This window comes from Taudactylus pleione, unplaced genomic scaffold (genome assembly GCF_031769625.1).
Source record: "Taudactylus pleione unplaced genomic scaffold, aTauple2 ptg000500l, whole genome shotgun sequence".
NCBI classification, from domain to species: domain Eukaryota; kingdom Metazoa; phylum Chordata; class Amphibia; order Anura; family Myobatrachidae; genus Taudactylus; species Taudactylus pleione.
The window spans coordinates 2,913,913-2,986,001 of NW_028284902.1; the positions used below are offsets into that span (position 1 = coordinate 2,913,913).

At 42.7% G+C, this 72,089-nt stretch overlaps 1 protein-coding gene across 1 annotated transcript; it reads right to left on the reverse strand.

The window, feature by feature from the left end:
* Positions 1-17,616: 17,616 nt before the first annotated feature.
* LOC148501839 (uncharacterized) lies at positions 17,617-48,863 on the reverse strand. The gene is made up of 6 exons (XM_088449913.1): positions 48,753-48,863; positions 37,007-37,170; positions 36,702-36,915; positions 35,887-35,987; positions 18,036-18,173; positions 17,617-17,704 (listed from the first exon to the last, which is right to left on the reverse strand). The coding sequence occupies exons 1-6, from the start codon at positions 48,861-48,863 to the stop codon at positions 17,617-17,619; spliced, it is 816 nt and encodes a 271-aa protein (XP_088306039.1).
* Between the last annotated feature and the right edge of the window lie 23,226 nt (positions 48,864-72,089).

The window sequence follows — 72,089 nt, forward strand, 5'->3', positions numbered from 1 at the left end:
AAGTCCTTCCATTTTCTTGCCATCATCTCCCTTACCCGAGCCCTCTACAGATCCTGATCACACCAATGATGACACATTACATGATGAAGGATTTGTTGGCTAGAATGTCTGTTTTTCATATCTATATTTTTTTTATGCCGATTGTCCTGTTTATGCTCTGTAAAGGTACAGTATGCAACAGTTTTGCTAAGTCTAACTAGTACAGTAGTACCTAGTAAAGTTATGCAAAATAAAACAAGTGCTGCAAAATACTGTACAGTGCTGTAGAGTTATGCAAAATGACTGTACTGTATGCAAAGTAAACAGTTATTCAAAATAAGTCTAGCAAAGTAAAAAAGAAAAAGCTAAATAAACAAGTTATGCAAAGTAAAGCAGTTTCCTTTTCTTTATTCATAATACAATACAGTAAATGATTGATGCACATACTATATATAGGTACAGTACAGCATTGTATACAGTATTGTGCTGTACTGTACATGTATACAAAACTGTACTATAGTTATGCATATACTGTATAGTATAGTAATGTATATCCTGTTGATGCTTTCACTGACTCTTTCACTCTATTTTTACCATTTAAAATTGTTGAATGTGCCAGCTTCTTTCCAGCTTCATTTTATAATTGCACGTTTAACGACCAACTCGTTTAACGACCGAGTCGTAGGAACGGAACTCGGTCGTGAAGTGAAGAATGTCTGTACCAATAAATATGGGGTTCTTTACTGAACTATAAATGGTGTGTGCAGATCTATACATCTCTTTTCTCCCTTCTTTTGAATGAGATGGAATAGACCTTCTACAATTATTAAATAGCTGTTACCAATTTAATGCACGGATATGTTGTTTCTTTGATACAGAAATACTGAATGCCTGCCCACTAATGCACACACGGCTATGATTTCTTTTGGATTCACAACCTTGTTCTGTAATATAGATGGACTGGGAATAGATTGGTGCCGAAAGCCTGCTTCAGAGGTGGATGTAGTGTTGAAGTTTCCGCAGCTGAACAATTATTTGCTACTGCGCATGCACAAAAGTCCTGGTAACCCCTATGGCACATGCGTACTGCTGAGTGTACGTAGAGACCACTTCTGCACATAGGACAACTCCCATTTGAGCTGGTAGCAGAAAGCCATGGGTGTTATTTCCAGTTGACTGGGAGGCGGCTTAAAGTGATTGCAAATAAAGGCCGTCTCATGGGCCTGTTATAGGAGTGTCACGGCAATATATGTGACAGTGACTGTATTCTCAAAGGCAGAACCTCAGAGGCCATAATTAGAGAAACTTCAGAAGGAGACCCTGCGCTAGCCACAGGGTATCGTAAGTGTGGATAGTCATCGTGTTGGTGCACTGATGGTGGAGTGTTTGAGTGCACCAGCAGATTTGCACTGTTCATGCGTCAGAGGGCTTGCAATGTCCGGCGCTGACAAGTACACAAGGGGAAGCCTGAGATTATCATTTGCATATTATCGCAGCTGCGAATCAGAAAGAAATCTTAGTCGAGCACTAGCGCCCATCTCTGTATCAAGCCCTAAGGGGATAAATAACTGTCTGATATATGATGTTTTGCAGAGATGCTCAATATTCAGCTAAGGTTCCTGCTCTAAAAGTTACAGTAAGTGCCCCGACTGGTTCTGTGTGTGGAAGCTCTATACATATATATATATATATATATATATATATGTCCACCCAAAGAGAAGACGGCACTCAGAGATTATGCAAAAGTAATATTGTATTCCATAAAGGCCAACAGGCCTGTTGGCCTTTATGGAATACAATATTACTTTTGCATAATCTCTGAGTGCCGTCTTCTCTTTGGGTGGACATTGGTTATGTATACTAGACGGGCACCGGAGTGTAGTCTGGATTATTTGTGAGTGCCGGCATAACGTGGACTATATATATATATATACATATATATATATATATATATATACTTCTGTGTGCTTATTAAATGCTGTTTTTCACTTATTTGCTAACTATTATTTATAGCATATTGCGTACACATATAACACAGTGCATTACATAGCATATTTAATCCTGGTTGGAGTCAAACCCATGACCCCAGTGCTGTAATGCAGCAAAGCTAACCATTGCTCCACTGTGCTGGTCCGTGATCCTTAGTAGGTTACAGGCTCCTCGTAAATTAGTCTCAGAAAAGATTACAACCTCTTTCAACTGGTCAGTGCTTAATACCAATGGGTTTAGTTTAGTTGCAGTGAAGATTCTAGCTCCTGCAGATTTGACTCAGCCTAACGAATCCTTTCTCTGATTTTGAAAATAAATGTGGTTTTGATTTAGGACACCTCAAATTTAGCAATGATCCTCACTGAACTTGGGTAAGCATGAGATATATGAGAGGTAGGAGTGCTAGGGAATAGCTGGATGAACAGCGCTGGACTCCAAAACTCTGCTCACTGGCATCATTTGGAATGCTGGAGAGTAGAGGTTCCCAAACTCTGCCAATACAGCCCAGATATTAAAGATATCCATGCTTGACTTCAGATGGTTAAATCAAATTAACTGAGGTACTAATTAAGGCCCTCATTCAGACCCGGACGCAAGTGACCGTTCGTACGTTCGACGTACGCAAAAAAATATTTAAATTCAGGCACACGCTCGTATTTTCGCTCACAGCCAAACATCCTCCCCAAACTCAGACGACCCCTCCTCTAACTAACGAGCGTGCCAAATAGCGAGCGTACATCCCCGAAGTGGTTTGAAGGGAACGTACGCACTAGTACTACCCGGAAGTTGGACTGTCAGATTTCGATTAACTGCTCGTTTATTCTGCCTACCTCCCTCAATCGTAACATGCCAATCAATATATCAATTAGCTTAATTGTTTTTTTTTTTTTTTTTTTACACAATGCAATAAACTTTATTTATGTCCGTGTTTGTGCTTACCCGCAGAATACGTACGGCTTAAACATTCGCTTTTAATTGTCAAAATACATGTTAGCCCCTATTAAATAATTGTTCTGTTTGTTTTTCTACCCGCATATTTCCTGGAGTTCAATTCTTTATGTAAATTTGCTTACGCATGTCACTGCATCAAGCCTATCATAAGTCTCAACAGATTTCTGGCCCTGTCGAACACATGACTCATACACTAACCAATAGAATTGCTCCTGTTAATTTCCTAAATACATTAGCCAATCATAAAATTTGGGTGCACTTTATCAAAAATGATTTTTATGAAAAACTCCATTGCCATCATGAGAGCCTCCGCATTCACCAGGCGCGAGCTGCTGGTGCTTACGGAGGTGATGGATAGGCGGATCACCAGCCAGCCTCCACCCATCACCAACCGCGAGAAGCGTTCCGCATATGCGGAGGTATGGGCCCGCCTGCGCTCCTTCGGCTCACGCCGCCATATCGGGCAGCTGGAGCGCAGGTGGTCGGACCTGCAACGGCGGACGCCCCGCTTGCTGGCATGCTTTTGCATGCAGATCGCTGAAAGAAAGTTTAATGGATTGTGGTTTTCATGTTTGTCTTTGTGGCCCTAACTGCGTGTGCATGTTTTCCCAGTATTTCATATTTATTAATTCTCCTCATATCTGCATGGCCATGTTTTCCCTGTATTTCATATTTATTCATTCTCCTCATATCTGCATGGCCATGTTTTCCCTGTATTTCATATTTATTCATTCTCCTCATATCTGCATGGCCATGTTTTCCCTGTATTTCATATTTATTCATTCTCCTCATATCTGCATGGCCATGTTTTCCCTGTATTTCATATTTATTCATTCTCCTCATATCTGCATGGCCATGTTTTCCCTGTATTTCATATTTATTCATTCTCCTCATATCTGCATGGCCATGTTTTCCCTGTATTTCATATTTATTCATTCTCCTCATATCTGCATGGCCATGTTTTCCCTGTATTTCATATTTATTCATTCTCCTCATATCTGCATGGCCATGTTTTCCCTGTATTTCATATTTATTCATTCTCCTCATATCTGCATGGCCATGTTTTCCCTGTATTTCATATTTATTCATTCTCCTCATATCTGCATGGCCATGTTTTCCCTGTATTTCATATTTATTCATTCTCCTCATATATGTTTTTTTGTTTTTTTTTGGGGTGCATTTGAAATTGTTTTTGGGCGCGGATTTGTGTTGAAACTAACCACAATTTGTTTCACATCTTTTAGGGGCCCAGCGAAGACTACGCCGTCAGCGTCCGGCCAGACGATGATCACAGCCACTCTCCCCAACCCCCAGCCAACACTCCAACTCCAGTCCTTCCCCTATTCCCCACTCCTCCCCAGCCTTCCTAGACCCTCAGCCTGATTTTTCTGGCCTCCTTCCCCCCCGTCCCAATTCCCCCTCTCCTCCAACCACCCCTCTTAGAATGACCCCCTCCCCGGAGTCGGTCATTACCCCGCCCCGATCTTTGGGGAATGGACCCACCTCCTAGGAGGACGATGGAGGGCCTTCCGTAGCTGGCGTTGGGTCTTCCGGTATGTTTTTCTTTGCGGTTTTTTATCGTCACAAACTGTTTGTATGTAATCATGGGTGTTTTTTGGGGGGTTTTTTTGCTAAACTTTTGGGGTTTTTGGCGATTGCCTTTACCTGTTACTGCTGTTTTCCACATACACATATCACCTGTCGGAATTTGTACATAGGCCTTGTATTTTTGGCCTACACCATTTTAGTTTGATGAGTTTTAATGCTGTTTTTTTTTTTTTTTTTTTTTTGGTGGAGTTTGGTTTCGGCTTTTTTTTAATGTGGTTTCACTATTGTTGTATTAATCCCCACACTTTTCTCACCCACAGAGGAACAGAGGCGTCGGGCCGAATTATCCGCCTGTGTGGCCCAGATGCACAGCAATATCATTGGGGTGCTGGTGGTCCTTGACCGTATGTCGGTCCTCCTTAGGGATTAGTTTGTTTTTTTTGTCCCATTATGTAAATAAATTATTATTTTTGAAGTAACGTTCTGGCTCATTCATTTTTTCTAAAGCACAGATTGTTTACCCTGACATAAGTAGACTGTTCCAGCAAGGATTTCCATTATTTTACACTAAGAATGTGTGTTGTATTTTTATGTCAAACAGCCACAAGAAACACATAACAGTAACAATCTGATTTCCCTTTTTTGGTGTAGTCACAATTAGATATTTCTACATTTTTCAGGTTCCTAGTTGGTGTGCAAGCTGCTTAGGCCAATCTTACGAAGCAAAATGATTGTACAGGCTTCATTTTGGTGTTTGTTTGGACCCTGAAAAAAAATTACATTTTAGCTCAACTGGCGTCAGTACTGGATTACCCCTTAGTCAAATGTAACGTGTGTGAACCTGGTTACACTTGCTGGTAACGTTCCAAAAAAGGTACAACATTTCACTCTCCAAACATTTATTATCAACATAACTGAAAAATCAAAGTGGTCACTCACAAACAAAACACACAGTGATAATCTCAAATACAACACATACCAAAAAAACAACATCACAAAACAAAAAATCAAGAACTGGTTGACGAAGGACCATGCCAACATGATTCCACAAATATGGCGTTGCAATAAGGGTTCCAGAATATATCCCCAAAATGTCCACATACAGGTTTTGTAAGGGTAGCAGGAAGTAGTCATCGTTGGAGTGCCAAAGATTATGTGAAAAAACAGAAGATGGAGAAAAAAATTAACAAAAGATTAGATGTTCTCAAACAAACCCAACCACATTAGGTATCAACACTGCGTTTTTTCAAATAATTACCTAAAAAATCTGGCCACCACATCATCGCGTATGGCCCACCCACATACTGACCTCCGACCAACCTCGGGGGGGCCATCCTCAGGTAAGGCATCCTCTGGCTGCATTGGGACACCACTCCTTATGGCGATGTTGTGAAATATCCCACAAAGGACCACAATTTTCAAAACCATATCCGGCAAATACATGAGTTCGCCACCAGAGCGGTGGAGGCATCTGAATCGGCCTTTTAAAAGGCCGATACAGCGCTCCACCACTTGCCTGGTGGCTGTAAGTGCGGAATTATACTCACTTTGTGGCCCTGGTGTGGGAGCCAAATAAGGAGTGAGCAGCCAGGGCGTGCAAGGGTAGCCACTGTCTCCTGTGAAAAAGAATAGTCAACATCAGGCTCACTCTGTATGAAGCTTAACATTGTTATGTACTAAAGGTCTCCACTTACCCAGAAGCCACGCATCACCAGCTTGTACGTTGGTTAATTTGTGCCATATCCCTGATTGCCGGATGACGAAGGAGTCATGTGCACTTCCTGGTAATTTTGCATTCAGGGACAGGATCTGGAGGGAGGCATCACATACCACCATTACATTGAGGGAGTGATAGTGTTTCCGGTTTCTAAATATTGCCTCCAGCCATGCTGGAGGCTGAAGTGGTATGTGAGTACCATCCACAACCCCTATGATGTGTGGGAAGCCAGCTATTTGGTAAAAATTGGCCTTGGCCACACTAAGGGCACCCATATCCAAAGGCATTTGAATAAAATGATGGAGGTGCTTGAAAAGTGCCTCCATCACTGCCCTCAGGATCTGGGAAAAGGAGGATTGTGAGATGCCCGCCACTATTCCCACCGTTGTTTGGAATGATCCTGAGGCACAGAAATGTAACACCGCCATAAATTGCGTAAGTGGTGGAATTGCTGTAGGACTGTCAATTTGCCGCTCAAGATCACTCTCTATTAATGAGAGAGTGTCTATGATGATTTTTGGAGGAAGACGGTATCGTCTTAAAACCTCATCATCTGGCATTCCAAAAAGGGTGACACGTGTTTGAAATATCTGGGGCCTTGCACGCCTACGATGCCTACGCCTGGGACGAGATTGAGGTTGGTCGGCTTCCGGGAGCAGGGCCAGAACAATCCGACCCATATCAACCTGAAATGGCAACATTGGAATGTCAGGCTTTTTACCCCACCCATTAAAAATAAATTTTACTTAGCTTGAAAATACCATCCATTGATGCTTACATGCCGGGGTATTGTCATGATATGTTGTAACTGCAAATAATCACATCAAAAATATACATCATTTTATGCTGGCCATGTCATTATCAAAAATTTAAGCAAGAAAAAACATAAAAGGGGACACACACACATTTGGGCAAGGAGCAAAATGACGTTGCGCACACTACGTCAAATTGAGGCCAAATGTAAGCAACCAATGCTCCCGAAAAAACACAAACAATTTTAAGGGATGAATAAACATTTCACAAAGCGCTAATTAGTTCGCAAATACAAGTCACAATAGTAAGTAGTAAAAATGCGCTAATTAGTTCGCAAATACAAGTCACAATAGTAAGTAGTAAAAATGCGCTAATTAGTTCGCAAATACAAGTCACAATAGTAAGTAGTAAAAATGCGCTAATTAGTTTGCAAATACAAGTCACAATAGTAAGTAGTAAAAATGCGCTAATTAGTTCGCAAATACAAGTCACAATAGTATGTAGTAAAAATGCGCTAATTAGTTCGCAAATACAAGTCACAATAGTAAGTAGTAAAAATGCGCTAATTACTTCGCAAATACAAGTTACAACAACGCCGCATAAATAAAAAAATAAAAAACACAGAGTTCGATTTTGCCAAAAAAAAGTTACATGTGTAAGGCCAACCAAAGTTGCGTACAGACAAACAAGAACATTTCCAAAACAGTTTAACAAATGAACTTACCAAGAGATAATATATAAGAATCCGGAACAAAATGTCTTTGGGGCAGAGCCAAAATAAAACCTAAGAGAGATGAAATGACGGGAAAAACTTATTAGAAAAATCGACACCAGAATGAGAGACAAATTGACCCAAAGTTAGACTTCCCCAAACTTACCAAAACTGGAAACGACCAAAAAAATTAAAAGGTAAAAAAAACGAACGGAAATCAAATAAAGAATAAATCCCCCAAAAAAACTTCAACAAACGCAATCTCCTACACCAGCCAACAATCAACTCCAACCAACGTAACCTCCAACATTCAATAAACACCACCTCGATTCGAGACGCCCCAAGCCATAAATAGTGTTTCATTTCCCGCACAAATTAAGGAAGGATCATAGGAACGCACAATCAATGATGTGGCCGCAAAATAAGGACGCATGTATAAATACGTCACGAGACAAAAACACAATTCTGGTGTATTTCTAGTTTGAAGCTCACACATGGCTACAGACCAGGGAAACAATGGACAACAGTCAGGCGGTAAGTATTTCATGCATTTTGACTCAATGATTAATTTGCAACATAATATTGTGCAAGTTGTGAAGTTGACAATTCTCCAAAATTACACACATAGGTGAGGAGGATGACATGGAAGAGGCTGCTGGGCCCAGTATTCCGGGCAAAGCTGCCAAAAAGAAAAGGCAGCCACAATTCACAAGAAAGGAGATGGAGGTTTTGATTCAGAAATGTGTGGACATCCTGCCACAGGCAGACAGGAATATGAGTGCTAGCCAGAAGTGGAGAATGTGGGAAGAGGTAGCCGTGGATGTCAATAGGGTGGGTGATTATGTCCGTCTAGCCCGGGATGTCAAATGGCGGTAAGTAAACACTTGACCACCCTAAAACCAAAAACCAAATAAAAAAAAAAGTAATGGTTCCAATTTCATCCCACAGATGGGCCGACTTCAAATATTGCCTGAAGCAAAAACTGGCGGACAGGGCTAGGCATGCAAGGGAGACAGGTGGGGGTCCCACCCCTGTGTCATTGGAGTTGACTGATTTAGAAGAGCTGGCACAGGGGTGTGTGCAGCCTGTGGAGGTGTTTGGCGTGTCCAACATGGATACGGACATGCCAGACTTTGCGGCTCCTCATGTTGTCCCAGGTAAATGTTGTGATGTCACCAACTCTGAAATGTTATTGTGCCAATATGTAGATTCTAATGTGAGTCTTTTCTCATTTTTCCAACAGAGACACAGGCGGATGAGTCTGCTCCAGAGGGGAGCATTGGCCGCAGAATTTCTGCTGGCTCTGCAGGGGAGGAACCAGTACATCTGGCTGAGGACCCTGCAGAAGCCAGTCCAGGGCAATCCCCCTCGCAGGCAGTGTCCCTCCTCACAGAACTCAATTTTAAATCGGATTTCCATACGGAGATTCTGCAGAGGATGGACGCCAGTCTGGTACGGGTGGCTGAGGCCCTGGAGCAAAATGCTGTGGCCAACGTGACCATTGGTCAGGCCCTGGCGGAAAATACCAGGGCCAACATCCGCATCGCCACTGCCCTGGAGCAGCTCGTTCGCCAGCACATGGTGGAGCCGACCTCCCTTCCTGCCGGAACATCAGGATCCTCCACCTCTGGCACAACATCAGCCAATCCTCCAAATGTGTCTAGCCCTGTGCCTAGTCCAGAGGCCACAACATCTGCCTCTGGACAGGCCAGCCCGATGACATCCCGGACCCGGTCTGGCGCCCTCCCTCCCCCAGCCAAACGGGCGAAAAAACGGTGACACCATTGGCTACTTTTCCCACACTCCTTCTGTGCTTGCCTCATATTCCTTTCTGGCCAAAACTTCCCTCTCCTTTCTTGTGAATTGTTTTTAATTTTTGAATTTTCGTTTACCCAAAAATTATTGTTTGCACAATTAATAAATATTGTGGAACACTGCCAAAAATGTTTGAGTTCAATATGTGTATTTTTTTTTGGGTGGATACCAATAAATTTACCACAAATGTACGACTTTGTATTCTGACATTATTGTAAAAATGGGTTACATTTAATCCGGGCACACAAGCCAACAACGTTCAAACTAAAAAATTACACATTGAAAAAAAAGGGCTCATTAAGGAACGTTTAAAACATTACCTAAGAAGGAAAAATCACCTTGCAAACACAAAATGAGGCACCAAACCTAAACATGATGACATTATTGTTACAATAGTCCAAAAACGAACACATTGCGGCCAAAATACACCCCCACAAATATACGCTAATTGATTGTGTAATCCAGACATTAGCAGCTATGATTTCCACCTGCGTTCGGTTTTGTGCTATCCAAAAAAACAGCTTTCCAAACACATACCAAGCCGTTTTTCAATCCAACACTAATTGAGTTTCTGACAAGCCGTGATTAATCGATGCTACATCGTGGAGTGCCGGGACGGAGGAGAAGGCCATCGCCACTGTGGTCGAGTTATCCAGCCCCTAAGCTGTGCGAGCATTTTGAAGGGAAAGAGGATCATCCAGTGACGTATGAGTTGGTACGAACACATTTGACGTTCGCATTTGATAATGTATGTACGCCCAAAAAACGCCTCGCCACGCCTGCGTTTTTCCATCTCCACCCCCGTCAACGCCCAAAAACGGCCTGTTCTGTCAATCACATTTGACATGTCACTTCCTGTACGCTATTTGATGAACGAAACAAAAAAAACTCGCAATCTGCCGTACGCACATGCGCAGTGTAACACCGACGCATGCGCGGTTACTCAACATCGGAACGCAACGAGCGTACTGCTGTTAACGAACGGCTCTGAATCAGGGCCTAAGTCACCTGTGCTCAAGCATGGATATCCTTAAAACATGGACTGTAACAGCGGAGTTTGGGAACCTCTGCTGGAGAGCAATACACATAGACATTGCAGGAATGCTGGATTAAACGCACAGGTGTTATGCTGCATACACACGGGATGATTTTCCTGAACGATATGAACGATAACGATATCGTTCAATGATAAATCATTCATATTGTTCATTTTTATGCAGTGAACGACCAACAATGCGCGTTCCCGCATGGACAATAATGACATCTATGGTCGTCCGTACATGCAGGCCAACTTGGACGATTTTGTCAAGATTTGCTGTAAAGAGATTACTTCACTAATAGATGTCTATCATAGATATCTGTCAGTGTGTACACCCAAAATCGTTTGCCCTGCACTACAGAAAGTTGAGGGAAATCTATCAGCGATTTTGTTGGTTGTGCGGGTTGTACTGTGTGTATGCAGCATTGGATCAAGGGCTCGATTCAGACATGCGTTTGCACGCAGCCCTCAGCTGCTAATATATGCAAAAGCTGCAATCGCACTGTAAGACATTAGTACGCCCACTTTGTCTTAGCGTGCAATGGCAGTGCGATCGCAAGCCAGTCTAATGACGCCCCCTTTCCCTTCACAGCACACATCATCTCCAGGAAGTGTATGCAAGTTCAGTAACATCGAGTACCATCGGAGCCGCAAGCATCACTTGTGGTTGACCCTTCCCCAACGCAAGCACTGCAATCGCTGCAGTGTGAAATACAACCGGGTGACGTGTACAATGACGCTCCATATTAATTATGTACGCCAATGAAACTTCGTTAGAACGCACAGGCACACCCCGGTTTTTATTGTCCTTCCCCTGTCACCACCCACAAACGGCTCATCCTGTCACTCACTCTAGAGAGCAGTCTGAGTTTAATGTGCGATCGCTTCCCGATTGCAGTGACTGGTTTGTGCACGCGCATTGCGGCTTATATGCATGCGCAGATAGCGAAAATCGTCCAGCTGTGAGCGAACGCAGCCCAGCAAGCGGGTCTGAATCGGGCCCTAGATTCTAAAGCACTACATAGGAGGGATGTAGTCTGGAAGCCGACGGTCTAAATGCTGACCGCCGGCTTCCAGGCTCTCTAATCCCAGCGTGGTACTAATGACAAGTGTTGAAAACTCTACGCCTGTCATTAATCATACGCCAGAAGACCGACGCTTGGCATACCGAACGAAAGTAAGCCGAACACCGAGCACGAACAGCCGTGGTGGGGGTTAGATTTACGGCTCCCGGGGGGACTTAGGGTTAGGTATCCCCCGGGACGGTTAGGTTTAGGCTAGGGGAACAGGGGTTAGGGTTAGACACCCCCCGGGGGACTTAGGTTTAGGCAGCGGGGAAGGGGGGTTAGATTTAGGCACTTAGAGGGGGGGATAAGTGTTAGGTACCCCTAAGGGAGGGTTAGGGGGTAGAATTAGGTTAGCGATACTTATCTTAGGGACGATCGGGATCTTCACCCTTGCCGGGATGCCGCTGGCAGGATTTGAATCAACGGCCATGCGGCCGGCGGTGATACCTACTACACCCACATAGGATGGTGCAACTTGGAATGCTGGAGTGCAATACATAGGGGCACTGTGCAGGAATGTTGGAGCAAACTCAGAGATATATGATTAGAGCTCTGGAGCACGTGCTGTGAAATGACATATGAGATACAGCACTCCAAGGGCATAGCTACAGTAGGTTCATGGGGTGCGGCTGCTACGTGGCCCAGGCGGCCTCCAGGGCCTGGCCCTCCCCCTGCACCACACTACAGTGCACTGCTAAGTGCAGGCCATGCACTCACCCCCTAAGCCCCATGGGTGGCTAAGTCTTTCTTGCAGCTGCTGCTGCAGGCCCATCTGCTGTCCCAGCCAGCTCAATCTCTCCTCACTACTGCTGTGGGGAGGCATGGCTGTGGTATGGGAATGTCCCAGCAAGCTCAGCATGGCCATGTCTCCTCCCATCATCAGTGAGGAGTGGAAAGAGAGCCTGCCAAGACAGTAAAAATTTAAAAAGTGTAAAAAATGGGTGAGAATTAAAAATGCATGCCTGCCCTCAAATCCATAACCAGCCCAGACCCCTGAGCCTGGGCTGGTATTGGGAATTAGGGGGTGCGACAACGAGTGGGATTCCCCCTCTTTTCCAAAAACCAGCACCAGGCTGAACCATCAGGGGTGCTGATGGTATAGCAGGGGGACACACAGGATGGGGTCCACCTGCCAAAATGGCATCCAGCTCCAAACTGCTCAGCCCAGAGCTGGAATCCCTAGGAAAGTGGGGACCCACTCAAAAAATTAGGTAAGCCCTCCCCAAGGGAAACCAGCCCTGGGCTGAAAGTCTTAAAGGAGAGACTCAACAATAGGAACTTCAAAAGAAGGGAAGGAAGTGTTAGTAGATAAATCATGGATGAAGTCTGGATAAAATGAAGAACGGGGACATGACAGGAGACTCATCATAATCATCGTTAAGGGTCAGTTCCACCCAGTACAACAGGTTTATAAAATTCATCCTGATTTGAAGAGATATACAGTGCGAAGTCTTTGTTACCACTTGTCAGTCAGCACTTTGGACAGAAGATGTACACAGTGGGGTAATTGAGTTTAATCCTGACCTTTCTGCGCAGAGCCCTCTAGAATTTGGAAGTGAATTGAGTGTTACAAATCAGATGCAAGTTCTTGAGGGCAGCTGTGGGGATGGAAATTAGCTTTAATAAAAAGTGAGGCTCAAATACAGGTGTCTACCACAACCAGAAAGAGAGAATGAAAAGCCATCGATAAGTGTGTCCACTGTTTGAATGGAATAGGGATGGTTGAAGTGGACTGACAGCAGTGGCGGGCTGGGCCGGGGGGCAGGGTGCCTTGTGCCCCCCGGGCCGCTCTATTATCAAGCATCATGGGCCACCTCCTCCTAGCAAAGGGCAGTGGAGGTGGACCAGTGTGCAGCTCACTCTGCAGTTCTGAGGCGGCCGCGGTCACGTGCTGTTCCTGGTTGTCCTACAGGGCTACGGAAGCCCTGTAGGTACATAGTCAATAAGGCATTACCAACCCCGGCCATCTCGACATGCATAGGCGGCCGTACACAGCAAGCGAGTGGCAGCAGGGGGGAAGGGGGGGCCTAGGGGGGGTTGTTCATTATATGAGTGACACGGCCACCCTGCTGCTATGTCCGGCCGTGTCACGCCGGACCACTCCCCCGCCCCCACTTATTTTTATGGTGCTCATTAATACCTACCCCACCCACAAATCAAAATAAGATTTGTAAAAACGGGAGCCTTATTCTCAATAAGAGGCTCCCATGATTGGTTATTTAAAAATAAATAAATAAGTGGCCCTTCAGTTTTGGGACTACACATCCCAACATGCCTGCCACAGTTTTTCTACAAGAGCATCCTGAAAAGGCATGCTGGGATGTGTAGTTTACCAGCAGCTAAAGGGCAGCTTATTATAGCCCACCCCTGGTAGGACATGGGATTGATAAATAGGCATGGCCATGGAAAGACCAGCCTTGGCTGCACCCTGAGTATGAAAGGAAGGGGAGGAAAAAATAAGCAGGGGAAGAGCTGAAGGAAAGAAGGAGAAGAACCCAGTTAAAAGAAAAGAAAGTGGAGAGAGAAAAAAAGCAGAGAAAAACAGTCAAAGAAGAAAACAAGGTAAGTGTATGTGTTAGTGTTGTTTATATACTCTAATTTTTCTTTTGAAAAAAAATTATGGAGGGAGTTCCTGTGTGTAATATTTCTCTCTCTTCATTGACCTTTGGGGAATATGTAAAAGGTGGTAAGTGACAATTGCGCTATAACCAGCACTATTTTACACTTACGTATTTTAGTACACATATTTTTTTACACTTACACATGTATGTTAGCAGCGCTATTTTACACTTACACATATGTATGTTAGCAGCACTATTTTACACTTACACTTACGTATGTTACCAGTGCTATTTTACATGTACACTTATGTATGTTAGCAGCACTATTTTACACTAACACACATGTATGTTATCAGCGCTATTTTACACGTACACATATGTATGTTATCAGCACTATTTTACACTTGGGATAATTATCACTAGGCCTATTTATTTTATTAATAAAGATGTATTATACCAAACACCTTCATTTAAGGATGCGCCGTTACCTATGGGCCAGTGCCTTGGACTTGCCCCCCAGGCTAAAAGTTGCCAGCCAGCCCCTGACTGACAGACTGCTGTGGATGAGTCTTGTACTGGGCACCAGAATGCCTGAAAAATGGGATCTATGATCCCAGGAAAGGGGTTTTAAATGAAGAATAGGGGGCATTCATCTTTTAGCATGTACATGTGCATATGTGCAGGGGGAGTAGGATTGCTCTGGGATGTAGGTACAGATTATTTATCAATATCAGTGAAAACAAAAGATGGTCAAATTTACCAATAGTCAGAGTCACAAGCATAGGTTCAATTACAGTATTACAGGAGGTCATGATCGTAGTCACAGATTAGATTATGGATTTAAAGACATAAAATATAAACAATATACATAAATAGACATAAATCTAACTTTACATGAGAAATTAGGATATCCAACTGCCACAATTCTTAGGAAAATATCAGCTTTATTAAATATAACAGTTAAAATGGAATCATCCTGTAAAGCATTTGTACAAAACAGATAACACTGTAACAATTACAAACAAATAACATATTAAATTCAATCAGCATTACTCAGGCGTGGCTAATAACAGCTGAGTGTTTGTTACAGTTTACAGCAGGTCTTTGCTATTTGTGTTTAGTGGAAATGAGTAAACTGCAGGGATAATCCAAATTCTGTTACTTCACTGGAATCTAAATCTACAGCAAAACCTCCTAACTTTATAGGGAATTACAACATTGCAGGAAATAAATATATCATTGTATAAAAAATATGTAAAATTAATTATAAATCAATTTTTATTTAAAATGTACTAAAATAGATGCAAACCTTCACTGAGCAGTTACCGATGTTAGAGATGTGCGGTTAGGTTTCCTGAAATACAAACACACCCGGACTTAGGGGTCCCGAGTTGAATCAAGCCCCAGTTCGGAATCAATTTGGAGTTCCAAGTGGAACAGAGTCCTGGCTCGATTCTGATATCAGTTCCAAACTCAAATTTAAAAACCAAACTCGGTTTTTGGATTACATGTAGCTAGGTCCAAATGACATGACTTTAGCTGCTTTTATCGATTTTTTTATCCAAAGGAATCCAAACCGCATCTGGACCAAAATATTTGAGGGTGGTTTTGTCAAAACCAAAACATAATGATGAATTAGAACTAAAATCAAATCCAAAACATAGGGGGTCAGCGCACATCTCTTAATAGTTTTAGGCCCTTATTTAATTAGTTTCGTATGCCGTTCTTTTCACCGACTTCGCCTGCGGAAACTTTTCATGCGCACCAACGCTATTCGCCATATTCAATGCCAAAAGACACGAAAACGCGCACATCTCTTAATACTTTTAGGACCGTATTCAATTAGTTTCGCACCCGCGATACTTTTTCGCATGCCGTACTATTCGCTGACTTGACCTGTTTTGGATGCGGAAACTTTTTGTGTGCGCCCCCACTATTCGCCGTATTCAATTCCAAAAGATGCGAAAACGCATCCCGGCAAACTTTAACATGCGAAAAGTCCTGTCAAATATGGGGAAAATCAGCCTGACACCCCCAAAAGATGCACTAACATTGGGGATCAGTATAGATGACCCCGAACAGCCCTACTGAAGCTATTTAGGGTACTTATGTGCTGTCAATTGTCTCTATTTAGCGCCTTTGCACAAGTGGTGAAGAATAGCATTAAGCTGTTTTATTTGGTGAAAATACGTAGTCCTGTCAAATTTGGGGTACTAAAAAATGGGTGCAAGCATGGTTTAATTCGCTAAATTGAAGTTTTAAAAAACATAAAAATCACACCTTCAGCAAGCACCTGCAAACAAAAAAACACCTCCCCCATACTTGCAGACCCCCAAAAGTCTATTTCACTAGTTTTAAAGTTTGTACCCCGACTTTGTATTTTTTCACCCCCATTTTCAAAGTCTTTTGTTGGGGTGTTCCTCGTTTTTTTTAAAGATTTTTTTGATGCAGTTATCTTTTGGGGGGCTGTCCCAAGGGTACTGGGTGGTTTCCGTACCTATGCACCCCAAAAACGGAATTCTGCACTTTTTTTCACCTGCTATTCACAGGTGAATCTTTTTCGCCTATTACATTGCATTGCGTTATCGCTTACGCGAAAACTCTTTGGAATTGAATACGGAGGAAACTTTCCGACTGGCGAAAAGTCGCAATCTCAGCTTTTCACCTCTAATTGAATTTGGGCCTTAATGTTCAAAGTAGACTAATGAAAGTGAAGGCTACATTTCTTGGCCCTGGCGTCTGAGGCATTAGCCAATGTTTCAAGTATCATTTGCTGGATTATTTATAAAATGTATATTTTTATTATTTTGTAATATATCGAAAGGAAATTATATAATATGATTAGAGTGGACTGATGTGTTACTACAAATGGGGTGACTTAAGTTTCCACCTTCTATATGTTTATCAAAAACTTCTCTGGAGTCAACTCAGGTATGTTATACCCCTTTCACACTGCCATCAAATAACCCGGGTTACTGTGCAGTATGAAAGGGCCCCGTTGAAATAACCCGGGTCGAGCAATCCGGCATTTCAACTCGGGTAACGAGCAGGGTTGAACACAAATTCATTCTGGCTCGTTGTGCAGTGTAAACGGGTAACCCGGGTCGAGGCGACCTGGGTCCCGTTTACTGCATAGGGAAAGCCAGCACTTGGAGATGATCTCATCTCCTAGCGGTGGCTCAGCTGTGATGGCGGTGATGTCATCGTCCTGGCATTATTGCTGGGTCGGGCTGCCATTCTGAAATTGGTCTCAGACAGGTTGCACCCAGTATGGACGCGTGTACAAATCCTGGGTGCGACCCGCCATTTTCGATGTAAAAGGGATATTAGTTAAAAAGTAAGGCAACAGTGTAAAGCAGTAGGTCATCATGAACAATAACAACCTTTATATACAACATAATAAATTCCCTCCCACTCTCGTCTAAAGTTTATTCACCGAAGAAACTAATTGATGATGTCATGAATGTGTTTCTGTGGTCACCATGTTAATTCTTACAAGCCAGGATGCAATAGTGTTTAATACGGGCGCTCATCACAGTAGAATCAGCCTGTTTTCCCAGTATGTCTTGGAACCTACAAGAATAGAGTGTATTCAGCAAAGTACTGCAATATAGATCACCACATTTATTAAAAAAATTTCATTATACTATTTGAATTTGTAGCTATTGTGTAGTACTTATTGATGTTAGGTTGTATTGTGCAATTTGTTTTTATTATGCAAAAAATCACTATTAAACGCCCTCAATAAGGTTCTGTTTTAAATTGTTTGTGCAACTTTAATAAAGTGTTTAAAAACAGAATCTTTGCAAAGAGGGGCATTTGTTCCCCTCAGCAGCTTCCCACCCGTTAACAGGTCTGGGTAATTATTACTCGCTACCCCCTTTGTGGGCGCCCATGTACGTACTTCTGCTCAGTCTGTATCAGGAATTCTGCTGCTCCAGTCGGATCTTTTTCCGCGAATGCCTCGTACATATATACTGACTGGATAAAGCCCATAGTGTCTGCTATGGACATCTGCACTGTGACTGGTATGTCCGTGATCCTGTAAAAGACAAAAGGAAGGCAGGCAAAGGACTATTAACTGGGAGGGTGAGCAAAGGCAGATTTATGCTAATTATAGGATTTCAAGGTTCAGCGACTTTTTATAATGAATATTCAATGTTATATATACAGTGGCATATGTCCCATGGATCTCGCTTGGAGCCAGGTATAACTTCTGTCCAGACAGTCTTTCAGTCTTCAGTCAGTTATTAGTGCCTCCTATGTTTCTGGTTCCTGTGTGAAACCCTACTGGTACTGTGGTACACTTACATGGAGTACCTGAATACTGTCTCTCACCTCTTCACGGTGACTCTTCTTTGCTCCGGCTATGGCGTGGGTATGGCATCCATGACCAGCAGGGCCCCCGAATACTCGGGTGCTTAGCACAAAGTACCTGATGGAGGGAACACATGTGGACAACAGGTGCAGTGCAATAAAGAAATGTTGGGCGCCAGACCATCTCATGATGCAATAACAAGAAAACTTTATTTACACTCCTCCATATCCTCCAGCACAGCAAACGTAACAGTTACAAGCTCTACTTCGACAACTTCCTCCAGCACAATTCTTGCAGCAGATGGTAAATGCTGTATTTTACGCTTAATGGTTACAGAAGATTAGTTACGTTCCACTCCAAACGAACACCTCCAGCGCAGACTTAAACATATGACACAGCAGTGAAATAGTAGCACATACCCGGTGTTGCTGGGCTCAGTAGTTCTATGCATGTCAGTCCAATAAAAACTTCATACAGCATACAGGGGACTCCAGATTCGAAGTTCATCGCACTCATCTCTATCCTCACGAGAGACTGCTAACGTGCGGCACATCCCATTACACAGGGACCCTCTCTCCTTCCATCACCCCGCATACACCTTCTTCAGGCATACTAACATCCTGTATATCCCAGGACTCTGCCTCTATCCAGGGACCTTTCATCTGACATGCTGGCAACTTCATGCAGACCATTAACCCTTTCACTGCTGGGCTTCTCTACTTCAGCACATGGTTACACAGGATTCTTCTATAGGACTCCCCTCTAGTCACACTGCCATTTTGCACTGAGCCCTCCCTCACTATGGGGCACTTCTCCAGGGGCTATCAACCAGGGATCCAGCCAGGGCCGGATTAACCATGGGGCGGATGGAGCTACAGCTCCAGGCCCCACATTAAGATAAGCCCACAGACAGACACTGCTGTAAACAGGATTTGTTTTCCTGCTGCAGCATGAGAGCAGCAGCCCGAGGTCCCATGAGAGCGGCAGCCCGAGGCCCCGCCCACTCAAACATTGCAGGCCGGCAACCCCCTCCCCGGCATCCCGTCATTAAAAGACAGGGCATACTCGTCCGGCGCAGTGGTTAGCATCTCTGGCCCGGCCCCTCCCTGCGCCTCTAATGTATAGTGACAGCGCAGCGCCTTTCTTACCATGTGACACGTGACGTCATATAGATGCCGACCTATCACCATCAGCGAGTCCGGACTCCCAGAATAGCTTCCTAAGCCCATGCATGCTCTGCTCCGTGAAGGCAGCTCAGTGAGGACGGAGACTTATCCTGCTGCTGTGTGTCGGTGAGTCATTAGGTGCTGGCTGCTGCTAACAGGTTGTCATGTGCTCTGGTGGCTGCAGTGCTGCTATCAGCATTTAGCAGTGTCTTCAGCATGACCATAAGTGCCTATGTAAAAGGTACTGCAAAAGCAGAAATTACCCACTGAATATATTTATTTAATGGGGCACAGGAAATTTTGGAGACAATAGCCATCTGGTGCTCTATATGGAAAGGATAGTCTCAGTGAAAGATTTTGTCTTCATCACATCTGTTAATATGGGATTTCTAGTACCTTACACCCTTCCCCCTCATCTAACAAATAAATATTGTGTAAAAGATAAGCAAGTTATTATTTTGTCCAAAGCCCTTTTATGCATTTGTCATGTGTCCTTGTCTGGGACTGTACTATGGACCTGATTTAGAGACTGATGCAATGCTGATGTTTGGTTGAGCAGTTATCAGTAATCTGCGCCTGCGTCTTGAATTGCACTGCGCACGCATCAAGTTTCATATTTGCTGGCAGTGAGCATATATTCACAAAGGTATTGACACACAGGGACTGTTTGACTGGCGGCTTAAACACAGGTGTGTTGGGACAATTTTAAGGGTTTTTCTTCCTGCGACTGTGATCACATATGCAGTAAAAATAGCTCGGGCATCCATTCTGCGCAACTGTAGGGTTACTCAGAACATCTATTTATCGACTGATCTGCGACCAATACTGTGTCTTTGCACACAGACAATTGGATCTGTGAAGCCGCTGGTGGGCGTCTCAACAATTGCATATTTCCGCACAGCCGCTGCATATATATTTGCAGCTGTGGTGGAATTAGCGAGCAAACATTGTCCTATGCGTGTAATACAGTATGTAAAAAAAGAAGGAATCCTGTCTTTGGAATTTGGTTTAGTCCCAGCTGTAGTTTCCATTTACCATATAAATAACAATAATATGTGGATTCATTAATCAATTTATAAAACTTGCACTTGCTCCTACTGTAGTAGGTTCTCACCAAAACTGTCCAAATACAGCAATACAATGTGAAATGAAGAGTGTACATCAGAAACAGCTGTCAGGCTGATGATTTTACTGGCTTGCCACTTTGGCCAGATTCATCACTGATCGCAATTGCAACAGCGTACGCAAATTGGTCGATGATGCGTACTGCTCATGCAGATACAAAGCCACCGCAGATAGAGGGACAGGACATGAGCATTTGGGGGTGATGACGGCGGAGTGATTGCAGAAACGCAGGCGTGCCTGTCCGTTTGAGCACCATTACAGGGGCATGCATAAATTTGCCATTGCGACGGCATACGCAGCTTGTGTACTCACTGCGTGCGACGAGGTTAGCAATTTCTGAGTAAGGTCAGACCTGTTGTAATTGTGCGTGGGGGGCCGATGTTACTCGATGTTCCTGATGTATACGCAGGATTGCAAAGTGTTACAGATGTGCGAAAGCAGTAGTGGGCGTCTATGCCGGCTTTGGGTGCCTCTATGCTGGCTGTGTGACGACTTTACGATTTGCAGTCATTAGCATAATTTTGCAGCAGACCTGCGTGCATAATCACAGCTGCGATTGCAATAGCGATCTGTAGTAAATCAGGCCCTTTGTCCATAATGAATATAAGTATACCATTATTTGAACTTTAAAAAAAAAATGTCATGGCTTGGAAAATCATTTAGCAATAAGCACCTTTTTTGATATTTACTACTTGGTGCTGTGTCAGTATGGCACTTGTGTCAATGTTTATCTGGATCTTTATGTTATTGACTAAGGGCTCTATTTACTACAATCCGCATATTTAATGCGGATTGTAGTGTGATATTACCGAGTGAATTCGCATTGCGAATTCAGGCAATATCACAGGGATTTACTATAAATCCCTTGCAGGGACAGAGCTTGCGATAAAGCTCTGTTCCTGCGGATCCCGTCCGCACTCTAGTCGCGGTATTTTCGGAAAAAATACCGCGACGAAGAGACCGCGCATGCGCCGACCGACCACCGCTACTACCCCCCCTCCCTTCATTACACTTACCTGCACCTCCTGGCCTCCGGTGATCTTCTCCGGGCTTCCCGATCAGGTGATCTCCTATACTGCACTGGGGCCCGATCACCTGATGACCGGGCCCCAGTGCACTGTGGGAGACCAGCTGACCGGAGAGGAGCCTTCACCAGAGGCCCGATCACCGGTCCCTGGATTCAGGTAAGTAAAAAAAAAATGTTTAATTTTTTTTTTCTTTTTTTTACAGCAATCAGCTAGCGGTCTGCTTAGACCACACAGCTGATTACTGGTACCGGCTCCCGCCTCTGCTCTCCCCATTAGAGCAGAGTGGGAGCCCAGTAACCGTGGGAGACCATGGATAACGCCACCTCCAGGTGACGTTATTATCACAGGGCTTCCCCCGGTATTTTTTTACAATTTATTTTTAGTAACTATGGTCGGATCACATTTCCCATTACAATTATGGGAAATGCGATCTGCTTTACTAAAAATAAGTGATACTGGGGATTGGAGTAGAATTTTACTAATTCTACTCCAATTGCCCTGTAATAACTACAGGTGAAACTAAAATAATGTGAAAAGGGTGTGAAAACACCCTTTTTCACTTTATTTTAGTAAAAATAATGTTAATAAATAGAGCCCAAAGCACCCATTATGAATTGAAGCTATTTGTTTGGGCGAATCTCCTCTGGTTACTATGTATAAATGTGTGTATATGTTTATGTATTAGCTATGCCCTCTATGATGCTAGCCACTCTCCCTGTGCAGACAACACCCCCTCAGCACTGATCGTGCACCCCACATTACTACTCACACACCCGTGGCGGCACACAATAGGCCCTTCAGAGATTTCAGCTCCAGGCCCATGTGGACCTTAATCTGGCACTGGATCCAGCATTACACATCAGACACTCACCCTCTCATTACATGAGCTGTCTCTTCACAGGAGATCTCTCATCTTCCACTGTGGCATCAGGCAGCACTTCCCCTGAGAGCCTCTGCAGTGACTTCCTCACTAACAGGCACTCTGCTTCCAGCTGCTGCCTCTGCAGTACTCCCCAATCCTCTTCTAATATGGGAGTCTCATCAATAGTGCTGCTCCTCATACAGCAGCTCCCTTGCAGGACTGTGGGGAAGGGTGACTCCCCCCCTTGTCTGTATCCAGGGGCTTCAAGACTCCTTATAGCCTAGGGGCTTCTTGCAGGGGGCCCCTTACTGCATTACAGGGGCATTCCCCTGTACATATGAAATGTGGCTCATGGCAGCAGCCATGCTCCCTCCCCTGAACCTCAGGGAACCGCGGGACCTCCCTCCTCCCGTCCCGTGGCCCCAGCCTAAGATGGCCACACTCCTTCTCCCTCCAAGGACACTTTTTTCGCGCTCCCGCGAGGCCACGCCCCCTTTCCCCATGAGGCCACGCCCCCTTTTCAGCCTGCTTCCTCCTGTCCTCCTGGTGATTGACAGATGATGTCACCAGGAGGCGGGGCTTAAATACGGGGGCCGAGCTTAAGCCTGGCTCTGCTGGGTATTACACCTGCTCCTATTTCAGAATGACCCACTACTACTGTGCACATGGCTTGAGGGCCAGTGAGACATTTTTCCTGCTATAGGCAGAGACCACAATAAGCCTGGTTATAAGGCTTCATGCATGGAATTTGATTACTGTCCTGTGTCCTCACAGACTGGATGTGAAGAATCTTTCCCTCACCCGTGGTATTGGGGCAGGCAGTAGGCTGTAAGGTAGCCCGTTAATAGCAGAAATGGTGCGGAGCCATTGTCCTCAGATCAGTGCAGGCAAATAACCAGTAGGTGCCCCAGTTATCTGGCAGCAGTAGGTCCTCCATCTCGCTGTAGTGGGCCTGATTTTGGGATGTCACTGCACCTCTTAGAAAAAAATTTAGGAAGGGCCCAGCAATGTCAATAAACCTCTCTGGGCTAATGGTGTGGTCTCTGAAGAGAATAGCACGGACCGCTTCAGAATATGCACATGCACAGGACTCCCACATGCTCAGAAGTAGCCAAACTGTACATTATTCTACTACTACAGTAGTACCAATGATTGGAATAAAATACCAGAGCAATGGCCCCGGGAAGGCTATGTGGCATAGTCCTGCCCCACTCACCTCCAGCTCCATAGAGGCCACATCCCCCTCAGTGAAGGTAGTTCCATTACTGTCAAACCCCCCTACTTGGGAAGTGCACAGTGGAGGTGCTTTGTTACCCCAAAAAATGTCTGCCCAAGCAGGATAGATGGTCTTCTGTATAGCAAAAGGAAACAGTCTGCACTGGGTAATTTTTGATATCTTTATAAATGTTATCCTATTAAAGAGCAGTAATTATATGTATATGGGGAAGCTATCATTAGCTGAATATGTGCTGTCTGCTATCATCTGCACTTACTATTGTGTGCTCTCAGCAAGTGCTCCCCAGCACCACCTGCAGGTCACACTGCCCAAGTACCAAGTACAACTATTCCTTCTCAGCTAGTGCTCACCGGCACCATCTACAGTTCACACTGCCCTAGTACCAAGTACAACTATTCCTTCTCAGCTAGTGCTCACCGGCACCATCTACAGTTCAAAGTGCAGTCATCGATAAGTTGTTTGCCATTTTATCTAACTGACTAATAGGGAATCGGTATGATTTACCGCCGGCTGCATGGCATTAACTAACCTAATTTCCCCCCCTAACCCTGCTTTAGGGTGCCTAACCCTAACCCCCCCCTCTGCCTAACCCTAATCCCCCCTCTAAGTGCCTAAACCTAACCCCCCCTTCCCCGCCGCCTACACCTAAGTCCCCCGGGGGGTTGCCTAACCCTAACCCCCCACTGGGTGTGCCTAACCTTAACCTTCCCTCCCCCTAGACTAACCCTAACCTCCCGGGGGTTGCCTAATCCTAAATCCCCCCCCCCGTGCGGCTGTCCGCGTCGGCGCCCAGCATTTCCTCGATCGGGATGCCGGGTGCCGGTCTCCCGGTGTAGGTAAAATGACAGACATTGAGATTTCGACGCCTGTCATTTAACCCTTGCCGGGATTAAGCAGTCGAGAAGTCGGCGGTTGGCATTGCGTCCGCCGGTTTCCTGACTAATAGTGCTGTGCTACTTGTACAAAAAAGCTTGTTGATGTGTTTTACTCTGTAGACATAACCAATTAGAGAGCAAATTTGTCCTTCGAAGCCCATGATAAAAATGTACACTAGTCACTAGACTGGACCATACACTAGTTCTCAACTCAACTGATATTTACATATAACTGCCAGAACCAACTTTGGATACTAGACCCCTCACGTGACATTAACTTAAATCTTACACTAACCACCAAACTCTACTTTGTACTCAAGCCACCATATTGGACCCAAAGTTGTACATTAGGCCACAGTCAGGACATTATGTTCTTTATTAACCACTGGACTGAGGTCTGGTTTACACAGTAGCATTGCAGCTGGGCTCTGCTTTGTACACTAACTTCTAGACTGGACAATATTAAGTAAACAAGTTACAAAACTTGTCTTTTCTTAGTACTCTCTGCAGATTTGTGTGTAATTAACCAGGTCTATTACCTGTATCCACAATAGATGTGAGATTTGCATATACCATCATCAGACAATACAAACAAGCTACATAACACAGAATTTTACAGTAAAAGTCCTGCAGGTTTCTCTTTGTGCCTCCTCGAATCAGGTCAGTATGACGCCATGTAGACCACAGGGTGACTCTAATTTTGGGATACGCGACTAGAAATGCTTTGGACTAGAATTAAACTTCATGTACACACTACTGAGAAACTTCATATCACTACCGCTAGAAACGTTGCATCTGGGGAAATTCACTCATCACTGTTATTAACCCGTTTTTTTACTGCTAACTCCTGAATAGTACACTTTAAAAATAGGATAAAGAGGTTGTTCCCATATTGCAATATAACACTTTAATGCCATGTTTAAAATGTTTGAACGTGTCACAACCTCATTTTCTTGTGGTAACATTTGCCACAAGTGCAGTAAATTGTATTTATAAAAGAGCAAAAAGCACATAGAAAGCAAATTAATACATGTGACTAAATCACATCTGAATCTAATTCTAACCATTCTTTCAGTGGATCAGCGTGACCTAGGCCTAAATCATAGATGAAAACATAGATGTATAAGGTATGTGCATATATTACATACACACAACCATACACATCCAAACAGGCGCTAAGGATACCAATAACCTCAAACACTAATTGATTGTCCACTGGAGGACTACAGCTACCAAAACATGAGGCGCTGATGCCACATTCAAACATAAACAAATTGAATAAACAAAGAATGGAGCGTTTACCACTTTTGAGACAGCGCTTCATTCTTTGTTTATCTAAATCATAGATATGAAACTACTGATGATTTGAAGGAAACTCCAAAACCATGAATCTGATCTGAATATGAGAAGAGGTTTGCAGAGACCACAGGCACACCATGGGGTGTGTTGGGTTTGTCCAGGCACACCCTAATATTGGCTAGTGCTCCAGTCTCTCTGTCAGTCTCCTGTCTGCACCAGTCTCTCTGGCCTTCCCACGTCTGTGCCAGTCTCTCTGTGGCAGTCTTTCTCCTTCCCTATGTGCCATTCTCTCTTTATTTTCCCTCCCTTCAAAAGCCTCTCTTCTTCCTCTATCCCAATTTCTCACCCTCTGTCTCCCCATATGTGCCTCTGGGCCTGATGGTGGCCCAGTGCGCATGCGCACGACGGAGCCGGCTCCATCGTGCGCATGCGCAAGATCCGGATAGCGAAGGGCAAGCCGTCGCTCCGGGTCTCGTACCAAAGAGGGCATGCTGTCGATGTTGAGTGACAGCACGCCCCCTTTGGTGGACGGGCCGGGGGAGTGGCTGCCCAAATGGAGGCGTTCCATGTGAACGCCTCCGTTTGGGGGCGGCCCCACTGACATCACTTGTGAGAGCCGAAATCTCTCTGGGCTTGAGGCAACGAGACCCTACCACAAGGGTCTCGTCGCAAGCCCGATGGTCGTGATGGTCTTGACCATCGTGACCATCTTACTGGCCGCTCGCTATAGCTGTGTGTGGTCACCCACACCTATGCGAGTGGCCAGGAGGCCGCTCTAAAAAACAAGAAGGCCGGCCCTGATTCAGAGCGAGCGCTCTGTCAGATCGTCCGCCTCTGAATCAGGGCCTCTGTCTCACCACTTTGTGTGTGTGATTCTATGCTTAATCTTTGTGTGTGATTGCTCCTTTTTTTCCCCCTCTGTGTGTCTGTCTCTGATTTTGTATGTACACTCATTTCTCTCTTTGTTATTGTGTTTTTCCATTTACCCCTAATAATCTCCCACATGCCCTCCACCATCTCCTCTCTCCCCTAGTTTCACTCTTTCTGCTTTCCCCGCCCCCTCGTTACCTTTCTCCTCTTCTGCCAAAGTGTATGAAGTCCTTGTGTCTGCTGATTAGAAGCAATGAGGATGAATGTGGGTACAGCCACATTTAATGCCACATAAATGAACCTGAGGTTGGCAGCTATACATCTCTGATTTTATTCGTTTTTGTGGAGCAATGAAATAAACAACTTGTACATTATACATCCTACTCATCAAGCTCAAAACATAATTTGCACACACACTAATGGAGGTTTGTCATGCAGCCAAACAGGAATTCTCTGCAGTCTGACCATGAAATGGCTAATAGGGTTAGCCACATTCCCTCCATACCCCTTCTTGGTTATTCCCTGCTATTGCACTCCCACAGAGGATCCTTCAATCCCCATTACAACAATACCCCTAAGCCTATTGCAGGTGGTCAGCATTGTCAAGCACATCTCAATGACTAGCTGCACAGGCTCACACCTGCTGACACTGGTCATGCTGGGTTCAGTTGGAAGGAAAGAGGTGGCGCACTTCCAATTAAGAGGGAGTATCAATCCTTCAAAAGAGGACAGGTGGAGAAGATGCCTATAGAAACCAATCAGATTCTACCTATCAATTTGTAGAATGTACTGGATAATTGATAGCAAGAAGCTGATTGTTTGCTATTAGTAATACCCCCACTTGTCCTTTTTAGAAGGTTTAAAACACTGTTTCATGTCAACAAGTGATTAGTGTGATTCTGTGAATCATGGAGCAAACCAAGCAGCTCAGCACATCTGATGACCCAGTGATGATAGGACTAGGCACCATCCCTAGACATTGCTAGACAACATCCATAAGCTATCCTAGACTCCATCCCTAGACTGTGTTAGACACCATCCCCAGACTGTGCTAGACACCATCCATAGATAGTGTTAGACCATCCCCAGACTGTGCTAGACACCATCCTCAGACAGTGCTAGACACCATCCATACACAGTGCTAGACCATCCCTAGCCAGTGCTAGACACCATCCCCACATTATGCAAGACATCATCCCCAGACAGTGCTAGACACCATCCCCAGACTGTGCTAGACACCATCCACAGACAGTGCTACACCATCCCCAGACAGTGCTAGACACCATCTCCAGACTGTGTTAGACATTATCCCCAGACAGTGCTAGACACCATCCCTAGCCAGTTCTAGACACCATCCCTAGACAGTTCTAGACACCATCCCTAGCCAGTGCTAGACACCATTCCTAGACAGTGTTAGACACCAACTCTAGAGAATGGGAGACACCATCCCCACACAATGCAAGACACCATAACCAAACAGTGCTAGACATCATCCCCAGACTGTACTAAACACCATCCCAAGACAGTGCTAGACACCATCCCTAGACAGTGCTAGACACCATCCCCAGACAGTGCTAGATACCATCCCCAGAGAGTGCTAGACACCATCCCCAGACAGTGCTATATACCATCCCTAGCCACTTCTGGACACCATCCCTAGACAGTTCTAGACACCATCCCTAGCCAGTGCTAGACACCATCCCTACCCAGAGCTAAATACCATCCCCAGACAGTGCTGGACACCATCACTAGACAGTGCTAGATAACATCCCTAGCCAGTTCTAGACACCATCCCTAGACAGTTCTAGACACCATCCCTAGCCAGTGCTAGACACCATCCCCAGCCAGTGCTAGACACCATCCCCAGCCAGTGCTAAATACCATCCCCAGACAGTGCAAGACACCATCCCCAGACAGTGCTAGACACCATTTTTAGACAGTGTTAGACACCATCTCTATAGAATGGTAGACACCATCCCTAGCCAGTGTTAGACACCATCTCTAGAGAATGGTAGACACCATCCCTAGCCAGTGCTAGACACCATCCCCACACTATGCAAGACACCATCCCCAGACAGTGCTAGACATCATCCTCAGACTGTGCTAGACATCATCCCTAGACATTGCTAGACAACATCCCTAGACAGTGCTAGACACAATCCCCAGAAAGTGCTAGACACCATCCCCAGACAGTGCTAGACACCATCCCTAGACAAGGCTAGACACCATCTCTAGACAGGGCTAGACACTATCCCCAGACAGTGCAAGACACCATCTCCAGACAGTGCTAGACATCATCCTCAGACTGTGCTAGACACCATCCCTAGACAGTGCTAGACACAATCCCCAGAAAGTGCTAGACACCATCCCCAGACAGTGCTAGACACCATCCCCAGACTGTGCTAGACACCATCCTTAAACAGTGCTAGACACCATCCTTAGCCAGTTCTAGACACCATCCCTAGACAGTTCTAGACACCATCCCTAGCCAGTGCTAGACACCATCCCTAGCCAGTGCTAGACACCATCCCCAGACAGTGCAAGACACCATTCCCAGACAGTGCTAGACACCATCCCTAGACAGTGTTAGATACCATCTCTATAGAATGGTAGACATCATCCCTAGCCAGTGCTAGACACCATCACCACACTAGTGCAAGACACCATCCCAAAACTGTGCTAGACACCATCCCTAGACTGTGCTAGACACCATCCCCAGACTGTGCTAGACACCATCCCTAGACAGTTTTAGACACCATCTCTATACAATGCTAGACACCATCACTAGACAGTGCTAGACACCATCCCTAGCCAGTGCTACACGACATGCCTAGACAGGATAGACACCATCCCCTGACACTGTAAGACACCATCCCCAGTCAGTGCTAGATACCATCTGCCAACAGTTCAAGATACCATCCCCAGACAGTGCTAAAACCAATCCCTAGACAGTTCAAGACACCATCCCCAGACAGTGCTAAAACCAATCCCTAGACAGTTCAAGACACCATCCCCAGACAGTGCTAAAAGCCATCCTTAGACAGTTCAAGACACCATCCCCAGACAGTGCTAAAAACCATTCCTAGACAGTGTTACAGTATACACCTTCTCAAGACAGTGCTAGACTCCATCCCCAGGCTGTGCTAGATACATCCCCGTACAGTGCTAGACACCATCCCTAGACAGTGCTAGACTCCATCCCTAGACTGTGTTAGACACCATCCCCAGACTGTGCTAGACACCATCCATAGATAGTGTTAGACCATCCCCAGACTGTGCTAGACACCATCCTCAGACAGTTCTAGACACCATGCATACACAGTGCTAGACCATCCCTAGCCAGTGCTAGACACCATCCCCACATTATGCAAGACATCATCCCCAGACAGTGCTAGACACCATCCCCAGACTGTGCTAGACACCATCCACAGACAGTGCTACACCATCCCCAGACAGTGCTAGACACCATCTCCAGACTGTGTTAGACATCATCCCAGACAGTGCTAGACACCATCCCTAGCCAGTTCTAGGCACCATCCCTAGACAGTTCTAGACAGCATCCCTAGCCAGTGCTAGACACCATTCCTAGACAGTGTTAGACACCATCTCTAGAGAATGGGAGACACCATCCCCACACTATGCAAGACACCATAACCAAACAGTGCTAGACACCATCCCCAGACAGTGCTAGACATCATCCCTAGATAGTTCTAGACACCATCCCTAGCCAGTGCTAGACACCATCCCTAGACAGTGCTAGATACCATCCCCAGACAGTGCTAGACACAATCCCCAGAAAGTGCTAGACACCATCCCCAGACAGTGCTAGACACCATCCCTAGACAAGGCTAGACACCATCTCTAGACAGGGCTAGACACTATCCCCAGACAGTGCAAGACACCATCTCCAGACAGTGCTAGACATCATCCTCAGACTGTGCTAGACACCATCCCTAGACAGTGCTAGACACAATCCCCAGAAAGTGCTAGACACCATCCCCAGACAGTGCTAGACACCATCCCCAGACTGTGCTAGACACCATCCTTAAACAGTGCTAGACACCATCCTTAGCCAGTTCTAGACACCATCCCTAGACAGTTCTAGACACCATCCCTAGCCAGTGCTAGACACCATCCCTAGCCAGTGCTAGACACCATCCCCAGACAGTGCAAGACACCATTCCCAGACAGTGCTAGACACCATCCCTAGACAGTGTTAGATACCATCTCTATAGAATGGTAGACATCATCCCTAGCCAGTGCTAGACACCATCACCACACTAGTGCAAGACACCATCCCAAAACTGTGCTAGACACCATCCCTAGACTGTGCTAGACACCATCCCCAGACTGTGCTAGACACCATCCCTAGACAGTTTTAGACACCATCTCTATACAATGCTAGACACCATCACTAGACAGTGCTAGACACCATCCCTAGCCAGTGCTACACGACATGCCTAGACAGGATAGACACCATCCCCTGACACTGTAAGACACCATCCCCAGTCAGTGCTAGATACCATCTGCCAACAGTTCAAGATACCATCCCCAGACAGTGCTAAAACCAATCCCTAGACAGTTCAAGACACCATCCCCAGACAGTGCTAAAACCAATCCCTAGACAGTTCAAGACACCATCCCCAGACAGTGCTAAAAGCCATCCTTAGACAGTTCAAGACACCATCCCCAGACAGTGCTAAAAACCATTCCTAGACAGTGTTACAGTATACACCTTCTCAAGACAGTGCTAGACTCCATCCCCAGGCTGTGCTAGATACATCCCCGTACAGTGCTAGACACCATCCCTAGACAGTGCTAGACTCCATCCCTAGACTGTGTTAGACACCATCCCCAGACTGTGCTAGACACCATCCATAGATAGTGTTAGACCATCCCCAGACTGTGCTAGACACCATCCTCAGACAGTTCTAGACACCATCCATACACAGTGCTAGACCATCCCTAGCCAGTGCTAGACACCATCCCCACATTATGCAAGACATCATCCCCAGACAGTGCTAGACACCATCCCCAGACTGTGCTAGACACCATCCACAGACAGTGCTACACCATCCCCAGACAGTGCTAGACACCATCTCCAGACTGTGTTAGACATCATCCCAGACAGTGCTAGACACCATCCCTAGCCAGTTCTAGGCACCATCCCTAGACAGTTCTAGACAGCATCCCTAGCCAGTGCTAAACACCATTCCTAGACAGTGTTAGACACCATCTCTAGAGAATGGGAGACACCATCCCCACACTATGCAAGACACCATAACCAAACAGTGCTAGACACCATCCCCAGACAGTGCTAGACATCATCCCTAGATAGTTCTAGACACCATCCCTAGCCAGTGCTAGACACCATCCCTAGACAGTGCTAGATACCATCCCCAGACAGTGCTGGACACCATCACTAGACAGTGCTAGACAACATCCCTAGCCAGTTCTAGATACCATCCCTAGACAGTTCTAGACACCATCCCTAGCCAGTGCTAGACACCATCCCTAGCCAGTGCTAAATACCATCCCCAGACAGTGCAAGACACCATCCCCAGACAGTGCTAGACACCATTTTTAGACAGTGTTAGACACCATCTCTATAGAATAGTAGACACCATCCCTAGCCAGCGTTAGACACCATCTCTAGAGAATGGTAGACACCATCCCTAGCCAGTGCTAGACACCATCCCCACACTATGCAAGACACCATCCTCAAACAGTGCTAGACACCATCCCCAGACAGTGCTAGACATCATCCTCAAACTGTGCTAGACATCATCCCTAGACATTGCTAGACACCATCCCTAGACAGTGCTAGACACCATCCCCAGACAGTGCTAGACACCATCCCCAGACAGTGCTAGACACCACCCCTAGACAGTGCTAGGCACTATCCCCAGACAGTGCTAGACACCATCCCCAGACTGTGCTAGACACCATCCTTAAACAGTGCTAGACACCATCCTTAGCCAGTGCTAGACACCATCCCTAGACAGTTCTAGACACCATCCCTAGCCAGTGCTAGACACCATCCCTAGCCACTGCTAGACACCATCCCCAGACAGTGCAAGACACCATTCCCAGACAGTGCTAGACACCATCCCTAGTCAGTGCTAGACACCATCTCTATAGAATGGTAGACACCATCCCTAGCCAGTACTAGACACCATCACCACACTAGTGCAAGACACCATCCCAAAACTGTGCTAGACACCATCCCCAGACTGTGCTAGACACCATCCCTAGACAGTTTTAGACACCATCTCTATACAATACTAGACACCATCACTAGACAGTGCTAGACACCATCCCTAGCCAGTGCTACACAACATGCCTAGACAGGATAGACACCATCCCCAGACACTGTTAGACACCATCCCCAGACAGTGCTAGATACCATCTGCCAACAGTTCAAGACACCATCCCCAGACAGTGCTAAAAGCCATCCCTAGACAGTTCAAGACACCATCCCCAGACAGTGCTAACAGCCATCCCTAGACAGTTCAAGACACCATCCCCAGACAGTGCTAAAAACCATTCCTAGACAGTGTTACAGTATACACCTTCTCAAGACAGTGCTAGACTCCATCCCCAGGCTGTGCTAGATACATCCCCGTACAGTGCTAGACACCATCCCTAGACAATGCTAGACTCCATCCCTAGACTGTGTTAGACACCATCCCCAGACTGTGCTAGACACCATCCATAGATAGTGTTAGACCATCCCCAGACTGTGCTAGACACCATCCTCAGACAGTTCTAGACACCATCCATACACAGTGCTAGACCATCCCTAGCCAGTGCTAGACACCATCCCCACATTATGCAAGACATCATCCCCAGACAGTGCTAGACACCATCCCCAGACTGTGCTAGACACCATCCACAGACAGTGCTACACCATCCCCAGACAGTGCTAGACACCATCTCCAGACTGTGTTAGACATCATCCCAGACAGTGCTAGACACCATCCCTAGCCAGTTCTAGGCACCATCCCTAGACAGTTCTAGACAGCATCCCTAGCCAGTGCTAGACACCATTCCTAGACAGTGTTAGACACCATCTCTAGAGAATGGGAGACACCATCCCCACACTATGCAAGACACCATAACCAAACAGTGCTAGACACCATCCCCAGACAGTGCTAGACATCATCCCTAGATAGTTCTAGACACCATCCCTAGCCAGTGCTAGACACCATCCCTAGACAGTGCTAGATACCATCCCCAGACAGTGCTGGACACCATCACTAGACAGTGCTAGACAACATCCCTAGCCAGTTCTAGATACCATCCCTAGACAGTTCTAGACACCATCCCTAGCCAGTGCTAGACACCATCCCTAGCCAGTGCTAAATACCATCCCCAGACAGTGCAAGACACCATCCCCAGACAGTGCTAGACACCATTTTTAGACAGTGTTAGACACCATCTCTATAGAATAGTAGACACCATCCCTAGCCAGCGTTAGACACCATCTCTAGAGAATGGTAGACACCATCCCTAGCCAGTGCTAGACACCATCCCCACACTATGCAAGACACCATCCTCAAACAGTGCTAGACACCATCCCCAGACAGTGCTAGACATCATCCTCAAACTGTGCTAGACATCATCCCTAGACATTGATAGACACCATCCCTAGACAGTGCTAGACACCATCCCCAGACAGTGCTAGACACCATCCCCAGACAGTGCTAGACACCACCCCTAGACAGTGCTAGGCACTATCCCCAGACAGTGCTAGACACCATCCCCAGACTGTGCTAGACACCATCCTTAAACAGTGCTAGACACCATCCCTAGACAGTTCTAGACACCATCCCTAGCCAGTGCTAGACACCATCCCTAGCCACTGCTAGACACCATCCCCAGACAGTGCAAGACACCATTCCCAGACAGTGCTAGACACCATCCCTAGTCAGTGCTAGACACCATCTCTATAGAATGGTAGACACCATCCCTAGCCAGTACTAGACACCATCACCACACTAGTGCAAGACACCATCCCAAAACTGTGCTAGACACCATCCCCAGACTGTGCTAGACACCATCCCTAGACAGTTTTAGACACCATCTCTATACAATGCTAGACACCATCACTAGACAGTGCTAGACACCATCCCTAGCCAGTGCTACACAACATGCCTAGACAGGATAGACACCATCCCCAGACACTGTTAGACACCATCCCCAGACAGTGCTAGATACCATCTGCCAACAGTTCAAGACACCATCCCCAGACAGTGCTAAAAGCCATCCCTAGACAGTTCAAGACACCATCCCCAGACAGTGCTAAAAGCCATCCCTAGACAGTTCAAGACACCATCCCCAGACAGTGCTAAAAACCGTTCCTAGACAGTGCTACAGTATACACCATCTAAAGACAGTGCTAGATTCCATCCCCAGGCTGTGCTAGAGACATCCTCATACAGTGCTAGACACCATCCCTAGACAGTGCTAGACACCATCCCTAGACAGTATTAGACACCATCCCTAGACAGGGCTAGGCACCATCCCTAGACAGGGGTAGGCACCATCTCTAGAGAGAGTTAGACACCAACCTTAGACAGTGCTAGACAACATCCTTAGACAGTGCTAGACACCATCCCTAGACAATGCTAGACACCATCCCTAGACAGGGCTAGACACCATCTCTAGACAGTGCTAGACATCATCTCTAGACAGTGCTAGACATCATGCCTAGACAGCGCTAGACACCATCCCTATAGAGTCCTAGACACAATCCCTAGACAGTGCTAGACACACTCCAGCAATTCACACCATGCACACTTCTATGGTAGAGACCATTGACTCCTGTTGATAGTTACCAGAGTTATATATTTATATATATATATATATATATATATATAGATATATATATAGATATAGATATATATATATATTTATATACGTATCTCTCTTGATCTATTTCATAAGTGACTGTTTCTTCTTTAATTACTCACCACATCTTGTCTTTTAGTGGCACAGCTTCATATATCTTTTGGTATTGGCATAGCATGTGGTCTGTAGACTTCACAGAATACTTGATTAAAGTATCCCATACCTGCAAAGTTTAATAAAAAAAGAAAAGGAAAAAAAAGTCTAGGTGTGAAGATTTTGTAACATTAAACAAGTCTCAGTTTTGGATCTTAGGAAACCTCTGGTGCCCAATTAAGTAACTAATTTATTTATTAACATTTAGTTATATCTGGGGTACTTGCAACAGAGCAGTAACAATGGTGTAATAGGCCCTGAAATGAGGAAACAGGTGGTAGTAAATGCAGTCTTAGCTGGAACGCAGACACTTGATGTAACAGGCACATCAGGAGAAATACGGAACAGAGCAAACATAACTGAAACCCGAAACTAGGAAATTCATATTAGAAGAAGTGCGTTGTTTTGGCAATTTTCTGGAGTCAAGGGCTGCTTTATATAGGATGCTCTCAATGTCCATTGACTAGCTGGGGCATCTGAGCACTGTCTCTCAAATCTGGTTGGGATCGATCAGTCACCTGATTAAATCTAATATTGCCGCTCCCACTGATGGATAGTAATCGAATACGGGAGATGTGATACTTAGGGATACTGTGGAGTGAAGTGTGGATAACTCCAAGATGGCACCGCCGAACACAACAAGTGTTATTAAGACCCGGATGTGTGACAAATACTTATAAGAAATTACTCATAACACACTAGTATTCTTAATATGATTTAATGGTCTACGCATTCCACTTAAATTATATCTAATCTTAAATCAACTTTTGAGGCGCTGTCTTACCTCTCTCATTAGTTCTGTAAGGTCTTCCGACAGATCACCATATTCAATACCAGTGTAAGGATGGAAAGCATGAACAGCAAGGCAGCCATTGGCCTTGAGCACTCTGGCTGCTTCCTGGGCAAATTTATCGACCTCGAACCAATGAGCAGCGAGACCGGCATTCACCAGGTCCACAGAGGCAACTTTCAGTGGTAACTTCTCAGCTTGGGCCACCCTAGAGAGCAGAGACCATGTGTGATGTCATGCAGCCTGGTTTTGTTATAGATTCTGATATCTGGGTGGTTTAATGCCTGTATGATACTCACATGTAGGACACATTCTTCACTAAAGTGTAACGTCTGCCCAAATTTATTTGAGATTCACTGGTGTCTATTCCCAGAACCTTCTTGAAGTGAGGAGCTAGTGGCAAAGTGTAACGCCCAGTCCCACAGCCAACATCCACCGCCATATTAAGAGGTTGCCCTTGGTGCTAAGAAGAGAGACAGAATACTATTAGTGAAGAGTTACTGATCTCAGTATGTGGTAGCTTTCAAATTTTGACACTGCAAATTACAGGTGCACACAGTTGACATTGCACCCATAGGGCTGGTGCAAGTTTCGATGGAGCGACCCATGGTGTGTCTAAAGGTGTGCATTCTTACCCATGGGCGTCTTGCTAATGTATAGGACGCATGAGGGAAGACCAATCTTCTGAGTTAGTTTTCAATCAATCAGAGAGATATAATAGTGATAGACTCATAAATAAATCTCTAAATAGAAAATATAATAGTCAAATATTTTGAAATATAAGAATAGTAAGGGAAAAGGACTGATACTACCAGTTCTACCACTACCCACTTGTTCCAATAACCATAGGTGAAAAGTGTGACATGGAGGAACGGTAAACCCTTTAGAAAAAAAGAAATGAGTGATATGTTGCTCAGGTGTTCCTTTCTGCTTTCAGGTGTCATACCATAGGTATAGGACACCTGATGAGAGAAGTATTGACCTGAGATTATATCAAATCAATATGGAGGGATAGAAGAATAAGAACTTATATATACAGTTCAGCATAGATTATTCACACAGAATATAAATCAATTGGTGCATTATACTGTGCAACATATGCCAGAATGTACAAGTGATAGCATATCAATATTTATAATAAGTTTCCTATATGGGACCAAAGGTTGATAATAAGATATTATACAGTCATGTATGCACTGTTGTGTGATTTTCCTTATGTATTGTATCTGCATATGATCACTCACAAATATGCAGATATTGGCTATTAATTAATCATATCAAAACAGTCGTATATTAGACAAGTATAGTCATCCATAGTATGTTATAGTATCTTCTAAATAGAATTACACTAGTCTATACTGTCTAATCACAAGTTACTGACTGAAAATATACATTACTTTAGCCGGTGGGGAAACATACATAGTAATATACTGAATGCATATTCGTCACAAGAGATGCATCTTACATTCATTAAATGTTTAAGCACAAATCAAAATTTACATCCATCTGAGCCGCATGGCTAAAGGGTAATAATAAGCAAAAAATGATCCCATATGTAGAGATGCAATTCCCGATTGCTGAAGCACATGTATAGACCGCAAAGTCAACTATACATAAGTCATCAAACTAATCGGGAGACAAGCGTAATAATGTTCTAAACACACCCCATGTGCAAAAGGATCACCCACCGTAATGACAAACTTACAATTGTCAGTACAAAAAGAAGTATAGATACCAACTAGTTTCTGGGGTGTCCCATGCTGCGCAGCCACGGGCACACGTCCTGCCGACGCACGTTTCACCTTGAGGGCTTGTTCACGGAGGAAACAGCTGCAGAGGCACGTCCTGTAATGCCCCAGGTTAAAAATAGAGATAGACCAATCATCCGGCTCTATGTCGTAAATGACAAGGCAGTAAGCCAATCAGTGACCATGCGCTGCTGGAACCAATTAAAAAAGAGGTGTGTAAAAATCCTCCTATCACCTCGTACTGTAGAGGGGTGGGAATGTTGTATGTCCAATAGGCATTCCTGTAATGATGTCTCATGTTAAAGTATACTGAACTGTCACATCAGGCCAGTTATACACAGTACATGTCCCTCCAAGGTAAATACATAAAAGTATTTGTTTATTAACCCTATCTGTCTCAGTGGATCAGTCGTCAACACCATGTACAAAATACCTAGCTAACTAAACAGTGAGTGTCCTCATAATATCAAAACCCAAAGACCTAGACGATAGATAAAAAACCCTGCCGTCCTAAGTTTAAACAGGCAGGTGAAAGTTGTCATTATCACCCTGCAGAAGTTTAGTAAATCAGATGTCATGTTAGTGATATACATCATTGCTTACCCCATTATAAGAAAAGTATGAGTTCTCCCTAGTGGGTCATTGGAGGAATATGAATACCAAGCATGTTTACTCCAATCAACTGCTACTAATCGTAGCAGTTTACTAAAGATGTTAAAAGCATAAAACCATTAGAAAATCCATAGAATAATAGTGCTGTTAATTTGTATCAATAAATGCTAGGCAAAAATCTACATCTAAAAAGAGTAATAAATAGTGAAAGTATAATGTCAATTCATCCCATGCACCTTGAAATATTAAATTATAGTGTATATTCCTCTGATATGTTATATCTAATTACTGAAATAGCCCTGGATACAGGTTGTACCAGTGTGATAAAGGTGAAAAAAATGAAATATTAAATATATGTGACCAAGAACCCGTGCAAGTGAGTGAGGTGCAAGTGACTATTAATAAAAAATGGGTGAAAAAGAATGAATGGAAAGAAGCAAAGATATAATGCGAGAAGAAAGAGTAATTATAACATGTCTGCTTGTATAAGACAGTATGCATTAATATCTAAACGTGATAATAAATGTCTGTGTGAGAGGATATGTGAATTTGAAAAAAGTGACGTATAAAAGACACAAAAAAACGTATCTAGAATACACATAATCTATAATGTCAGAAATTGAAAAATATATCTGACATCTGTGAAAACAATATATCTATAAGGTAAATACAAAAATATATTCTAAGAGATATCAACTTATACATATAAGGAGAAAAATCCATTAAAGAATATATGCAGTCAATGTGCATGGGATAATAAAGGTTATTACCCTAAATACAAGACCTGTGAAATTTTTTGATTGCCACACTGAAGTGTGGCCATGTTGATACATCATTACAAAAAGTGATGTTATACAAAGGGACTGTAGCTGTTATACTCGTTTAGCCCCTGGGGTACTAGAGTGTCCAGTCTAAAGATCCATTCAGTTTCTTTTCTGAGTAAAGCCATGCTCAAATCTCTTCCCCTAATACCCGTCTTAACTCTGTCTAGACAGAAAACTCTAAGAAATCTAGGATCACTGTTATGTCTTAGCAAGAACTGTCTTGCTACAGATGTGATTTTCTTCATTTTCTTTGTGTCTGATAGGGCATTTCTGATGTTACTCGTGTGTTCAAATATCCGTGACTTCAGAGCTCGTGTGGTCATACCTACATATTTGTAGTTACGTTCACATTGTAAGCAGTACACAACTCCAGTGGTGTTACAATTAATTAAATCCTGAATAGGGAAAGTTTTACCGTATTTATCTTGTACATTATCAACCCTGATGATAAAGCTGCAAGCCCTACAGCTCCCACAGGGCAATTTCCCTTTGACCTTTGGTACCTTTTTTGGACATTGTTCATAATGACTGTGTGTAAGAAGGTCTCCTAAGTTTCTGGCTCTTCTCCAACTCATGGAGACCTCATCTTTTAGAAAAGTCCTCAAATCAGGATCCAAAAGAAAGACTGGCCAATGTTGCTGTATAATCTTTCTCAGTTCCTGCCACTCTCTACAAAAATCTCCAACAAAACGGATCTCATCCTTGTTCCCCTTAGATTTAGGTTTTGGGAACACAAGGGTATCTCTCCCAGTTCTAGATACTTCAAATCTTGCTTTCTTTATAGATCGATGGCTATAGCCCCTGGCTCTAAGTCTGGAAGTAAGGTCATTGCACTGTTCCTTAAAATCGGCCTCGTTTGAGCAATTTCGTCTGAGACGCAAAAATTCACCCTTGGGAAGATTAGATTATGTAGGTGGAAAATGACAGCTTGTTTCATGTAACAGGCTATTTGTTGCTGTCATCTTCCTATACAGATTGGTGGTAATCTCGCCAGTCACTTCTTTGCTGATTTTGAGGTCCAAAAAGGAAATACTAGTATTACTCATCTCCCAAGTAAACCTTAGGTTCAATTTGTTGTCATTCAGGATACCAATAAATTCCAGAAACTCATGTTCACTGCCTCCCCAGATGACAAAGACTTCATCAATGTAACGTAACCATTGTATAATGTGCTGTGTGTATCTCTCATATGATTCAGAGAAGACCACTTCCCCTCCCACCAACCCAGAAACAAATTAGCATAGGTGGGGGCACAGGTAGAGCCCATGGCTGTGCCCCTAATTTGCCAATAAAATTTGTCCTGGAAGGTGAAGAAGTTCTTACGAAGGATAAAGTGTAATAAATCAATCAAACAATTATTGAAATCACTAACACTTTTCATCTCCAAAAAATATCTCACTGCCTTCAGCCCATCTTGATGTCTAATGGAGGTGTACAGTGACTCAACATCGATGGAAATTAACAAGTGATGTTCCTCTAATCTGACATCATGTATCTTTTGTAGGACATCCCTCGTGTCCTTCAAATATGAGGGGAGAGTAAGTACGTGGTCTCTCAGGTGCAGATCCACAAATTTACTGCTTTGTTCCGTAAGGCCCCCTATGCCAGAGACTATTGGTCTCCCTGGTGGATTCTGGGTATCCTTGTGTACTTTGGGGACTGCATAGAAGGTCAGTACTTTAGGGTGTCTGACCTATCTATTTATGATTTAAGATAGAGCTGCAGCAGGTGATCATATTGATTAGTGTATCACATCATTTCAGTTTTTCTATCACCGTTTTTTTGATGTTGTTCATTTGTGTTTGTTTTGCTATATATTTTTTCATGTGATCAATATTCCTGTCCTATTTATGTTTGTTCAGTATTGTTATGTACCGACTGGTACTTGGAGTTTCTATTTGTAAATGATTTAATAAAGGTTGTGTTTTAACTAGTATATTGATCTTTAGGAGTGCTCACAACACAGAGTTCTTTCTCTCTCCGTTTGTTGTCACTATTCATTTCAACTCTAGTGAGCACCACCACCACCTTAGTGCATCCCTTTTTTTAGGATCAGACACACAATTATAGGAATAGTGGTTATTTTTGTATGAAATAAGTCACATTTCATTGGTCTGTGCAATGATATCCCTTTCCCCCTTTTCCTGTTAGTCTAAAGATTAACCAAGATGGCTTAGCGCTGCTGTAAGTGGGCAACTAAGTATCACAATTGGTTGCTGCATTAGCATAAAGATGCAGGCGCATCTGCGTCCATCTCACAATCAGGATCAGACACACAATTATAGGAATAGTGGTTATTTGTGTATGAAATAGGTCACATTTCATTGGTCTGTGCGATGATATCCCTTTCCCTCTTTTCCTGTTAGCCTATCAACTGTTTTTCTGAGTATATATTCAGCTGTTTACATCATCAGCACAACCATATATCTTCTTATATATACTCTTTCTCTCCTACATTGGAGATTATTTTTTTTTTTCCAAATAAGATCATAACAATCACTGGCATTCTATGGCTAATTTCAACCTGAAGGAGGAATTAATCATCAAACGAAGAACTCCAGAGGATCTGGATAGTATATTTTCATCTTCCGGTGTGGATGATATTCCCAATTCTAACTGGGAGGAAGACTTTTCCCAACTGAAGTTCCAATTGTACAAACAATTACGTGTCAACTGGGACCTTACTACATTAGAGAACTATCAAAAGCATAAGATCTCACCAAGGGGGTTAAGACTGAAAGTCTTCCCTTCCTTTAACTTGGCCACATCCAATTTACAAAAAGAATGGGAATCATGTCTCCTCAAGTGTTCACAGGACCTTATGACTGTTCTCATTAAACACAACCTCTTGATACTAGAGGAATGTGATAAGAATATAGAAAATCTAGGGACAAAACTCTCCCAGTGGGAACAGGACCAACAATTCCAAGTATGTTTTGATAAAAACAAAAAAGAACTTGATAATTTTGAGAAAATTATCATTGAACACAAACGCAACAAATTTGCCCGGGATAAGAAAGATTTCTCTGTAGGTAGAATTTTCAAATGGAATCAGCCCAGTAAAATTGTGTATAACAGATGGGAAAACTATTATTATTCATCATCTGAGGTGGAATCCTCAGGAATGGAGGATAATTTAGAAACACAGAAAGATTCCAGACCACCCTACCCCAACTCCATGATTCCTTTTTTGGACAGTATGAGAGATTTAAGATGAAGGTACTGAACAGGAGGCCAACAAGGAGGGGGAGGCAGAAGAGGAAGGGGTACATGGGATTGGGATCTGCCATTACCACCAAGACAATCAACAAGGATAAACAGAAGGAGGCAATAAATTCCCAATCATGTGATGAGCTCAAGATCATCAATCTCTCTGATCAGATTCTGTCAATGGAACAGATCTCTCTTCTTAAAAAAGGTCTGACATTATCGCCCGCTACTAGTTTCAACCGTTTTTTATGGGAGAAGGATTTAAATTTGTTTGGGAGGAAACTTCTCCTTAAAAAATTCTTTGTCCATCAGGATAAAACCTTAGAGCTTTCTAAAAATATAGCCTCGCAGACTAATGATGATATGTCACAGACCAATTTGGTACAAGATTACTCCAATTTTAATACAGAAGAAGAAATATTGGCACTTGACATACTTCAAGAATTAACAGAAGAATCTTCCTCCTTAACGATACCTATCATTGGAGAGACAAGACCTACTTGTCAAAAGAAATCTACCTTCTTCCCCCCAGCCAATATCTGCACCCAGGTACAAGTATCCATGGAACTGGTTTCCAAAGATATGGATAAACTACTGGATATGATATCACATACCCAGGTTCTCACTCATAATATCACTAAATTAGAGAGACAGGCCCTGAAAGAGATGCAAGAGTGGAATCATATTATCATTAAGCCCTCTGATAAAGGGGGCAACATAGTCCTTTGGCCCAAAGAAATGTATGTGGAGGAAGTGTTAAGGCAGTTGCAAGACACTTCTTGCTATACACTACTCATGTTTAATCCACTAGAGAAATTTCATTCACAATATAATATAATGGATGAAGAAGCCCATCAACAGAGTATAATTACCAAGAAAGAATTTGAATTTCTACAGATCAGACACCCTAAAGTTCCAACCTTCTATGCACTCCCCAAAGTACACAAGGATACTCAGAATCCACCAGGGAGACCAATAGTCTCCGGCATAGGGGGCCTTACGGAACAAAGCAGTAAATTTGTGGATCTGCACCTGAGAGACCACGTACTTACTCTCCCCTCATATTTGAAGGACACGAGGGATGTCCTACAAAAGATACATGATGTCAGATTAGAGGAACATCACTTGTTAATTTCCATCGATGTTGAGTCACTGTACACCTCCATTAGACATCAAGATGGGCTGAAGGCAGTGAGATATTTTTTGGAGATGAAAAGTGTTAGTGATTTCAAAAAATTTTTGATTGATTTATTACACTTTATCCTTCATATGAACTTCTTCACCTTCCAGGACAAATTTTATTGGCAAATTAGGGGCACAGCCATGGGCTCTACCTGTGCCCCCACCTATGCTAATTTGTTTCTGGGTTGGTGGGAGAGGGAAGTGGTCTTCTCTGAATCATATGAGAGATACACACAGCACATTATACAATGGTTATGTTACATCGATAACATCTTTGTCATCTGGGGAGGTAGTGAACATGAGTTTCTGGAATTTATTGGCATCCTGAATGACAACAAATTGAACCTAAGGTTTACTTGGGAGATGAGTAATACTAGTATTTCCTTTTTGGACCTCAAAATCAGCAAAGAAGTGACTGGCAAGATTACCACCAATCTGTATAGGAAGATGACAGCAACAAATAGCCTGTTACAAGAAACAAGCTGTCATTTTCCACCTACAAAATCTAACCCTCCCAAGGGTGAATTTTTGCGTCTCAGACGAAATTGCTCAAACGAGGCCGATTTTAAGGAACAGTGCGATGACCTTACTTCCAGACTTAGAGCCAGGGCCTATAGCCATCGCTCTATAAAGAAAGCAAGATTTGAAGTATCTAGAACTAGGAGAGATACCCTTGTGTTCCCAAAACCTAAATCTAAGGGGAACAAGGATGAGATCCATTTTGTTGGAGATTTTTGTAGAGAGTGGCAGGAACTGAGAAAGATTATACCGCAACATTGGCCAGTCCTTCTTTTGGATCCTGATTTGAGGACTTTTCTAAAAGATGAGGTCTCTATGAGTTGGAGAAGAGCCAGAAACTTAGGAGACATTCTTACACACAGTCATTATGAACAATGTCTAAAAAAGGTACCAAAGGTCAAAGGGAAATTGCCCTGTGGGAGCTGTAGGGCTTGCAGCTTTATCATCAGGGTTGATAATGTACAAGATAAATACGGTAAAACTTTCCCTATTCAGGATTTAATTAATTGTAACACCACTGGAGTTGTGTACTGCTTACAATGTGAATGTAACTCACTGGTTGGTTGCCTTGGTATTTTGTACATGGTGTTTGATGACTGATCCACCGAGACAGATAGGATTAATAAACAAATACTTTTATGTATTTACCTTGGAGGGCCGTGTGTTGTGTATAACTGGCCTGACGTGACAGTTCAGTATACTTTAACATGAGACATCGTTACAGGAATGCCTATTGGACATACAACAGGCCCACCCCTCTACAGTACGAGGTGATAGGAGGATTTTTACACACCTCCTTTTTAATTGGTTCCAGCAGCGCATGGTCCCTGATTGGCTTACTGCCTTGTCATTTACGACATAGAGCCGGATGATTGGTCTATCTCTATACTTAACCTGGGGCATTACAGGACGTGCCTCTGCAGCTGTTTCCTCCGTGAACAAGCCCTCAAGGCGAAATGCGCATCGGCTAAACGGGTGCCCGTGGCTGCGCAGCATGGGACACCCCAGCAACTAGTTGGTATCTATACTTCTTTTTATACTGACAATTGTAAGTTTGTCATTACGGTGGGTGATCCTTTTACACAAGGGGTGTGCTTAACACATTATTACGCTTGTCTCCCGATTAGTTTGATGACATAAGTATAGTTGACTTTGCGTTCTATACATGTGCTTCAGCAATCGGGAATTGCATCTCTACATATGGGTTCATTTTTTGCTTATTATTACCCTTTAGCCATGCGGCTCAGATGGATGTAAATTTTGATTTGTGCTTAAACATTTAATGAATGTAAGATGCATCTCTTGTGACGAATATGCATTCAGTATATTACTATGTATGTTTCCCCACCGGCTAAAGTAATGTATATTTTCAGTCAGTAACTTGTGATCAGACAGTATAGACTAGTGTAATTCTATTTAGAAGATACTATAACATACTATGGATGACTATACTTGTCTAATATACGACTGTTTTGATATGATTAATTAATAGCCAATATCTGCATATTTGTGAGTGATCATATGCAGATACAATACATAAGGAAAATCACACAACAGTGCATACATGACTGTATAATATCTTATTATCAACCTTTGATCCCATATAGGAAACTTATTATATTGATATGCTATCATTTGTATGTTCTGGCATATGTTGCACAGTATAATGCACCAATTGATTTATATTCTGTGTGAATAATCTATGCTGAACTGTATATATAAGTTCTTATTATTCTATCCCTCCATATAGATTTGATATAATCTCAGGTCAATACTTCTCTCATCAGGAGTCCTATACCTATGGTATGACACCTGAAAGCAGAAAGGAACACCTGAGCAACATATCACTCATTTCTTTTTTTCTAAAGGGTTTACCGTTCCTCCATGTCACACTTTTCACCTATGGTTATTGGAACAAGTGGGTAGTGGTAGAACTGGTAGTATCAGTCCTTTTCCCTTACTATTCTTACATTTCAAAATATTTGACTATTATATTTTATATTTAGAGATTTATTTATGAGTCTATCACTATTATATCTCTCTTATTGATTGAAAACTAACTCAGAAGATTGGTCTTCCCTCATGCGTCCTATACATTAGCAACACGCCCATGGGTAAGAATGCACACCTGAGCAACGTATCAATCACTCTGTTGTTTCCAAGGATCATTGTATGCTGGCAGGTCAGCAGTTTTCCCATAGATGACCGAAGGCCAGGTGGGATGCAGCTGAGTTGCCAGCATTATACTTGTTTTCCTGACTATTCTGATACTTCTTCTTAGAGGTTATTTTAATGTGTGCTGTTTTCTAATGATACCAAGCAGTTCCCTGTTTTACCATTTAGGTCTTCTGGTATAGTGTTTATGTTTGTCTATATTTCACCACATGTTATTGTAGGAATAATTCTGTTTGTGATTTAAGATAGAGCTGCAGCAGGTGATCATATTGATTAGTGTATCACATCATTTCAGTTTTTCTATCTCTGTTTTTTTGATGTTGTCCATTTGTGTTTGTTTTTGTTTTGTTATATATATTTTCATGTGATCATATTCCTGTCCTATTTATGTTTGTTCAGTATTGTTATGTACCGGCTGGTACTTGGATATTCTATTTGTAAATGATTTAATAAAGGTTATGTTTTAACTAGTATATTGATCTTTAAGAGTGCTCACAACACAGAGTTCTTTCTCTTTCCATTTGTTGTCGCTATTCATTTCAACTCTAGTGTGCACCACCACCTTAGTGCATCCCTTTTTTTAGGATCAGGCACACAATTATAGGAATAGTGGTTATTTGTGTATGAAATAAGTCACATTTCATTGGTCTGTGCGATGATATCCCTTTCCCCCTTTTCTTGTTAGCGTCTAAAGATGAACCAAGATGGATTAGCGCTGCTGTAAGTGGGCAACTAAGTATCACAATTGGTTGCTGCATTAGCATAAAGATGCAGGCGCTTCTGCGTCCATCTCACAATCAGGGCCAATGTATCACATTACCGGGTGAGGTTGCAGAAGGTGAAAGCGAGGAGTAGCATGCAGCAGAGATTAGGGAGTTCAATCGGACATTCTGGGCTGCCATGGGGCAGGTGCAATGTCCGTGAGTGTTGCCAATGGATCCGCGGTGCAGCTGGTGGAGATCTGAATAGGATGCCCACTGCCAAAGCATTAGAGTAAAGATGTTGCAGTGGCTGTAATAAAAGGGACAGCTGCTACTGCAACAGCGCCCATCTATGATTCACACCCATTATATCTACCTTGTAGACACTACTGTGTTATAATTATGTCTTTGGTTTTCATTGCTTTTCTTGAAAGATTAGTTTTTCTATCTGTTATTATGTTTTAATATAATCTCTCCATACATTTATCATATTGTTGTTAATTTGGTATGATAATTGCATGATCTACTTATATTGGACTCCACCCTCATTGCTAGTGTAATGCTAAAGCCTATGGAAGATAATACATCGCAGATGTGGCGCGAGTCTCACCTCATTTCGGTTAACCAGGCTTCATCACTCCTGCAGTGGAGAATGGGTTGGGTATGAAATCCTGGCTGTCAGGATGCCACTGGTCAGAATACCAACAGCCAGAATCCCGACAGTGGCATCCCGTCACCCAAAGGAAGTAATGGTAATATATTTCTAACCCCCTACCCTAACCCCTACCCTAACCTCGTCCTCCCCGGTGCCTAAACCTTACCTCCCGCTCCCCGCATCCCAATCTTAACACTCCCTCCCCTGTGCCTAACCCTAACCCTGCTAGCTAACCTCCCCCTAACACCCCGATACTTACCTTTGGGATGCCAATGGTCGGGATACTGGTGCTGGGATCCCACCTACACTGTGGAAGGTCCCACAAGTCATTATAAAATGTGTCATATACTGTATGATATAAACATGCATGAACATAGAGAGGAATCATTGCATAATGTACATTGGCAGCCTATACTTACATTGTCTTTCACATAACATAAAATCATATCCACGACTTTGCTGGAGACTGGGACCATGTACTTCTGATACACTGATGAGAATTCCTTCTTGGTGAATAACTGATCAGCCATGATTGTTGGATTAGCTTGATAATGTTGGGTGTGAATCTGTGCAAATAATGAAAATAAAAATCATATATATCGGTGTAATTAAATATATATTGTGGCAGTATCACCACGGTCGGACCACGAACTCTAGGACTGTGTCACATTGAAGCAGCTGTGCTGCAGGCTGAGAAAGCCAGGGCTTGTACCCAGAGGATACAGGGAAGGAGAGAGAGAGAGAGAGAGAGAGAGAGAGAGAGAGAGAGAGAGAACCAGCCAATCAGCTACTAACTATCACGTTACAGGCTGTTTGAAAAATAACAGCTAGGAGCTGATTGGTTGGTACTTTATCTCCATCCATTTGATCTTTCTCCAAGGCTTAGTACATAGACTCCATAGAGAGAAAGAGAGATAGAGGTGTACACAATTCACACGCAATGTCAATATTCTAGTAGTTGAGCGATTATTTGCTACTGCGCACGCATGAACAGTGCAGAAGACCCCTACAGTGCCAGCGTTACACAGAGTGGTCGCACAAAGATGCTGTTACAGTCGGGACAGATGGTATCAGATATGGGGCGGCACAGTGATGGGCGTTCCTAGATGGTGACTGGGAGGCGGCCTAAGAGCCGCAGCCACAGAAGCCGTGTTCAGACAGAGAAACTGCACATGCCACAGGGCCGGTGGGAGAGTCGATGGTGTGCAGATGGTGGCATGTGGAGAATCCCTGGGGGTGTTACAGTGTGCAAAGATGCTGAAAGTGGGCAACTCAGTGCTGGTTCATTCAGATGCTGGCTACTACATTAGGGCTATGCTCCCCCTGACCCTCCTCCCGGAACCACTGCACTCACCGCTGCATGAAAGGAGTCTCCATGCTGACGGCGGGTGTCAGGGCTCGGCCGGCCCCTCTCACCTTTCTCCTGCTCTTCTGGTCTTCTGAGAATCTTGGCAACCGGTCCTCATGCTGCGCATGCACATAGTGAAGACAGGCTGTGAAGACTAAAGGAATGCGGGAGCTTCCGAAATACTAACTTCGCAGAAACAGCAGGTTTTTTTCAGAAGTGATAGTTTAGGGCAGGAGACATGAAGAATGCCTCCCAAACTTTGAGCGTGCAGCGAGTTCAAAATATAATGATCACAAGTGACAATTATGTTGTGAAGAATATGCCCCTCTGACCTCATGACTTCCTCTGCTGCATCTGTCTCCCGCTACCACTACCTGTGGCCTGAATGAAAGGTAGCATTACTAGGCCATCCAGCTTCACTCACATTCCAGCACGTACAGATGCTGTAGCCCAAGGGCTCCAGACTGAAATCACCAACCTCCTAGTGCCATGACATTTGCAGATCCTCAGCATACTGCCCACAGCATTTCCTGACCTCCTTTTAAATCCGCTCAATCCTCTAATGCCATCTCTATTTACGTCTCCACCATATAGCATTCTTTTTGGCCCATCTCCCTCTCCCTGCTACACTCCAACTATCCACATTGGTAAAATAAGGATGAGAAACCACCCACAGTGCTGATTTGACTTCAGGCCTAATTCACTTTCTTTTTAAAAAGTAAATAAAATAATAATTATTATTATTATTATTATTATTATTATTATTATTATTATTATCAGTTATTTATATAGCAAAGCATATTTTGTTATGCGTTACAAATTAAGAACAAACAAATATAAAACATTTGAACCTTAAACTAGAATCAAGATAGGACACGCCCCTCCCGACTATAAATCTTTCTGTGCATTTTAAATCTGCCCCCACCTGCAGTGCAACATGGTTTTACTGAGTTATTATTGCTCCTTTTTTTCTGAAGGCCCATACTGTTATTAAAGACACATAGCCAGCTTTTGGTACATAAGGAGATGAGGATTCCCGCACTAGAAAATTAATATCTAATCTGTTAACATACTGTAGGGCATGATTCAGAAATCGTTGGCAATGCAGCTGCGCTACGCAATTGCAGGGATATCCTTCTGAGGAAGCCGCTGAACGTAAAGAAGGCGGAGAAACGCGTAAAGGATTGTGTTATCTTCAAAGCACCTGGTATATACCATTTCTATATCTCCCGGGAGAACTGTGAGCACAGGACTGATGAAATAGCAGAGGACTTGATTCTGCTTGCATAAGAAACACTTTGAGACATATATATCGGCTCCTGAATGTCTATGGCCAGCAATTGAAGTTCCATTGCCTGTTATATATAAACACTTATTGGAATCCTGCTGACAATAATATCAAAAACTAACAATGTTTCTGCAATATTATAATAAGAGCTTGGTATACACACGTTTATTGGAATCTTGCTAACACTACTGACTAAAACTAACTAAGGGGTCTATTTACTAAGCTTTGTTAGGAGATAAAGTGAACGCTGATAAGGTACCAGCCAACCAGCTCCCAACTGCCATTTTTCAAACACAGCCTGTGACATGGCAGTTAGGAGCTGATTGGCGAGTACCTTATCACCGTTCACTTTATCTCCTAACAAAGCTTAGTAAATAGACCTCTAAGTCTCTGCAATACTATCTAAAATCACTGCTGCTTTGCTTCTTTGAAATAACTGATATCAATCAATCCATTTGAGATAATTATATTAGGGAGACAAGAGCTAGCACAAACAGGAATATAGGATGAATATTATATTAACTCTGTTGTAAAATAGTATCCTAAAGTGCCCTATATTATAAATATCAGCAGTTCATACAGTATAGATTATTGAGATCAGTTTGGTCACTAGAATGAGGAGTTATCTAGCACATAGCACATAGCAATGTCCATGTACAAACACAAGTATAGAAGTTGCATATAGATAGATTCTGTACCCAGGAGAGAAAAATAACTTATAACAAATACCAATATAAGTTACGCACACATATAACAATTATTAATATAGATCATCAGGTTAATACCTCACATAAACAAAGTTATGTAAACAGAAATGTATTAAGCAAATTCTGGTGACAAAAGAGACTTATTTATGATACTTATACTGACTCTATCGCACAACAAATTTCAATATATATCATAAGGCAAAAATATTACTGCTGCAATCCTCTATAGTTTTGTATTCACTAATTAAATAGAATTGAGAATGGTGTCACATATTAAGACAATGTGCAATGCATTGAGTATAGGAAACATCCACAAAGTATAATGCGATATTGGAAAAGTGGTAAAATCTAAATCCAAACGCTGCTTCACAAAAATAAGGAATAATAAATAAATGAGTGAATGATCCTATAGGTAAATAATGATAGCCTTAACCAGACAGAAGAAAGTAAGACCTGGGATATAAAGGCGCAAAACACACTTCTGATGTCGCCTGTCTAATCCAACAGGGGATGAGAGAGTATGTAATACGTTGCTCCCAGGTGAAAAGTAAGGCAACACTTCTGCTTTCTGGGATTTCTAGGTGTATCTCTCCTCTGATACAAATAGCATTGCAGAGGGAGTAACAGATAGGGGACCCAAATGAGAGAGCTTGATGGAGGGATAGAGAAGATGACAAATGTGTGTGCTAAAATGAATCCAATCTGCCCCTGAGATATAGGTAAATAAAGTGGGCTGGTACAAAAATAATGCCTCAAGGAGCAGAGATATAGCTCACAACAGAAAAAGTGCTAGATCAGTGATATAGCACAAGGAGAGACGGCACACACATATATCTATAAGGAAGTATATATGTATAAATAAATGTAATGAAATTAAATATAATTATAGATATAGAGTGTATGGTGGCAAATGTGTAAAAAAAGAAGGGGGAGGAAGAAAGCAAGTCCTGTGACCCAGGAGCGTGACTCCCTCCGACTGTCCCCGTCTATATCAAACAGGGGAAGAACAGAGAGGTGAGCGCTGAAGTCACATGAGAAAAAAAGAGAGACACTGCTGACAACTGAGAGGTCAGCTGTAACACAACCCTGTTACCAGCCGGTATTGCAGGGGGAGTCACCCGCTGATTGCCTCAGTGCAGAAGCGCGGTGGAGAGACAGTGAAATACCTGAAGTCTGGAAAGCAGTATGCAGCACATGTGTGTGGAGGGCAGCGTGCAGGCTACGAGTGTAGCAGGAAGGATGCGCGTTTCGCCAGAAGGCTTGGTCACCTGATCGCTGGAGTTAACCAGTGTCTCCTGTTAAAAGCCGTAGACTGTCCAATCAGCTTATCCTTAGTTTAGAGTGACTGCGCCAGCAGCCAATAGTATACAAGGAGGTTAGTTGTCCAATAGGAATGAGTGGAGGGGAAAGTGTGACAGCATAGGGAAATGACCATATGTAAACAAACAGACACACGCTCCCTGTATATAGCTGAGCTGTCTAAGATGCTCACTGTTCAATTAATAAAACTTTTACTTAAAGGTGGCTGCACTGGTAGTCAATAATTAATAAATAAATTAATCATCATGTGTGGATGGGGAAGAGGGGTGTATCTCACTAACGAGGAAAATAGGGAAAATTACCATTAGTAAAAGGAAACGCTGTCTAAACTGTGTCATAAGAAAGACAGCAACAGATTGGATAATGATCTTAAAGGCCAAAAAGTAAAAGGGATGTGAACTAATTTAGTACAAATAATTGTGAATCTAAATATAGCGCAAAGAAAATAAATATGATCAAATATTTAAATAAAGAATAATTACAGAGAAATATATAGTTGCTATGGGAAGGTGGACATGTGGGTCAAAATAGTAATGGATATAAATAAGAATAATGAGTATAAATGAAATAGATATAAAAATTAAATAAATATGAGTGATAAATGGGATGAAAAAATAGCTATTATTAGTAGAACTGATATAAATGAGAAATAAAATAGATAAAGGTGAAAAAATAAATGATAAATAGAAAGATATATATATATATTTAAATAAAATGAAATATATACAAAAAATATAGAAATAAATTAAAATAAAAAATGTAAATGAAAAAATAAATAAATAAATAAAAATACAGAAATAAGTGACAGAAGCAAAGTCATGTTAAATAAACAGTTATTCATAAAGACAGAGTAACTGAGATATAAGAAAATAATGTGATAAAAGGTGAAAAAGAAATAAAAGTAATAATGAGATTGGGAATAATTAGTGAGTGACACACAAAGAGGGGTCACAATCGTGATGATGATAAGTAAAGTGAATATACACATATAAATGTTACCTGTTGGAAGGAGTTGAGATTGCTCAAAAGTGAAATGTGGGTGAAGACATGTGGAAGGATAGAAAGGAAAGAAAAGGAAAAAAAGAAAAAGAAAGATAACAGGTACAAGAGTAACGTGGAGTGAAACTATAAGTGTGAGTGTCAGACTTGCTGGACAAGAGATCCAATTGAAATAATAAAGAAAATAAATAAAAAAAGGGGAAAATGTTAAACAGCATAGAGGGACTAAATAACACAAAAGCAAGAAACATAAGGAAATTTCTTAAACTGGCCCATACGATGTTTATTCAGTCTGTGATGAACACACTGTAATTAAGGTTCTCATTTAAACCTGTGGGTATTAACGTTCCTATCTTGAAAATCCACTCACTCTCCTTCTTTTGAAGGGCCCTACTGGAGTCACCCCCTCTTAGGCCCAATTTGATTTTCTCTAGACAGGACACCCTAAGGTCCTTTTCCTGTCCAGAATTTTTTTGATAAAAATGTCTCGCCACTGACGTAAGTTGTTTCATTCTTTGTAGGTCTGTTTCAGCATTGCATATATTGCCTAGATGCTCAAGAATTCTGATTTTCATCATTCTCATAGTCATCCCAATATACTTGATATCGCAAGTGCAGGTAATATAGTAAATTACGTTTGTGGTTTTACAATTAAAGAAATCATTAATTGTTATCTTTTGGCCAAATTTATCTGTTATAGTCTTGATGTTGAGTATGTGTGGGCATATTTTGCAATTCCCACAAGGATGAGTGCCAGTAGTGGGGTGGGACTTTACTCAGAATCTGAGAGAAATGGCTTTTGACTAATCGATCTTTGAGATTGGGTACCCTCTGCCAACTCATATTGACTTTCTCATCCAAGCTTTTAGCCAAATCGTCATCTGAGAGTAGGATATGCCAATATTTTTGTACTATATCCCTAGCATCCTTCCAATTGTTACAGAAATCTCCAACGAATCTGATGATGTTAGTGTTTGCTTTCTTGAGTTCCTGACTAAAAATAAGAGATTCTCTGTCTGTTCTCAAAACTTTGTTCTTAGCTGTTGTAATCAGACGTTTGCTGTATCCTCGTTCTTGCAATCTCAGAGTTAGATCTTTACTCTGGACCTCAAAAGACTCTTCCCCTGAGCAGTTATGCCTCAGTCTGAGGAATTCTCCTTTTGGAATGTTTTTCAAAGTTGGTGGGAAATGGAAGCTGTTTCTATGCAGTAGACTGTTAGTAGATGTTTCTTTCCTGTATATCTCATTACAGATTTCATTATTAGCCCCTCTAAAAATTCTCAGATCTAAGAAGGCAATGCTGTTAAGACTACAGTTGTATGTAAATTTAAGATTCACAATGGTGTTATTCAGAGATGTAATAAAATCATCCAGTTCTTTCTGCGAACCATCCCAAATCAGCAAGATATCGTCAATATAATGCATCCATAGTACAATATGTTGAGTATGGGTGTCATTATCATCTCGAAAAACACATTCATGCTCCCACCAACCCAAAAAGAGGTTGGCGTATGTGGGTGCACATGCTGCCCCCATCGCTGTCCCTCTCTTCTGGATGTGGAAGCGATTATTGAATAGGAAGTAGTTGTGATGCAGTACAAAGTCTAAAAGTACTAGAAGAAACTCTTGAAAATCTCCTATACCCTCCATTGTCAGAAAGTATCTGACAGCTTGTATCCCTAAGTTACGTATGATGGAGGTGTAAAGGGATTCAACATCCAAACTCACAAGGAGGTGCGTATCTTCCAAAATCACGTCATGCATCTTTTTGAGAATGTCAGTTGTATCCCTAATGTAGGATGGAAAGCTAAGAACATGATGTCGTAAGTGTACATCAAGGAAGCAACTTGCTTTTTCCAGAAGCCCACCATTCCCTGATACTATTGGCCTGCCAGGTAGGTTGGTCAGATTCTTGTGGACCTTAGGTAGAAGATAGAAAGTTGGTGTTCTGGGGTGTGAAATCCATAGATAGTCATATTCAGTTTTTGTGATCGTGCCATTGTAATAGGCCCCATCAATAATTCTGATGTACCTAGTTTTGAAGTTATCAGTGGGATCAAATAAAGTAATTTGATAGCAAGAGACATCCTGAAGTTGTTTATTTGCTTCTCTAAGATATAGTTGCAAGGGCCAAAGGACAATATTACCACCTTGTCCGATGGTTTTATCACTATATCATCCCATTTTTCCATCTCTTTTATGGCTCTCTTTTGAAATAGACTCAGGTTACTTCTTGATTTTTGATTTTTTTTGTCGTCTATAAAGATTATCAAAATCACGTGAAACAAGTTTAAGAAAGACACCCCCTTCCGGACAAATATTCTCTGATGGAAAGAATGTGGAGCGTTTTTTACAGACTGGTCTTTGTTGGACTGAATTCTTCCAATACTTGGAGTGCACCTTTTTCAAGCTGTGAGAAATCTTCATCACATTCATTATGGAGCATAAGATCAGAGTCACAGCATCTAGAGTTATGAAATTTGGTTAGCAGGAGTTTCCTTCCAAAAAGTTTCAAGTTGGTTTCCCATTTAAATCTATTGAAATAGTTAGTCGGTGAGAAGGATAATCCTTTGCTCAAAATTTCCATTTGAACTGTACTAAGAACATGATCAGATAAATTAATGATTTTGAGTATAGAGGCTGAGGTCTCTATCTCTTGTTGGTCCGTGTGAAGTACCAGTTTGGTGAATTTGGCTCCCTGCTTTCTTTTCTGCCTACCCCCCCGCCTCATTTTGTGTTTGCGGGGCATCCACGGGTACCCCTGGCTCCTCCTAAAAAAGTTGTAAAGTGTAGAGAGTTGTCACTTCTTTGTGTTAATGGGTTTTGAGCATGGAAATTATAGTCACTGAGTTCTTCAGTGTCCGATATTTCTGCCTCAGAGGAGGTTGGAGTATTGCCTGAAAGTCCCGTATTCCTTCCTCCTTGTGATCTATTCCAACGAAAGATATTGCCTACCGTACAGTCACGTTTGTCTCGAATGAAATTGTTACGTTTACGTTCAATAATGGTTTTGTCATATTCCTCTAGTTCATTTTTGATTTTATTAAAGGAAGTTTGGAAAGCAGTTAGGATCAAGTATCTGACCTAATTTGTCCACTTCTTTAGTACATTCATCTAAAATTAAGTTATTGTGTTTAATCAAAATGCCCATTAGTTCATGGGAACATTTGAGTAAGGTATTTTCCCATTCTTTTTGTAAATTTTCCGTACAAAGCTCAAATGTTGGAAAAAGTTTTGGGCGCAAACCTCTCGGAACAATTTTTTGTTTACTGTAATTCTCTAAGCTAACTAAATCCCAGTTAATTCTAGTCTGTCTTTGAAGGATTCATTTTAATCTCAAGAGTTCATCCTCCCAATTTACATTGGTATCACAGTTACTAGTTTCATTAGAGAAGATACCCTCTATATCTTCCAGGCGACGCCTATTAGTAAGTTAAATTTTCAAGCTAAAGTGGTCATACTCTTAGATTGGATTCAATAGTCCAAAGATAGAAAAACAGGAAAACATAAAGACAACTGCGTATAGCGATCTTAAAGGAATAAGGTTCAAAACAGTAAATAATAATAAGAAATTCTTAGGAATAAACACTGTGCTGGACTCCAGAGCTGAGAAAGACTCAGTAACACTAGTGATGCAAAGAGAAAGCGAGAGGGAGTCCGCACTAGTGATATACTGTAGGTATTAGAGATAACTGATAAAAGATAAAATAATTGAAGGAACCAACGTACTAATTAATCACTTGAACAATCCTGGATAATTGATGGTTGGTGGTGCACCCATAGACTTTGTGTAATACACATGGAAAAAACACCTTCGTACTAGGCAAAGACAGGGGGAAAGACAAATAAATGTCTGTACCGGGGCACTCTTTAACAGCAATACATAAGGAAAATGAGGAAAAAATGATAAAACTTAACCTTTAATAATGAACCTTAAAAAGGGAAAGGTAACAAGGGGGGAATGAAAAAAAATATCTCTGGGTGACGAAATGAATAAACAATTAACTGATCTTGGTCATCATAGAGATGTGCATGATAACCTAGCGACATATAACTATAGTATGAGCATAATGTATCAATCAATCCACTTGAGATAATTATATTAGGGAGACAAGAGCTAGCACAAACAGGATTATAGGATGAATATTATATTAACTCTGTTGTAAAATAGTATCCTAAAGTGCCCTATATTATAAATATCAGCAGTTCATACAGTATAGATTATTGAGATCAGTTTGGTCACTAGAATGAGGAGTTATCTAGCACATAGCACATAGCAATGTCCATGTACAAACACAAGTATAGAAGTTGCATATAGATAGATTCTGTACCCAGGAGAGAAAAATAACTTATAACAAATACCAATATAAGTTACGCACACATATAACAATTATTAATATAGATCATCAGGTTAATACCTCACATAAACAAAGTTATGTAAACAGAAATGTATTAAGCAAATTCTGGTGACAAAAGAGACTTATTTATGATACTTATACTGACTCTATCGCACAACAAATTTCAATATATATCATAAGGCAAAAATATTACTGCTGCAATCCTCTATAGTTTTGTATTCACTAATTAAATAGAATTGAGAATGGTGTCACATATTAAGACAATGTGCAATGCATTGAGTATAGGAAACATCCACAAAGTATAATGCGATATTGGAAAAGTGGTAAAATCTAAATCCAAACGCTGCTTCACAAAAATAAGGAATAATAAATAAATGAGTGAATGATCCTATAGGTAAATAATGATAGCCTTAACCAGACAGAAGAAAGTAAGACCTGGGATATAAAGGCGCAAAACACACTTCTGATGTCGCCTGTCTAATCCAACAGGGGATGAGAGAGTATGTAATACGTTGCTCCCAGGTGAAAAGTAAGGCAACACTTCTGCTTTCTGGGATTTCTAGGTGTATCTCTCCTCTGATACAAATAGCATTGCAGAGGGAGTAACAGATAGGGGACCCAAATGAGAGAGCTTGATGGAGGGATAGAGAAGATGACAAATGTGTGTGTTAACATGAATCCAATCTGCCCCTGAGATATAGGTAAATAAAGTGGGCTGGTACAAAAATAATGCCTCAAGGAGCAGAGATATATCTCACAACAGAAAAAGTGCTAGATCAGTGATATAGCACAAGGAGAGACGGCACACACATTTATCTATAAGGAAGTATATATGTATAAATAAATGTAATGAAATTAAATATAATTATAGATATAGAGTGTATGGTGGCAAATGTGTAAAAAAAGAAGGGGGAGGAAGAAAGCAAGTCCTGTGACCCAGGAGCGTGACTCCCTCCGACTGTCCCCGTCTATATCAAACAGGGGAAGAACAGAGAGGTGAGCGCTGCGGTCACAGGAGAAAAAAAGAGAGACACTGCTGACAACTGAGAGGTCAGCTGTAACATAACCCTGTTTCCAGCCAGTATTGCAGGGGGAGTCACCCGCTGATTGCCTCAGTGCAGAAGCGCGGTGGAGAGACAGTGAAATACCTGAAGTCTGGAAAGCAGTATGCAGCACATGTGTGTGGAGGGCAGCGTGCAGGCTACAAGTGTAGCAGGAAGGACGCGCATTTCACCAGAAGGCTTGGTCACCTGATCACTGGAGTTAACCAGTGTCTCCTGTTAAAAGCCGTAGACTGTCCAATCAGCTTATCCTTAGTTTAGAGTGACTGCGCCAGCAGCCAATAGTATACGAGGAGGTTAGTTGTCCAATAGGAATGAGTGGAGGGGAAAGTGTGACAGCATAGGGAAATTACCATATGTAAACAAACAGACACACGCTCCCTGTATATAGCTGAGCTGTCTAAGCTGCTCACTGTTCAATTAATAAAAATTTTACTTAAAGGTGGCTGCACTGGCAGTCAATAATTAATAAATAAATTAATCATCATGTGTGGATGAGAGGAAGAGAGGTGTATCTCACGAACGGGAAAAAAAGGGAAAATTACCATTAGTAAAAGAAAGCGCTGTCTAAACTGTGTCATAAGAAAGACAGCAACAGATTGGATAATGATTTTAAAGGCCAAAAAGTAAAGGGGATGTGAACTAATTTAGTACAAATAATTGTGAATCTAAATATAGCGCAAACAAAATAAATATAATCAAAGATTTAAATAAAGAATAATTACAGAAAAATATATAGTTGCTATGGGAAGGTGGACATGTGGGTCAAAATAGTAATGGATATAAATAAGAATAATGAGTATAAATGAAATATATATAAAAATTAAATAAATATGAGTGATAAATGGGATGAAAAATAGCTATTATTAGTAGAACTGATATAAATGAGAAATAAAATAGATAAAGGTGAAAAAATAAATGATAAATAGAAAGATATATAGAAAGATATATATATATATTTAAATAAAATGGAATATATAAAAAAATATAGAAATAAATGAAAATAAAAAATGTAAATGACAAAATAAATAAATAAAAATACAGAAATAAGTGACAGAAGCAAAGTCATGTTAAATAAACATGTATTCATAAAGACAGAGTAACTGAGATATAAGAAAATAATGTGATAAAAGGTGAAAAAGAAATAAAAGTAATAATGAGATTGGGAATAATTAGTGAGTGACACACAAAGAGGGGTCACAATCGTGATGATGATAAGTAAAGTGAATATACACATATAAATGTTACCTGTTGGAAGGAGTTGAGATTGCTCAAAAGTGAAAAGTGGGTGAAGACATGTGGAAGGATAGAAAGGAAAGAAAAGGAAAAAAAGAAAAACAAAGATAACAGGTACAAGAGTAACGTGGAGTGAAACTATAAGTGTGAGTGTCAGACTTGCTGGACAAGAGATCCAATTGAAATAATAAAGAAAATACATAAAAAAGGGGAAAATGTTAAACAGCATAGAGGGACTAAATAACACAAAAGCAAGAAACATAAGGAAATTTCTTAAACTGGCCCATACGATGTTTATTCAGTCTGTGATGAACACACTGTAATTAATGTTCTCATTTAAACCTGTGGGTATTAACGCTCCTATCTTGAAAATCCACTCACTCTCCTTCTTTTGAAGGGCCCTACTGAGGTCACCCCCTCTTAGGCCCAATTTGATTTTCTCTAGACAGGACACCCTAAGGTCCTTTTCCTGTCCAGAATGTTTTTGATAAAAATGTCTCGCCACTGACGTAAGTTGTTTCATTCTTTGTAGGTCTGTTTCAGCATTGCGTATATTGCCTAGATGCTCAAGAATTCTGATTTTCAACATTCTCGTAGTCATCCCAATATACTTGATATCGCAAGTGCAGGTAATATAGTAAATTACGTTTGTGGTTTTACAATTAAAGAAATCATTAATTGTTATCTTTTGGCCAAATTTATCTGTTATAGTCTTGATGTTGAGTATGTGTGGGCATATTTTGCAATTCCCACAAAGATGAGTGCCAGTAGTGGGGGGGACTTTACTCGGAATCTGAGAGAAATGACTTTTGACTAATCGATCTTTGAGATTGGGTGCCCTCCGCCAACTCATACTGACTTTCTCATCCAAGCTTTTAGCCAAATCGTCATCTGAGAGTAGGATATGCCAATATTTTTGTACTATATCCCTAGCATCCTTCCAATTGTTACAGAAATCTCCAACGAATCTGATGATGTTAGTGTTTGCTTTCTTGGGTTTCTGACTAAAAATAAGAGATTCCCTGTTCTCAAAACTTCGTTCTTAGCTGTCGTAATCAGACGTTTGCTGTATTCTCGTTCTTGCAATCTAAGAGTTAGATCTTTACTCTGGACCTCCTTTTGGAATGTTTTTCAAAGTTGGTGGGAAATGGAAGCTGTTTCTATGCAGTAGACTGTTAGTAGATGTTTCTTTCCTGTATATCTCTGTACAGATTTCATTATTAGCCCCTCTAAAAATTCTCAGATCTAAGAAGGCAATGCTGTTAAGACTACAGTTGTATGTAAATTTAAGATTCACAATGTTGTTATTCAGAGATGTAATAAAATCATCCAGTTCTTTCTGCGAACCATCCCAAATCAGCAAGATATATTCAATATAATGCATCCATAGTACAATATGTTGAGTATGGGTGTCATTATCATCTCGAAAAACACATTCATGCTCCCACCTAACCAAAAAGAGGTTGGCGTATGTGGGTGCACATGCCGCCCCCATCGCTGTCCCTCTCTTCTGGATGTGGTAGCGATTATTGAATAGGAAGTAGTTGTGATGCAGTACAAAGTCTAAAAGTACTAGAAGAAACTCTTGAAAATCTCCTATACCCTCCATTGTCAGAAAGTATCTGAAAGCTTGTATCCCTAAGTTATGTATGATGGAGGTGTAAAGGGATTCAACATCCAAACTCACAAGCAGGTGCGTATCTTCCAATATCACGTCATGCATCTTTTTGAGAATGTCAGTTGTATCCCTAATGTAGGATGGTAAGCTAAGAACATGATGTTGTAAGTGTACATCAAGGAAGCAACTTGCTTTTTCCAGAAGCCCACCATTCCCTGATACTATTGGCCTGCCAGGTGGGTTTGTCAGATTCTTGTGGACCTTAGGTAGAAGATAGAAAGTTGGTGTTCTGGGGTGTGAAATCCATAGATAGTCATATTGAGTTTTGTGATCGTGCCATTGTAATAGGCCCCATCAATAATTCTGATGTACCTAGTTTTGAAGTTATCAGTGGGATCAAATAGAGTAGTTTGATAGCAAGAGACATCCTGAAGTTGTTTATTTGCTTCTCTAAGATATAGTTGCAAGGGCCAAAGGACGATATTACCAACCTTGTCCGATGGTTTTATCACTATATCATCCCATTTTTCCATCTCTTTTATGGCTCTCTTTTGAAATAGACTCAGGTTACTTCTTGATTTTTGATTTTTTTGTCATCTATAAAGATTATCAAAATCACATGAAACAAGTTTAAGAAAGACACCCACTTCCGGACAAATATTCTCTGATGGAAAGAATGTGGAGCGTTTTTTACAGACCGGTCTTTGTTGGACTGAATGTGTATCCGAGTCGGAAGCCAATTCTTCCAATGGTTGGAGTGCATCTTGTTCAAGCTGTGAGAAATCTTCCTCATGTTCATTATGGAGCATAAGATCAGAATCACAGCGTCTAGAGTTATGAAATTTGATTAGTAGGAGTTTCCTTCCAAAAAGTTTCAAGTTGGTTTCCCATTTAAATCTATTGAAATAGTTAGTCGGTGAGAAGGATAATCCTTTGCTCAAAATTTTCATTTGAACTGTACTAAGAACATGATCAGATAAATTAATGATTTTGAGTATAGAGGCTGAGGTCTCTATCTCTTGTTGGCCCGTGTGAAATACCGGTTTGGTGAATTTGGCTCCCATCTTTCTTTTCTGCCTACTCCCCTGCCTCGTTTTGTGTTTGCGGGGCATCCACGGGTACCCCTGGCTCCTCCTAGATAAGTTGTAAAGTGTAGAGCGTTGTCACTTCTTTGCGTTAACCTTGTCATATACTATTGGCTGCTAGCGCAGTCACTCTAAACTAAGGATAAGCTGATTGGACAGTCTACGGCTTTTAACAGGAGACACTGGTTAACTCCAGCGATCAGGTGACCAAGCCTTCTGGCGAAACGCTCGTCCTTCCTGCTACACTCGTAGCCTGCACGCTGCCCTCCACACACATGTGCTGCATACTGCTTTCCAGACTTCAGGTATTTCACTGTCTCTCCACCGCGCTTCTGCACTGAGGCAATCAGCGGGTGACTCCCCCTGCAATACCGGCTGGTACCAGGGTTGTGTTACAGCTGACCTCTCAGTTGTCAGCAGTGTCTCTCTTTTTTTCTCCTGTGACCGCAGCGCTCACCTCTCTGTTCTTCCCCTGTTTGATATAGACGGGGACAGTCAGAGGGATTCACGCTCCCGGGTCACAGGACTTGCTTTCTTCCTCCCCCTTCTTTTTTTTACACATTTGCCACCATACACTCTATATCTATAATTATATTTAATTTCATTACATTTATTTATACATATATACTTCCTTATAGATATATGTGTGTGCCGTCTCTCCTTGTGCTATATAACTGAATTAGCACTTTTTCTGTTGTGAGATATATCTCTGCTCCTTGAGGCATTATTTTTGTACCAGCCCACTTTATTTACCTATATCTCAGGGGCAGATTGGATTCATTTTAGCACACACATTTGTCATCTTCTCTATCCCTCCATCAAGCTCTCTCATAGGATCATTCACTCATTTATTTATTATTCCTTATTTTTGTGAAGCAGCGTTTGGATTTAGATTTTACCACTTTTCCAATATCGCATTATACTTTGTGGATGTTTCCTATACTCAATGCATTGCACATTGTCTTATTATGTGACACCATTCTCAATTCTATTTAATTAGTGAATACAAAACTATAGAGGATTGCAGCAGTAATATTTTTGCCTTATGATATATATTGAAATTTGTTGTGCGACAGAGTCACTATAAGTATCATAAATAAGTCTCTTTTGTCACCAGAATTTGCTTAATACATTTCTGTTTACATAACTTTGTTTATGTGATGTATTAACCTGATGATCTATATTAATAATTGTTATATGTGTGCGTAACTTATATTGGTATTTGTTATAAGTTATTTTTCTCTCCTGGGTACAGAATCTATCTATATGCAACCTTGTTATATACTTGTGTTTGTACATGGACATGTGCTATGTGCTAGATAACTCCTCATTCTAGTGACCAAACTGATCTCAATAATCTATACTGTATGAACTGCTGATATTTATAATATAGGGCACTTTAGGATACTATTTTACAACAGAGTTAATATAATATTCATCCTATAATCCTGTTTGTGCTAGCTCTTGTCTCTCTAATATAATTATCTCAAGTGGATTGATTGATACATTATGCTCGTACTATAGTTATATGTCGCTAGGTTATCATGCACATCTCTATGACGACCAAGATCAGTTAATTGTTTATTCATTTCGTCACCCAGAGAGATTTTTTTTTCATTCCCCCCTTGTTACCTTTCCCTTTTTAAGGTTCATTTTTAAAGGTTAAGTTTTATCATTTTTTCCTCATTTTCCTTATGTATTGCTGTTAAAGAGTGCCCCGGTACAGACATTTATTTGTCTTTCCCCCTGTCTTTGCCTAGTGCGAAGGTGTTTTTTCCATGTGTATTACACAAAGTCTATGGGTGCACCACCAACCATCAATTATCCAGGATTGTTCAAGGGATTAATTAGTACGTTGGTTCCTTCAATTATTTTATCTTTCATCAGTTATCTCTAATAGCTATATCACTAGTGCGGACTCACTCTCGCTTTCTCTTTGCAACATTACAGAAAATGCATGTAGCCATAGGGATCATTATGCCTTATATTATAACCAATGACGAGAAATTATACTAATGATCCCATTTGAATGTAAATATCTCTATTTTTTTTATATATAACATATTAATAATGGGGGTAAGGTAGAATCAGGGAGATTGCTAGGCTCTTCAGGGAGACAGGGATATTGCTACTGTTTCAGGGAGTCTCCCTGACAATCAGGGAGAGTTGGCAAGTATAGATTAAGGAAGAACTGTATGATTCTTTATAGGTATTGATAAATCTGTTATTAAGCTATCCACATTAAGACTCCATCTTGTCACAAGATGGTATGTGCCTTTAAATATTCATGGCTTTAAATGTGAATTATTACAAAGACTGATTTCTACTGAACTATGAGCCGAAGAACCTTGAATGTATAAACATGCAGATAACGTTATGAATAAGACTGTGTATCCTTACCCCCCTAACATTCCCTGTCATGCCTTCAGCATAGAGTTTAATCTTCAAATGGGCCCTCAAGACCCATTTCTTCCTTAATGCTTTCCAGCGCTCATCGTAACCCACTACTCTATGCTCCTTCCTCACTATCTAGCCCATCTGTGTCACACATGTTTGTCTGACCCTCCCCTCAGAATGGAAGCTCTCACGAGCAGGGCCCTCTTCCCTCACGTGCTTCTTCTTGCCTAACTTTTACTTTAATTTACAATGGCACCTAAAACTGCATACTGACACTCTGCTGCTTATTTAGGTGTTATGCAGCATTGTTTATAAATCTCCGTTGTTCAGACCATATCTGACTGGATTATTGGAAGATAGAGTATTGGTTATGCTGTCTGCTCCAAATTTGTCAGACACATAGTGCAGGGCATAACAGTAAAACATTGGGCTGTCAGCGTGTGATGCATTTATCTGACTTTGTCAGCAACTTTTCTGTCAGCAAGTTGGACACATACTGACTCACAGATCTGTTATACTGCCAGCCAGAGCTATCCGCATATGACAGTACAAGAGTTTCTATACAGTCTAACCATGGCAGCTCAGCAATAGGAGTACCGTCATTGACTACACAGGAATTTCAATGTCAGTACAGCCACCTGCATATGGCAAGACAACAGTCCCTGCACAGTCAAACAGCCTAACAACAGTCCCAAGACCCTGACTACTCAGAGACCTGCTACAGTGTCAGCTCAGTTACCTGCACATTGCAATACAGCAGCCTCTAAACAGTCAAGCATTTCCATTCCACCATCATGTCATGGAAACTTACATCTTCATACAAAACAAGGTCCCAAGTCTCTAGTTCCTCCAAATCTTTATCTGTCAGCCATAATGGCACGTGCAAAAGTGCGGGCCACCTTTGCTGAACAAGAGATGCAATTGAAAATAGAAAAATCACGTTTAGAAGCAGAGAAAGGAATAGAGAAGATCACGTTTAGAAGCAGAGAAAGATATGGAGAGATCACGTCTGGATGCAGAAAGTGATATGGAGAAACACCGCCTAGAAGCAATTAGTGAGAAGCTCACTGCAGAGAAGGAAGCAGCAGCTGCTATAGCTGAAGCAGAGTTCTTAGAGTCTGTAGAACTCGCTGATATAAGGAGGATCAATGTGCTTGACGCAGAGCTTGGATTGCAGAATGCATTGCAATGCACATCACAATCTTCCCCCACACCAGGTGTCTGAATCTGCAAACTACAACAAAGGCACAACTACCCGCACACAAAAGTGGTATGATACAAGACAACAGGAACCATACAATCCTAACAGGTATGACCACGCACCATTTACTTACCATGTTAATGCACAAACAGCATCTCCTAGAGCCAATCAAGACACATTAGACTTTGTCAAGTTTCTTGCTCACCGTAAACTGGTCACAAAAGGACTCTCAAAGTTCAATGATCGCCCTGAGAGCGATCATTGAAATTTAATCAGAGGGTTAGGCCTTTCACATAGCGAAGAGATAGACCTTTTAATTAAATGGCTTGGGAATGAATCCGCTGAACATGCTAGAAGGTTAAGAGTGATTAATATTAACCACCCTGAGAATGGCCTTAAAATGATCTGAGATAGATTAAGTGAGTTCTACAGCTCACCAGAGACGACTTCCCTAGGTTACCTAACAAAAGCTATCAGAGACTGAGAGAATTAAGTGACCTACTAATGGAACTTCAAGTAGCCAAGTGTGAGGGAGACTTATCAGGACTTGCCTTCCTTGACACAGCCAGAGGCATTAACCATAGAGTGCAAAAGCTACCTCACAATCTGCAGGAGCATGGTTCCAACTATAAGCAGCGGCACAACATGCCATTTCACCATTCTCTGTGTTTGTGGACTTCGTGCACCAACAAGCTAAGACCAGGAATGATCCTAGTTTTGCCTTTACCATGACTAGCTCAACCCCTATTCTACCTAACCCCTGCAAAATGTCAGTCGCAGTTCACAAGACTAATGTGCATTATACAGATTCTTCCTACAGGTCTACACATCCTACTCGCCAAGAGAACAGAGATAAAGATCCTGCCAAGCAGTGTCCTCTGCATAACAAAACACATCCTCTCCTGAAATGCAGAGCCTTCAGAGAAAAGTCCCTGGAGAACCGCAAAGCATTCCTAAGAGAAAACGGCATCTGCTACAAGTGCTGCTCTTCTACAACCCACCTTGCCAAGGATTGTAAGGTTAGTGGTAACTGCATTGAATGTCACAGCACAGAACACAACACAGCTCTACACTCTGGACCTTCCCCATTGACTTTACAACACAATTTTGGTGACACAGAGAATTGCAGGGAGATCAGTGTGGAGCAAAGAGACACTACTGCAGTCATACCAGAGATAACTTCAATGTACTGAAGTCTGCAAAGACACTATTAGTGGCAGATCTTGCTCCAAAATCTGTTTAGTCAGAGTCTACCCCAACGGCCAACCAGAGAAAGCTGTCAAACTTTATGCAATCCTAGATGATCAAAGTAATAAGTCTCTAGCCAGATCAACCTTCTTTGAGACCTTTAACATCAAAGGACCCAGCACTCCATACTCCTTAAGGACTTGTGCAGGGAGTTTTGAGACAACGGGGAGGAGAGCAATCGGCTATCAGGTTGAGTCCATAGACAGAAAGACATGCCTTCCCTTACCCACTATCACTGAATGTAATGAGATCCCTGATAATAGGTCTGAAATCCCTACACCAGGCGCAGCTATCCATCATGCACATTTGAAAGGTATAGCACATCTGATACCAGAACTGGACCCACTAGCCCAGATAATTCTACTCATTGGGAGAGATATTTTACGAGTCCACAAAGCCAGCAGTCAGATTAATGGTCTACACAATGCTCCTTATGCTCAAAGATTAGACCTAGGATGGGTCATGATAGGAGAAGTATGTCTTGGAAATATGCATAAACCAGCTACTGTCAACAGAATGCTTACCTGTACTTTAGAAAATGGGCGCCCTTCTCTATTCCAACCATGTCACAATCACTTCCTCATAAAGGAACTACCACACCGCACTGTAGTAGACTCTCCTAGTGACAACCACATCTGTGACAGCAGGGCCGCCATCAAGGGGGGACTGCCGGGCCTGTAGTCCCGGGCCCAGAGAGAGAGGGGGCCCAGAGAGAGAGGGGGCCCAGATAATCTTCCCAACCCTGTGCCCACCCTTAATCCAGCCAGCCCTGTGCCCCCCCATTCTAGCCAGCCTTCCCAGCCCTGTACCTCCCCCCCCACCTAGTCCAGCCAGCCTTCCCAGCTCTGTGCCCCCCATCCCGGGGAGGGGGGCCCTACCTATTTTGTCAGTACCGGGCCCCATCATTTCTGATGGCAGCCCTGTGTGACAGTTACCAAGAACATTTGGGGTGCACAGTCTTCCAAAGAACAAAAAGGGATGACCAAGTGGCAATGTCCATAGAGGTCAATCTATTCTTGGAAAAAATTAGAAAGGGACTAGTCAAAGATGATGCCAACAGCTGGGTTGCACCTCTACCCTTTAAAACACACAGACGGCGCCTACCTAACAACAGAGAACAAGTACTTAAATGATTCTCTTCATTAAAATGCCACTTCCACCGGAGACCAGAAATGAATGATCACTTCCTTTGGTTCAGAGACAACGCCCCTCTAAAGATATTACAGAGTACCGCATGAGGGTACGCATCTTTGGTAACAGCCCTTCCCCTGCAGTTGCCATCTATGGACTCAGACGTTCAGCTCAAGAGGGCGAGCTAGAGTATGGTTCTGATGTTAGACAACATGTAGAAAAAGATTTCTATGTAGATGACTGTTTAAAATCTATGCCAACGGATGAGACAGCAATCAGCCTCCTCAAGAGAGCTCAGGAAATGCTTGCCTGCTCTAATCTCAGGCTTCACAAATTAGCTTCCAACAGCAAAAGAGTGATGGAAGCCTTCCCTTCTCAAGATCATACCAGTGACTTAAGGGATTTAGATTTAGGAACTGAGGACCTCATTCAGAGTCGGTCATTGCGGCCGCACGGTCGTACGGGAAAAGGGGCCGGATATGCAAATGATTCCCTCGCAAGTTGTGTCCCTAAGATCGGATCGGTAGCTGGCAAAAAAATATGCCCCCTTCTCGTACGCATTACACGTCATCTCTGGGCATATAAGGATTAATCGAGACCATCGAGAACCATCGGAACTGGTCGTAGAGCTTAAGGTTGACCATACCCTCTCTTAAGCTCTACGATCATGTCAGTGTAAAAACCTCCCATGTCACATGTGCCATGACGCTACTTTGTTAATTATGCACTCCCATATAAAATGCCGTTCGCATAATTAGGCACGCCTGCGTTCGGATCTCCACTCCCCCGTTTTCAAGCACCTTCCCCTGTTACCACCCACAAACGCCTCATTTTGTCACTCAAACTACCGACCTGGCTGTGTTCAAGGAGAGAGACATTTGTGATCGTAGCAGCTAGTTTGCGCACGCTCATTGCGAACTTTATGCAAGCGCAGTTTAGCGAGCATCGGTGCCGTACGACCGTGCAGCCGCTACGACCAACTCTGAATGAGGTCCTGATTCTCCACCAGCTCAACGTAGTCTTGGACTCTTATGGGACTGAGGAGCTTATTCAGACTCGGTCGTTAGCTCTACGAGCTGGCAACTGGGTCGATGTTGCTCCAGTGCGCATGCGCACAACGGAGCTGGCTCCGTCGTGCACATGCGCAAGACCCAGCTAATAATGGGTGATCTGTTGTTAGGGGTCTCGTAGCAGACGGGGCGAGCTGTCGATGTTGAGTGACAGCTCGTTCCGTTTGCTGGGCGGGCCGGGGGCGTGCCCGACCAAATGGAGGCATTCCTGTCGGAATGCTTGCCGTTTAGGGGCGGCCCCACTGACATCAGTGATGTCAGTGGGGAGCTTCCTGCTCAAACAGAGCAGGAATCTCCCAGGGGCTTAAGGTGGATGAGACCCTACCTTAGGCTCTCCTCGTAAGCCCTGATGGTCGCCATGGTCTTGACCATCGTGACCATCACCCTTAGCGGTCGTTAGAGCTGTGGGTGTTAACCCACAGCCTAACGACCGACATGGAGGCGGCCGTTCAGGATGCAAGCGGCCGCCCTGTTTCAGAACGACCTGCTTACAGCTCCTTTAGCCCAGAATACATTGCCAGACTGCTAAGGTACGGTATGTCTGGAGGGACAAAATGGATCAGATTTAAGCTGCTACTGTCCTGACCACTAGGTGAGGCTGCTAATATGAATTAATGTAACATAAACCCTATGCTGAAGGCATGACACTCCCCGTCTGGTATCGGTGATACCACAAATTTAAACTAAGTAGGTAACAATAAGAACAGTTCAGACACTGGTCTGAGAAAAACTTAGGCCCTGATTCAGACCCACTCGCGAGCGGCTGTCCACTCGCAAGTGGGTCGATGTTATGCACTGAGCATGCGCACGACGGAGGGAGCTCCGTCGTACGCATGTGCCAGACGCGACGAGCGAAGGAAAGTCCTTCGCTCTTTGTGTCTGATCAAAGGGGGCGTGCTGTCGATGTTGATTGACAGCACGCCCCCTTTGGTGGGCGTGCCTCCCTGATGGGGGCGTTCCCACGGGAACGCCTCCCGTCAGAAGCCGGCCCACTGACATCACTAGTGATGTCAGTGGGAGTGATTTTGGCTCTGATAGAGCCAAAATCACTCCGGGACTTGTGGTTGAAAAACTCAACCGCAGGCTCCGGCTCGCAGTTTTGATGGTCGCGATGGTCACGACCATCGCGGACATCAAACTGCACGCTCGTATAGGCTGTGGGTGGTGACCCACAGCTATACGAGCGTCCAGGAGGACGCTCCAGAATTATGGAGGGCGGCCCTCATTCAGAGCGTGCGCTCTGCTCAGAGCGTGCGGCTCTGAATGAGGGCCTTAATCACAAGAGTTTAACAACTTTCATGGCTGAAGTCTCAGCTATAGTCAATGCCAGACCTCTGACTTCAGTTTCTAATGACCCAGAAGATCCACTTCTGCTTACTCCTGTTAACCTTCTTACCAGTGGTCGAAGTGGGGCGGTATACGGCGGTATGACATACCGCCACTTCCCGGCCCCACTTCATTTTAGCCACAGAAGGGAATGTACCAGCGCTGGGATCCAGAATGGGATCCCAGCGCTGGAACAGCGGCGGCAATGTGTAGAGATGTGTCCCGCAGGGGACACATCTCGATCAACTGAGGCGCTGGCATGTAGCAGCCGGGACAGAGCATTAGGTCCCGGTTGCATTGTAAGGTAACAGGCGCAGCACGCACTGGCCGGCTCGCTGGCGGCTAGCCAATAGCAGGGCTCAC

What these genes read in the sequence shown, in the direction of transcription:
- LOC148501839 (XM_088449913.1), bottom strand. Translation starts at nt 48,863, where the DNA reads ATGGCTGATCAGTTATTCACCAAGAAGGAATTCTCATCAGTGTATCAG. An exon ending in GTGAAGAATGTGTCCTACAT is followed by an intron (nt 36,916 to 37,006) that starts GTGAGTATCATA and finishes TCTGCTCTCTAG; the next exon opens with GGTGGCCCAAGCTGAGAAGT. An exon ending in CTGATACAGACTGAGCAGAA is followed by an intron (nt 17,705 to 18,035) that starts GTACGTACATGG and finishes CTATTCTTGTAG; the next exon opens with GTTCCAAGACATACTGGGAA.